At 38.9% G+C, this 63,343-nt stretch overlaps 1 long non-coding RNA gene across 4 annotated transcripts; it reads right to left on the bottom strand.

Annotated features, from left to right (window-relative positions):
- Positions 1-3,810: 3,810 nt before the first annotated feature.
- On the bottom strand, positions 3,811-35,211 carry LOC112643980 (uncharacterized). Of its 4 annotated transcripts, XR_004811464.2 has the most exons (7): positions 34,799-35,211; positions 32,049-32,315; positions 14,685-14,785; positions 12,445-12,658; positions 7,346-7,464; positions 5,860-6,014; positions 3,817-5,098 (listed from the first exon to the last, which is right to left on the bottom strand). It is a non-coding gene; the product is annotated as an uncharacterized LOC112643980 (long non-coding RNA). The 4 variants fall into 4 exon arrangements; XR_003126023.3 differs by having other exon boundaries at positions 3,811-6,014; XR_007411693.1 differs by lacking the exons at positions 3,817-5,098; positions 5,860-6,014; positions 7,346-7,464 and adding an exon at positions 10,307-10,603 and having other exon boundaries at positions 11,519-12,658.
- Positions 35,212-63,343: the final 28,132 nt, after the last annotated feature.

The raw sequence follows: 63,343 nt of genomic DNA, 5'->3' as shown, positions 1-63,343 counted from the left end.
ATATATATATTTATATTCTATGTAATTCAAATAAGTTTTTGTTGAAGGAAGGATAGCTAGAATATTTGTGCCCCCCTCATAAATGGAACTCCACATTTAATAATGAAGTCACTGACACAATCATGACAAAGGGGTTAATGTGGTGGAGGGCATTAATTCCTGGTATTCTTTAGTAGAGTGGTATTTGTAAGAAGCAGATTGCAGCTGAAATTCTCTAAACTAATTTTGTTTTGTCTCCTCCCCCTCTCCTGTAGAGAATGGGAGGGTGCTTTTCTCGTGGAGCCAAGCACTTCGTGTTGTACAACCAAAGACTAAAAGGAATTTCATCTTCAATGGCTCTCAATTTATATTCAGTCCTTTCTGGGAATTCTGCTTGGGAAGACTCACTTTTTAAAAAGAATCCACAGAAATCCTTAAGATTCTATTGCCGTCTGGATGTTCTGGAACTTTGAATCTTGATGTCATGTAACACTTAGTTCTCAAGTGAATTCTTTGTATGGTAAACTCACAGGGTTATTCCTTCACATACGTCATTTTATATGTGGTGAGCTGGAGCTTCCTCAGAAGACCAGTCTGTTTTCCCAATGCTGAATTGCCCAACCACCTCAAAAGTGTTTTCAAGGAAGCCAGTCTTGAGTGTTCAGTTGTCAAACATGGTATAATGGTTAAAAGCAGCAGTTCTAAAGTCAGATGTCTGCATTCATGTTCTGTACTCAGTAGCTGTATGGCCTTGGGAGACCTAATAATCTTTGTGCCGTCAGTGTCTTCAACTCCAAAATAACTGTTGGATCTGATTGATTTTAAATTTTTTTTTTTTTTTTTTTTTTTTTTTGAGGAGTGGAGGGAGAGGCAGAGAGAGGATCCCAATTAGGCTTCATGCCCAGCACACACAGCCTGACCAGGGCTCGATCTCACAACCCTGATGTCATGGCCTGAGCTGAAGTCAAAAGTCAGATGCTTAATTGACTGAGCCACCCAGGTGCCCTGATACTAATAGATTTTAAAGAGTTTAATAGAATGCCTCGCATATTAGTAGGAGTTCAGTAAGTATCAGCATCTACTACTGCAACTGTGCTTCCACTATTGCTACTACTACTCTACTATGGTTACTACTATTCCCCCTGCCTCTCCTATTCCTCTCTAACTCCCACCTTCTGCCACTCCTCTTCCTCCTGCCGCTCCTACAATTGCTGCCACTCCTACTCCCCTCCTATTCTTACTCCTCTATTACTACCACTTGTCACCTGCTGTCACCACCACCACAGTTACCATGCAGTTATCATCATCATCAACTGGCATAAGATTTTGCCAGACTTTCATGCCAGAATTGACTTTGCTTCTGTGAGGCTTTCTCATTTACAATGCTTCTCAGTCCCAACTGCAAATAGGAATCAGCTGGGGAAAATTTCATAAAAACATCAATGCCTGAATCCTAACCCCAGAAAAATTAAATCAGATCTTCTGGGTAGACATATTATGGGGGTGGAGGGCATCCACCATTCACACCACTACAATCACCTGTCCACAGGCTCAGACAAGGTAATGGTGGAATTGCAGCCACATGCCACTTTCTGTCCCTGAATTGAGCAAGGCTGCAGATGTGCGTGCGTCACTGTAGGCTGTGCTTTGACATAGGGGAGAAGTGTCACTGAGCTCTTATGGGCCAGATCTCAGCTGTGATTCATTTTCTTCATTCACTGTTGTGTGTGTTCTGAAACACACAAAATTGGGGGAAAAAGAAGCGTGTAATGAAAATTGTTGAGATTCTGTTCTGAGTGATGCTCCTAAATCTTTTCTACACTCTTTGGTCCAATTATCTTTGTAGATATATTTCCCTCCAGGAAAGAATCAATAGGTGTTCTATCCTGTTTCAGTTTCTTCCAATATTAGTTACATGTTTTCTTCCTATACATAAAAAGTAAGGTTGAGTTGTCCAAACTATTTTTTTTTTCATGAGAATCAGTTTTTCTACTCCACAGACACAAATCTGAAGGCATTCATAGGCACCTGCATACATTCAAAGAAGTAGCAGTGTAGTGCCTGTTAGGGCTAAAAGCCAAGTGAAGATGCCAGGATATGTAGAGAGTGGTCACTATGTCACTAGCCACTAGTTCAGTGTTTCCCATCAGATTGGTTCTGCTATTTGTCCTTTTCAAATCTTGCACCTCAGCTCTCCGTTCTTTCTTTATTCAGTCAACACGTATTAGCCAAGGGTTTCCTGGGTGACACATTCTGGCTCGATACTCAAGATGAGAAACAAATACACTTTGCCTTCTTCTGGCCCAGTTGGGTGGGCCAGGTCAGACATTGAATGTATAATAATAAGGATGACAAGCGTTCTGAAGGTGGATGTGCACGATGCCACCGAGCTCACCTCATCTTAAGTTTTAGAGAAGCAGTCCTGAGGGGGAATGGCATCCATAAACTCTGAGGGGTGTGTAGGAAACAGAGCAAGGAGAAGGGCCAGAGTGCTTCAGCCAGGGCAGTGTGCGAGAGGCCCTGATGTTGGACAGCAAGCTCAAGGAACAGAAAGAAGACGGTGTGATTAAAAGGCTGAGACAAAGGGATCACAGGGCAGAGGGTTTCTAAGTCAGAACATGGTTTCTGACGTGCCAATGGGAAGTTATTGAAGGCTCTTAAGGACAGAAGAGATCTGATCAATGAGGCATAGTGGGGACCCTTGCTCTAAGTTCCCATGCTGCTGTCTGTGATGGACAGTTCCCATGCTTATTGTTGCCTCCCAATCTTGGGTGCCCTTATCTGTGGGTCTGCTTTATTCAGTACCCCAGGATCTTGTTCAGCTGGCATGTGAGCATTTCATGCCTTGGCCATCAATCCTCCACAAAGGAGGGAGTTAGTGAAATTTTTCATCCCTCAGTGAAAAAATAATGAGGAATCTCTACATGAGTCTTCAGAAAGCCCTAGAGGGACTGAGTGGCAGTCTCTCCTCAGAGTAGCCTATTTATTAGCTTTCTCCTTTCTCTAGCAACACTGTCTCTGCTGCTGTAATTCCAGGATCATGTCCTAAATAAACTGCCTGCATGAACATCTTTATCTCAATGTTTTCTACTTGAGGAACTGAAATGAAAAGGGTTAGGACTAGAAGTCATACCGAAATGCAGACTCCGAGAGCCCCAGCGATTGAACCATTCACTGGTTGTATGGCATCAAGAATTATTGCTGCTTCCAATGGTGAGTGGGGTGGTGTTAATCCCTAGCATCACAATTATTCAGTTCCCCTCTGTGGATTGGGGTGAGGTAAAGGTTGGAGTAGAACTGCTCACTTATGCAGTAACTCTTATGCTTCAGCACGATGTGAGGGCAATGGTAATTATATAGACTGTGGAATTGACTAGCATTTGTTAATTTCTTTAGAACAATAAGGAAAGCAAATAATAGACTCAGTTCAACAGCTATCACTTAGGGCACGCATGGAAAACTGGAAGGCTTCATATCCATAGGACAGACTGTATTAAAAATTGAACAGGAGATGAAAATCTAAAGGAGATAGAATGTACAGCCTGGTAGATCTCTAATGCACAAGTAAAAGTCCTAATGATAAAGTAAAAGGAGCCTGACACATGCGGTGGGGCCTTTTGGTGGACTCATGATAACCTTGAACCCCCAAGTTCTCATGAACCTTCCAGACAGGTAGACATGGCTCTCTCATGCTTGTTAAAAGGGAGAGGCCTCCCAATGTTGAACACAATGGCAAAGACCTCTTGTTTTTTTTTTTTTTTTATAAATATTACTTATTTATTTATTCATGAGAGACACACAGAGAGAGGCAGAGACACAGACAGAGGGAGAAGGAGGCTCCCCATGGGGAGCCTGATCACGTCCTGAGCCAAAGGCAGACCCTCAACCACTGAGCCACCCAGACGCCCTGGCAAAGATCTCTTGAAGACTTCCTGAAATACCATGTGGATGGCCCTTTCAAGGTTTTTATACAATAATGGTCTACAGTTATAGACGTGTCTTAGAAAATCATTACGGAGTGGGTTGAAAGGCTCAGGACAAGAATGGATTTATTACATGGGTTGAGAAATGCCAATTAGTAGTATTTCCTGGGAATATTCAGAAGACACTCCTTTCATTAGAGGAGTGAGGAGTACTCATGTGAGTGAGTTATCGGAAACACTGAGAAGCTCAGTGGTGGTTGTTCTCCATAGGTTTTGGTTACCTAGGGCATGAGTGGTTTTGTGTCATGCAAGGGGAGAGGTAGGGCAGATATTGCTGATGTGCTGTCCCAGATCCCTCATACCTTCATTCATCTGTAGCACAGTATTTCACCCATCATGCTGACAGCTTCCAAATCTCTAGCATCTTCATCTCTGTATTTCTGCCTGACAGCTGCCTTAGGTGACAGGAAAGTAGTCCAGGTGAATGGCAGTAGCGGGTTAGACTAGGATTGTGGCATGGGCCAATTTGAGAGATAGAACCTATGGTACAAATTTGTGTGAATATGGGGAAAGGATTTATTTTGATTAATTTTATATCTGCAATAGTTGCCTCTTTTCCTACCTTGGAACCCATGTCTGTAACCCCAGTGGCTCTTAGCATTGGTTTTTCTAATATTTTGGGGGAAGGGCATTTTGCCTCTGAACATGTGTCCGTTTCAGGAATTTTGTGATTTATTTCCAGATTTCTCTTGAAATCAACTATCATGTGTGCTTAGATCTCCACATATTATCACTTATCAGTTTTCAATTATGTTTCACTTGCCTTTTAAAAAAAGATTTATTTATATATTTGAGAGAGAGAGAAAGAAAGAGAGAGACAGAGAGAGAGAGAGAGAGCCCGCACATGCTGGGGAGAGGCAAAGGGAGAGGAAGAGAGAGTCTCAGGCAGACTCCTCGCTGAGCATAGAGCCCAACTTGGGGCTTGATCTTACCACCCTGAGATCATGAACTGAGCCAAAAACCAAGAGTCGAACACTCAATCAATTGTGCCACCCAGGTGCCCCTTCACTTGCCTTTTTAAACATCTTGTAATTGCTTCCTGCTTAGCCCATTCTCCTGTTTAACTCTGGTGGTCCTTTCTTGCTTTCCAGTCTGGTTCCTCATGATCAGTTATCCCTGATCTAAATGAACTCATGCTCAGGATAAGTAACAGATTATCATCAATTATATTTCTACCAGTCTAAAGAAATTCCCCCATCATGTTGCCCTACTCACACAATTATTCAGAGCTGTTGACATACTGGTGTGATGTAGGGATATATTATTTTCCTTAAAACTCACTGCTCTGGGAGGATGTTGAATGTTATTTTTCTCTAACATGAAAGAGATGGCTTGAGTGCTTTGGAAGAACTATAGTATAACCCTGCCTCCCTTTTCTCTTAAATTCCTCCTGTCTGCTGGAGTGGGTAAGCCTTATGTTTGGCTGAGAACACAATTCCCTCTTTCAACTTTCACAACATCATGGCAACTCTGTCTCCTTACATCTGGTGCATAAAACATATAGTTCTGGCTCTTTACCACCTCCCAAAATATCTGCTCTTCGGAGCCCCTGTTAGTGAATTTAGAAAGGATTGACGACAAGCCAGGATCTGGAAAAATCTTACCTCAGATCTCTAATATTTGCAAAGAACTATATCTTTAAGTCAGTCAGTAATGCACATGTAAAGTGTTAAATAATAGGAATGATATAAATAATGATTGAGGGAGAAATGTTATAAGTATCTGAAGATGCACCATTATACTATTTCTGTGGCAGAGAAACCTAGCTATTAGAAAAATCCACATCACCTTCTTTCTGGCCACATGGCTAGACTACATTTTGTGGTTTCCCAGGAAGTTAGAAATGGCATGTGACGGAGTTCTAAACAGTCGAGTTGTGGTTAAATGTGATCCCTACCTCAAGTTCTGGCTAGATCTTCTATTGAGACCATCTGTACCCTTTTGGCGGGCTGGAATGGAAACCACTGCCACAGTCACCTTGGAAGCAATGTGCTGGAGACCCTTTGTCTTCCTGGTCTCTGAATGACAGTACTGAGGAGGCCTGCCTCCCATCTGTGAGCAAGAAGCAAACTTTGTGCTTAAGCCATTAACATTGTGATAGCCAATAGCTTACCTGATTAATATCCTACAAAAATTAATTAAAACTAAAAACAGAAGAGTTTATTTCAGTCTGTATATTCTCAATTATATGTTTTGGAAGATGTGGATTTTGATTGGATATTGAAAGACGGGGTGGGATTTTCATCAGTGGAGGTCAGGGTGGATATTCAAGGTATATGACAAGATAAAGCTAAAATCAAGGAGACATTTGTGAGCAAATCAATTTGAGCAAAGAAGGAAGATTTTTAAGAATAGCTCAAAGCATGACTGGATGATAGTATTGAGCTAGATTGTGAAAGGCCTTTAATGTCTGGATAAATATTTTGATTTGATGAGTTTTGACAGTATATGTATATGGAAAAAGCTAAGCATTGTGCGTATTGACATAATAAAGTAATATTCTAAGAAGATTAATACTGTGAACATAGTTTGAGGCCAACATGAACTAAATGGCTTTTCTAGCTTTGAAGATAACTCTTGCTTTTCAATTAATCAGATTTAAATCCTGAGGATTTTCTTCTGTTTTGTAAATAAAAATTAAAAGGCAGAAACAAGCAGTTTGAATGACCTCTCCACATGACTAAGGATTTGCCTAATTATTTTTATGAAAGGATGGATGTGTATTCTTCAGAACTAGGGTTGCTTGACCAGCATTTGTAATGGTCCTTTTACTCACCGTGGTATCAGCCTGATGGGAAGGAAAGACATTACATGAATAATTACATAATTACAGTTGTAACTAAGTGCTTGCAAGGAGGGTGACAAGGAGGCATGACTATATAGCATGGGATAGGGTGGTATTTGGGAGAGCTTCCCTGACCAGTAGAAGAAATTGCGGTCAAAGCAGGACATTGATTCTTCCTGAGATCATCAATTGTTTTATAAGGTCATGAGGTCGAATAGAGGTGGGGGTGGGGGATGTCAAAAGGGTTGGCCATACACACGGGCAGGTGGCACAGGATGCAGGAAATACGAAACCACAGATAGATCAAGAGGAAATGAGCAATCAATAACTCCCTGGCTCTTTGAACGTTCTGTAGTGTGGAGAAGGAGAGCATAATGGGTGGGACCAGAAATCGTATAAGTCAGTTTCAGGTATAACTATTTAAATCCATTAGAGCCTCCCTATTTGGGAAACTGCTCAGACAGTGGTTACAGAAATGGGATAAATAGCACTACTGTCCTCAGTGAGGTACTTAGAGTTATTTAAAAATGTTTATTATCAGGCTGCCTTTAAAGTCACTAGGAAAAAATAGTTCTTGTCTCAGACTAATGCATCTTACCTTCGTTTCCTTTTCAATCCCTCCCCTCGGTTTAGCTGAAGACTCCATTTCCTCACTGTAATTCTCACATTATTCATAGTTGATTCTCCTTAAAATAGGTTGTTTTTTAGCACGATCATCTAGAAGCAATTTAAACAAAAAGCATTTGTATATAAGCCCAGTTCTCTGATTTCCAAAGACTTTCAAAATGATTAATGTTGGCTAGTTAAATATTGCACTGGTCAGATAAGACAAGTAAAGTTGCTGGAACAGCAAATAAACATCAAACTCTAATTCTGACAGGAAGGAAATGGGATTCCAGCAGCCCCCACCCCCAGCAAACCAGAATCTCAGGTGATATGCCATGTGATTTTATGCCAACACCTTTCCTCAGTATAATTCATTGATTACATGGGTCCTGTCTATGCTTTGTTTAATGAATAAAAAGCAAGACAGACTTAGGCTGTTTGCCATGTTTATTAAATCATTTATTAATATGTTTTGGATGCCTACTTTGTGTCAGGCATGGTGATGGGTTTTGGGTGACCTACAGTGGAAAGGTAGCCGTAGTCCCTTTTCCCCTGGAAGTTCTGTGAGAGGGAGGAAACAGATGCTACATAAGAATTGATGATGACCTGGGACATGTGTTATAATGGGGGTGTGCAGGGCGGCAGGCAGGCATACAGCAAGGAACCTATGCTAATCAATAAGCTAGTTACGTTCTCCCTGAGAAACCCAGGTTTAAATTCCGACCTAGAGGAACAGTGAAATTTGCCAGAAGAAGGTGAAGGAAGAGGAGTGTTCTTGGCAGAAAGAAGATCACTGGCAAAGAGCACAAACAGCTTAGCAAGATGCAGGAAATGAAAGAATTCGGATACATTTTGCGAATAAAATATGTGATAGGGTATCCAGAAATGAGTCTGGAAATGAAACTAGAGGCACAGACCATATAGTAAACCCGGGACCTTATGTTGGATGTTATCCTAATAGCAGTGAGAATCCACTGAGGAGGTTCAAGCAGGGAGGGGCATGATGTTATAGGGTGGGGATGGTGAGATGGGGAGGCTGGGTGAGCAGTGATTGTAGTAATACATGTGAGAGATGGTGGGTGTGAGCCCTGGGTGGCAGCAACTAGAAAAAAGCGAGGGCCGTGATGTGTATAAAAACGTGTGTTAGAGGTTATAAAGCTTCTAGATGGCAAGCCTAGAACTGTGCTCTATTGACTCCTGACCTCTGATGCTGTACCTGACTCATGCTATGTTACCATTTGTCCATTAGTCTTCAGTATTTTTAAATGTATGCAATAGATTGCTTAAAATAGTGATCTCTTAGGGTACAAAGGTAAGGCCGGAGGTTCCAGTGAAGAGTTTTCACACCCTGTGAATTACTAAGAGCACTCATTTGTCTGGGTACTATTTTCAACAATACTGCCCTAAAACAACTTTCTTATCTTTTAAGGATATACGAATGTTTCTATAGAAGTTGAAGTAAACTAGCAGGTGAGAATGTCAATATTTCAAATTTTTGTATCGCTTGTCACATTTCTCCTTGGGGCAGACTACACACTGAAAGTAGACTTCAGAGAACTAGAAGAGAACATAATATTCTTCAGATGTGAATTTATTAGCATCTCTCTGGGGGACAGAAGACACCCACAAAGCAGTCCTTTCATGTGGTGGGCTGTTTTTTACTAGTTTTTGGTATAGAAACATGCATACGTTTTCTCTTTTCAGGAGGAGGTTGTTGACCAGAGTGTTGAGGAGGCCTGGTTCTTGGTGGTATTAAAAAATCTAGTCATAAGAATTCAAGTGATCAGTTCAACATTTGCAGATACTTTATTTTTTAAGCTTTATTTATTTATTTATTTATTTATTTATTTATTTGAGAGAGAGAGAGAGAAAACGAGTGGGAGGAGGGGCAGAGGGAGAGAATTCTCAAGCGGACTCCCCACCGAGCATGGAGCCTGATGCAGGGCTCAATCCCAGAAATTTAAGATCATGACCTGAGCCAAAATCAAGAGTTGGACACTTAACTGACTAGCTAAGCCACCCAGACATACCAACATTTGGATGCTTTATAGGTCTATTAAAAAAAAAAAAGATGAATATCCCCTACATGTTAGTTTTTCTATTGTGAAAACATCACTAAGAATTATTTTACCTCTTTTAATTAAGTGCGTTTAGCATCATCTGAGTATTGTAATGATTCTGATTTGCCTGTTGTAGGCTAATGCTGTTATATACTAACAGTGTTAAATAGGACATTGGGTTCTCCTTGTTTTTCAATTACCCCAAAGACCAGGGTTATAAGTTAGCAGAGGCTTTAGGTCTTATAAAGTGCCGGTGAAGGAGGTCAAGGTCCATATCTCCAAATGCCTCCTGACTAGTTCTGTGTTTAATTAAAGCTAGCAGGCTTGGTAAAAGTAGGATCTTTACCAAGTAGGACCCAACACAATAAGCCGAGCACTGGGAGGAGGGTAGTAAACACCATTTGAGAGGAGAATCCCAAGTACAAATACTGTTAGCATGCATTTCTTTTTAATTTTGCATCGCTTTGATATTCTAAACTAAATATATCCAAAATGTAAATGTTTAAAGATTCTTACATTCTGCCTCAATTTATTCCCTCAACACTCTTTGAGAAGTAAATGGGCAGAAAGATGGATGGGCGGATAAATTAAAAGGCTAATTTCACTTGGGAGAGGTTGTTTAATATAGGTTCATCATTTAAAATATTTTACTGTATGTTTTTCAGTAAGAAGTGAATCTTTCTAATATCCAAGGTGAAATTTCCAATGAATTCGATGAAATAGAACAAAACAGTAGAACTTTTTATTTTATTTTATTTTTAAAGATTTCATTTATTTATTTTAGAGAGGGAGAGGGCATGAGCAGGGGAGAGGCTGAGGGAGAGAGAATCTGAAGCAGACTGTACATGCTCAATGTGGAGCCTGACCCAGGCTCAATCCTATGACCAGGAGATCACAACCTGAACTGAAACCAGCAGTCAAATGCTTAACCAACTGAGCCACCCAGGCACCCCGAGAATATTTTATTCATTTTTTATTTTTTAAAAAGATTTTATTTATTTATTCATGAAAGACACAGAGAGGCAGAGACATAGAAAGAGAGAGAAGCAGGCTCCCTTTGAAGAACCCAATGCGGGACTTGATCCCGGATCCTGGCATCAGGACCGGAGCCGAAGGCAGAAGCTCAACCACTGAGCCATCCAGGCGTCCCCCCAAGAATATTTTAAATTGAAGAAGATCCAGTATTGGGTCTGAAATGAATTAATATTATCAAGAGAATTCTGTTATGGATCCAAATCATATGCATCTTGCTTCATAGTTGATGTGTTAGTCTATTCTGAGAAGTCAGAGTTCTAAATTGTTAACAATTATTACAGTTAAACTCCAAGTTCAGAATTTTGAGAAATAGCTTTATAATTGATACATAGCTATATTTTTTCCTTTCTTCAAATTTTTATTTGAATTCCAGTTAGTTAACATAGAATGTAATAATAGTAGTTTCAAGGGTAGAATTTAGTGATTCATCACTTACACACAATACCTAGTGCTCATCACAAGTGCCCTCTTTCATCCCCATCCTCCTTCTAGCCCATCACCCACCCACCTCCCTCCATCAACCTTCAGTTTGTTCTCTATCATTAAGAGTCTTTTATGGTTTGTTTCTCTCTCTCTTTTTTCATTTCACCCTCCCCATATGTTCATCTGTTTTCTTTGTTAAATTCTACATAAGAGTGAGATCACATGGTATTTGTCATTCTCTGACTGAGTTATTTCACTTAGCATAATACCCTCTAGCTCCATCCATGTCATGGCAAATGGCAAGATTTCATTCTTTTTGATGGCTGAGTAATATTCCAGTGTGTGTGAGTGTGTATGTGTATGTGTACACTCCATATCTTCTCTATCCATTCATCAGTTGATGGACATTTAGGCTTTCTCCACAGTTTGGCTATTGTTGATAATGCTGCTATCAACATTGAGGTACATGGATTCCTTCAAATCGGTATACTTATACCCTTTGGGTAAATACTTTGTGGTGCAGTTGCTGGGCCATAGGGTAACTCTATTTTTAACTTTTTTGAGGAACTTCCATACTGCTGTCCAGAGTGGCTGTACTAGTTTGCATTCCCAAGTGTAGGAGGGTTCCTCTTTCTCCACATCCTTACCAACATCTGTTGTTTCCTTTTGTTAATCTTGGCCATTCTGACAGGTGTGAGGAGATATCTCACTGTAGATACACAGCTACATTTTGACCTTACGTATTTGTCACTTTACACGTTGTTAAATTTCCTGTTAGACTTCCTCAAAAACAGTCCTCTTGACCAGCCTCCTCACATTACTGGTAGCAAAAAAAGAGAACTTCTCCTGAGTTCTTTCTGGTCAGCATCCTGGCTGTCTTCAGATTTGGTGGGTATCTGAAGTATGTGCCAAACTGAATTCTTGTGTTACATCTGTCTGTAATCCTCTATCTCTTGATTTTCTTGTTTTCTCGTTTCACATTCAGTCCAAAAGCAGACCCTGGTGACTCTGACTCTCCCTCATGGTACATCCTGAAATCAATGCCTTCTCACTATAGCCACAGCCACCAGCCTTGCTTAAGACACCATCATCTAATGAAGCTACCTTCTAACAGGTCTCTCTGCTTCTATTCTCATGCTTTTCCATGTCCTACTGACAGTCTCATCTTGGTGGTCATACGTCACCCTTTTATGGGCACATCATGTCACTTCCCTACTGAAAACCCTCCAAGAAATTCCCATCCATATTTTAGGCTCTAAGGTATCTGCACAAGTAGAATGCCACTTCCAAAAAAGCCAGTTATTTGGTTGCTGTTATTTGATTATTTGGTTACTGTTGTATCCTCAACGCTCAGCATAATACCTTACACACAGCAGGGACTCAGTAAGTGCTTGTCAACTGGACGAGTGTGTCAGTGAATAAGTGAATGCATGTTCCATAGAGTCAGTGAAACCATCACTTGGTCTAAGGATTCCAGACCCCTCTTTATCACAAGGGAAAATTTCCTGTTTCGTGATACTATCCAAGTTAGGAGTAACTTTAAGTAACTTCTCTATATAAATTTGAATTGTACTTTTTCTCCTAAATGAGTAATTCTGTCTTAAAACTTGTGGTTGAACACCAATCCCAGGAGGGAGCAATGAGAGGATCTGTGTTTGAAGCTGGGTTTCCAGGGTCAGGTTGATGATGGAGGCGGTTCTGATCTGAGAGGGAGAGTTCTTGTCCCCACATGGTAGGGGCCCTGGGCCTGTCTTGGGTATCCGAGGAGCTGGTAAGAAAGGTCATGGCTGCGGAGAGAAAACAGGTAGCAATTTAGAGAAAGTTGTTCTGCAAGGTGGAGTCTGGAAAGATCCCATGAAGGGGAAATGGGGATGGGAAGAAGCCTTTTAGGGATCCAAGCGATGAGCACCTGGGTGAACAGTAAGTCTTGATGGTGCTGAGTGGTTTCTGGCCTCTGAAAAACTAACTAGGTTGTCAAACAGCAGCACAATGAAAGCATGTTTTTTTTTTTTTTTTTTGAAAGCATGTTTTTGATGAAGGTGAGAATTAAAATGATAAGACACACCCATGCTGGTCCAAAAAGAAAGAAGGAAGAGAAAAGAAATGTAGGAGCCTTATTTTATTTATTTATTTTATTTTATTTTATTTATTTTATTTTTCTTACTTAAGAAAGATTCTAGTTTTCAATACTGTGATTTCATGATGTCTATTAATATTACTAAGTAAATACCAGACAACATCTCACTCACGCCTCCAATACTGCCTCTTTTGTCAAAGGCGAACTGCTGTTAAAATTTATGGTCACCTATAGTTTACTTGGTGTTCGTGCCCATATTATACCTGGAAAAGGTTTGGCTAGTTTCTTCTTTTTAGCGGGCTGGCCAGATGTTTTATGACAAATAGACACAGTTTTTGCAATTACCCACTAAGTATGACATTTAGCAACTAGACAGTTGGCTGCAATCTTTAAAATATGATGCTTGTGGAGAGAACAATATCTGTTAATAATTGAAATGCTTTTCCAAGTTATTAGCTTTCAGTTTTTATTTTCTCTGTGCTTTTTCTACCCATCTATTGAAATTTTCCATCCTCTTATTTTGTCAAACAATAATTTGTAAGAGTTAAATATTTTAACCATTGGCTCTAAAATATTGATAAAATAGCCACATGGACAGTTTAATACCTACTTTAAGGTATGGATAAATTTTTTAGGAAAATATGCTAAAATTTATGTATGCTTTTATTTACAAATATTAGCACATAAGAGGCACATGGATCCTGATAGCCCTCTGATATGGAAGCATTCATACTGCCTTCTCTTTTGAGAAATACAAAAACATACCAGTAAGCTTCCGTTTTGTTTTCACTCCCCCTCCACTCCACTACCCCATCCTTCTCATAGTTTATCTTCTTGAGTTCTTGGCTCTCTAAACTCAACACATCTTGAGGGTATGTTGGCACCCTCAAAGCAAAAGGTGCCTGGAATGTACGAGGTTAGTCTGTTGGGAGTGCAGCCATTCCATTCGCCATACCTCTTCACTCTCTGGTGGATGTGATGGCACAGCTCAATTCTCTGGGGAGGGAGTAATCTAGCCTGGTGATCTTGGATGACCTTGGGAAAACTGGGTGGGGGTGGGCATCTTCCTCTGTCCCTTGGAGAACATCTTGTTGCACTGCCAGAAGGGGATCTGTCTCTCAAATTACATTTGTTAATCTACAGTTTGACCCAGTGAAAACTCAAATTTGGGATAATTAGGCATTGCTGGTATTCAAAAGAATTTCCTTTTTCTGAGTGCATGCCAGCTTAGTGGAAAGCACATGGGTTGTGCACCCAGGGAGGCCTGTTGCTCATTAGGTACGCAGATACCCAAGAGCAAAGTGCTTAACTTCCAGCCCTCACTCTCTAGGGAGTTAGAAAGATTGAATGGCCTATTACTTATCCATCCACTTCAGCAGAGTAGCCTCCTTGTTGGTCTGGGTCATGTCCAGAGTCCCTAGTGTACAAATCTAAGATGTATTTGCACAAAGCAAAAAAACCCTGATTTAAATTTTGAGCTGAGCTGACTTATTACTATGGAGATAGACTACATCTCTATTTTCTCTTTAGGATTAAATTGATTTATCTGTAAAATGGTGATTAATTGCTTTAAAATCTTCAAGGGATAAAATTGCTGAAAATGTGAAAGCAGAAACAAACAGAAAACCAAAAACCTTTCTGTGTGGACCCATTCAGGTAGCCATGTATTCAGGCAAGTGTTCTGAGGTCATTAAGCAGAACTGAGAGATAATTTGGTGTAATTAGAAGTGAATTACCTTGGAGCCAGGTACATCCAGTTTTGAATCCCAGTTCTGATTCGTGGCCACTGAGGAGCAGTGATTATGCCGCTTGACATCTCTGAGTGCTAGTTCCTTATCTGTAAAATGGAGACAATAATAGATTAGATCTGATGTTTCTAAGGCACCCAGCACAGCATGTGACCCATGGAAGTCAATAACAAAACATCACTATTATTTTAATACCATCCTGTTAGGATGACTGAATTTTCTTATATTGTAAAATGTTCATTGCAGAAGTGTTGATTAAATATAAATTTTTATCATGTGTCTAGTGAAACCTTCAGCAAAACAGAAAAGAAATTCAATGGCATTCATAGCTCATCAGAGCATATGAGTTTTGGGAAGAGGTGGGAAGTTGCCATATTTGGTGTGAGTTAAGAGGGAATCTATAGGCTGGTTGCTAAAATACTTTTCTCTCCGTTTTTAAAGGTATTTCTGGTGTTCTCAGGGACCACAGTGAATTAGACTGCCTGTTCTTGAATTCGTTAAACCATGTGTGATATGGTTTTTTAAATGCTCTTGACCCATGCTTGAGGCCCTGGGTAGAGGCCAGGGCATTACCCTTCTTAGCCAACTCTTCCCCAACCTACTTCCCTTACCAGGCCCCCACCTCCTGGCTCATAACTTGGCTATAATCATTCTGGGGCCAGGCACCAGCACAGAGGGACAGACCATGTCCCCAGGCTGACCCTGAGCCTGTTCACTGCCTTACATATTCCTTCCCAAGGAAACCACAGTGAAGATGTTTCCCCACAGCCCCTTCTGTGCCTCCCTTAATTCCCTGTGTAGCCCCTTCTGACATGACATGTGCCCCCTCTCTTTTTTATCTCTTTTTTCCCCATAGGTTTTATTAGATGTAATTAATAAGTAAAAATCACATATATGTAAGGTGTACAGTGTGACATTTACACACACACACACACAGACACACACAGCAATACCTTGTGTGCAGCCATTCTCCATTGTTTTTTTGTTGTTTGGGTTTTTTTTGGCTATACTTGTGTTGTTACAGCTTCTTAATTGGACTCTGGAACACTCCTAGGGCTATTTTCATTGTGGATAGCTGTCTCATTGTTAGTTTCTGTAGAGGACAAAGACTTGTGTCCTCTTCTCTGCCATCTTGCTGACATCATTCTCAAAATGATCTTTGCAAGTGGCAGTTGCCTACTGCTGGTCTTGCTATATCTAAATAAGAATGAGCCTACTAAAATGCCATGGTCCTAATTCAGGAAACAATGGACTTTGGTGAGGATGTGGAGAAAGGGGAACCCTCTTACACTGTTGGTGGGAATGCAGACTGGAATATATAGCCACCCTGGAAAACAGGATAGAGGTTCTTCAAAAAGTTAAAAATAGAGCTACTCTACAACCCAGCAGTTGCACTACTAGGTATTTATCCAAATGATACAAATATAGGGATTCAAAGGGACATCTGCAACCCAATGTTTATAGCAGCAATATCCATAATAGCCAAAATATAGAAGGAGCCCAGATGTCCACTGACAGATGAATGGATAAAGAAGATTATAGCTATGCAATGGAATATTACTCATCCATCAAAAAGGATGAAATTTTGCCGTTTGTAATGATGTGGATGAAACTAGAAGGTATTAGATTAAGCAAAGTAAGTCACTCAGAGAAAGACAAATATAATATTATTTCATTCATATGTAGAATTTAAGAAACAAGACTGAGAACATAGGGAAAGAGAGGAAAAAATAAAACAAGGCAAAATCAAAGAGGAAGACAAACCATAAGAGACTCTAAATCATAGGAAACAGACTGAGGGTCACTGGAGGGGAGGTGGGTGGGGGAATGGGGTAACTAGGTGGCAGGCATTAAGGGCGGCATGTGATGTAATGAGCACTGGGTGTTATATGCAACTGTTGAATCTCTAAATTCTACCCCTGAAACTAATAATACACTATATGTTAATTAAATCAAATTTAAATTAAAAAGTAAGTAAAAATACCACAGTTATATAGAATTGATGCTAAAGGCTGCCTCAAATCTTTTCCAGGCACTTTGATACAAAAATGATTTTCTTGTGTACATAGATATGACAGTTGAATGTGTAAAAGAGTATATGCACAATGTGTGTACTTTCTGTCTCCTTGAGCAGGGAACCAGACCAAGCTCAGGCATTTCATTTTGTCTCTTTATTTCACAGTATTGTTAAAAACCAGAGTTTACTTTGAAGTAAAAATGACAATTAAAAAAAAAAATCCTAGAGGCTCCCTGGCTTTCACTCTCTGCTACTCTCTCTTTCTAATAACTGTTATATCACATCCAGTCATCCCAACACCACTGAGAAATCTGTGCTCACCTGAAATGCCATGTGTATGTGAAAGGGCCTAAATTATGTTTCCAGGGGAAATACAAATTTGAGTTTTTTCTTCTAGGTGAGTTTAAAATTTTAATTTTAATATGACAGTAAAGTGAGTTGATCTATATGCCCTGGATTAACAGAGAACTAAGTCAGGAGAAGGAAATCCTCCACATTTGGTGGCTGCTGACATAGTGACCTCATATTTCCATGGCTTAAAAAAAAAAACTTTCCCCTAATCAAAGCTAGCTACCTTTCTGACATTTCCATTTTTCCTTGGAAGAACTGGAAAGAGAATATTTTTCATAACACAACTATTAGTACTGATTACGATAATAGTAGGTTTTAAATTTGATATTTTTTCTGATGTCAGCAACTATTTTCCTCCTCAAGATTGTTTCTTATTGTTGAGCCATAATGATACGTTTATGTTACTATGTGTGCAAATTTATTTTTGTGTTTAAAATTTTCCAAAGAGACTGGATAATTAAAAACTTCTCAGAATTTTAATGCAACTTTTATCGGAAAAGTTGCATTTTTTCCCCCCTGGGAATGATGTTTCATGATATCATATGTCTGAAGGTTCTCTAATTCTCTTTGCAGCAACTGGGACCAGATGGATTTATAGTTAATTTACAACAAGACATTTTTAGATGGCAGTGTCTGAGACATCGTGACAAATAAACGTAACCAGGAAGGATAATGGTTGAGAGCGAGACATCAAGGGTCAGGTGGCCTGGGTTTTAATACTGGATCTAGCTCTAACTAGCTATGTGGCTTTAGGCAAGATACTAAACTGTCTGCTTCGATCCACTCGATAGATGTGGAAAATGCAGTGTCTGCTTTTTATTATTTGTCTAGACGGATGCAGTATTTCATAGAAAACTTAGTACGCCCTCAGTAGGGGAAATTATGCGAACCTAAAACCGCTTCAAATACTATTTGATTATGTTCGTGATGAAATTTGAAGCCTCTTAAACATTATCACTTATTTTTTGTGATGTTGCAGTATTTATCTTTATGATACGTGATAAGGCAGAGAGATTCTTGTTTTTAAAGGAAAATGTCAGAGCAAGATTAGCATGAAGTACATTTATGCAGCATAGTAACAGCTAGATATAATAATATCCCATTTAAGATAAAAGTCCGTGTGTCCCATGGACCAGGAACTGGAGGCCACGTTTGGTGACCAGGCCTCTCTCCCTGTACAGTTTGCTAGTGATGTCATTTTATCATCACACCTGCTAAACAGACTCAACTCTGGGATTGGGCAGATTTTACAGAAGTGAAAATGAGGTATACAGAAGGTGGGAGAGCTTCCTAGATGGCACACAGGGTAACCAACACCAGGTTTTCAATCCAGACTGTGTCTGACTCCGTCTTTGACCCATCTGAACTAAACATGAATCAATCCAACATAAATCAATTCAGGAAATATTGATGAGATGTTTTCCTCAAGGCTCTGGAAATTCCCATTTGCCCTCAGAAAAATGGGGGAGGGGGACAAAAAAAGAATCTTAATATATGCATTTACCCCTTAGGGTTCCTACAGACCTTAGAGTCTGGCATGCATAATGTAGTTTTGCATTATGTTAATGAAATGATACATGCATTTGCTTTATAACTTTGCAAGACATGATCTCCACTGAGGAAATTATAGTCTAGTGTATAATAATATTAAAATACCGGGTCATCACAGGAAGTAATTATCTACTGATCTTACTCTAACTTGGAATAGTAAATTCAGATGGAGTAGCCTGGTACTTAAATTTGGATTTCCAATTTAGTTTTAGCTGAACTTAACTAGGTGAGCCATCAAAGCTAGACGTTTGGATGGCTGAGCAAGAGCAGAAGTGCTGGTGTTTTTGGTAGGTTGAAACTGGCGTGTTTGTACCCTGAAGGACTCTAGGCATCAAAGACATGAAGTATTTGAGAGGATAAGAGGGTGAAAGCCACCAAAACTGAGATTTACTTAGACTAGCAAAATTCCTTTACTTTTTTGAAGACTTTTCTAGGACATTGCTTCTGGTTTCAATGTTACAGAGAGTAAAGGGTTGTTCTGATGGAGAAACAGCTTAAAAATGTGGAAATTTTCAAATGACTCCAGCTCAGTTTTTACTATAATTTTGTTATTGAGGGATTTTGTACCCTTTTCAGTTAATGTTGGTCAAAATTAATTGTTGGATTTATGCAACCGTCAGAGCCAGAGTGTGTGATGTTTTCTAAGAAAAGCAAAAAGGAATGATTAACAAAATATTAGATGTGTCAAAGAATGGCTGATTTTTCTCATTTTCTCTTCCCTACATCCAAGTGAGGATTAATATTGATAAATGTTATTTAAGCTCATTTAGCAGAAAACAAGTTGAGCATTATAGAGTGCTAAAGTAAATCTTTGTGGGAAATAAATCATTATTTTGATTATACGCCAGATTTCCTGATGAGAAAACACAATTACTTGAAAGTATTTCATATGTTAAAAAGAATGAAAATTATTATTTTGAGCATTTCATTAGATTCCCAACTTCCTGATACTATGACTATTGTCAAGAAAATGCCATATATAAGAAGAACGGTGTGATTTCCATGATTTATCAAGAACTTTGTTCCAAAGATAGTCAAATGATTTTTTTTTTGTCAAGTAAATATTTCATGACATAGTTAAAAATAACTGTTGTAAAAGACTAATACAGGGTTTGGCATGCAAATGATGCTCAATGGCATAACGGATGGGGCTTGGCTTTCCAATGGTTCTTTCATAGGATTTTTCATTTCCATCTATCAGATGCCGTTCCCTGTGTGGTTCCCATATTACAGCCATTTCTCTTCAGCTATGACAGAACACGGTGTCACACTCAACCAATGGTCTCCAGGTCCCTATGGACCACATAGGCGCACAGACAGGAAAGACATACATTTTTTGTGTCAGGGAGTAATGAGCATCCTTCTTTCCACCTGCAATTTTCACCACGGTTCTTTGTTTGCCTGTTGATCCCAAACAATTCTTTGCTCATGACATTCACACTCTCTCAAAGGGTTCTTTATTCCCCTGTACCTTGCAGCCCGGGACGGCTATGGAAATTTGAAATGAACATGAAAATAGGATTCCAGCTAGGTGACACCGAGAAATAATGATGAAGGTAAACGATGAGCCCAGTTTTGATGTATTATTTAGAAACCTTGCATCGCTTCCATGAAGCTGTTCCCCTGAGCACCGACGAGGCGTGACAGTTGGAAATGCCGTGATGGGCAGATGGAGGGAAATCATGTTAAATATGCTTTTTCTCCTCCCCTCCCCATGTGCCTTTGTGTACTTGCTCAGGGGTCAAGAAAAAAAAAAAAAGCCTTGCTCATCGGCATGACTTATAATCATTGCATTGCTCCAGATAATTGTACCTTGTTGGTAATCAGTGATTAATGATTTGTCTGTTTGTCAGGAGTCATTTGCCACATGCTTGTTGCTGCTTCGCCTTCTTTGTGTGAATGGTGTTTTATTTCATTAATGATGCTCTTCTGGACTGTAAAACAAGAGACTTGGAAACAAGGATGGATGCTTATACAGCAGGCAGGCTTGGCTTTCGCTGCTCAGGTAACAAAGAATGCGAAGGGATACTGTAAAGCAAGAAGCCAATTTTGCCTCTACAGTACTGGAAAGATGCAGATGCATTCATTCTGCCTGTAGAAATCCCCAGTGATTCTGCTGTATAATTAGAATCTTTTCATGAAGATTTTATTGTGCCTGTATAGCCATCTCATTTATGGAGCCTGTAAAAATGTGTATTTTTAATTAAACAATGGAAGCAGGTTACTCGTAGGTGAAACTGCCTCCACTGCTCGTTTCACACCACGCTCCTTCTCCTTCATAAAAAATTAGTCAGTGGCTCCTTTTCTCAAGGATTTGTTCTGGGGGATTGAGGGCTGCCCCTACTTAGGCTGCAGCAGTTAAAGGTTCCACTGCCCCATACCATTAGCGCCCCTGCAGGATATGAAGGGGTGAGTGGCCTACAGGTGGAATGTTCTGCAAGTGAGGCCCCAGGCAGTCTCCAGGGGGGCTGCCTGCCATGCTCTGCTTGAGGCGTGGTGTGAGAGGCGGTCATCAGAGGAACGACTTACCAGGTATTGGCAGGCAGGGTTACATTTAACACCAAATAATAAAATTAAGTGATAAAAGTGGAAATATTAGAGAAGACAGCACTTGGGGAATGATGGAAGAGCACTCCAGATGAGATAAGACTCTCGGTAAAGGTTAACCTGACTGACTGATGAAGAAAAATTAGGACAAGAATAACCACAAGACAGCACAATTGTAGGACTGTGCGCAAATTGAGTGTTCAGTGTGAGACATAAATGGGGAGGGGGTAAGAAAAGTTCTTCAAAAGGGCTGGGACAGGATATGCTTCTTTTGGAATATTTCAATAACACTATGAAAAGATGTCTCTTTTATGATGCCTCAAACCAGAGACTGAGAAATAACCTACAATTGACGCTGATGATTTTATTTGCTCGGTGACCCTGAGGCTCTGGGTAACAGTGACATGTACAGGAGCATATGAAGTGCACTGGCATCCCAAGTTTAGCATAGGAGAGAGCAAATAAAAGGGACAAAAGCTTCTATCCATATCTGTCCTGATAATATTCTCGGCCAACGATAAAAGCTGGAAGTGCTCATACAAGGATCCATGGAGTTGGGAGACTAATGGGTTCTCTGGTCCAGGAGAACTCTGGGGTGTGCTATTCAGGGGACCCTGTCAGAGGGCATACCTTCTGACAGGAAGCTTCTGATTAGCCAAGGGAGATTCATCGCTGGCACTCATACCTGTAAGCCTGAAAGCCTCAGCAAGTTTGCTACAGAGAATGACCCCAGGGCCTTTACTCTCAAAACTTTGACAGCTGGGGATTGCGCTAGACTTGTCCCTGGCGTTAAGGAGGCATCATTCCCAGATTCCCACTTTTCTTTTCCTAAAAGCCTACAATCAATGTAATAATCAATGTGACAAAACTGGCCCAGATGCATACTTTGAGCAAGAGGCTCTAAGTTCCTGAGTGTTAATTGTTGGCAATGAGCTTATTCATATGCTTTAAGTATTGTTTCTAGAATAATTACACAATTTAAAATGATGTTAGTGGTTTGGAAACTATGGATTTCCATCCTTGTGGAAAAATATGATAATATATTATATAAAATTATAATTATAATATATAATTATAATACATATATATTATATATGTATAGATACATATAATATGTATCTATATGTATCTTTTAGAAGCTGCCAGGTCTAATTGAATTTACTTCTCTAGGTTTTAAGGCTTAAGCCTTGTGATGGTATTTGTTTTTTAGGGAAGAAGTCCTGTGTTAGGACCTTTCATCTTGCTTTATTTTCCTCCCTTTGTGTTTGAGTGACTTTACATCTGGAATTCAGGACACACATATTCATTTACTCCTTTAATACACGTTTATTGAGTGACTACCAAGTACTGCTCTTCTATGTGCTGGGGAATAGACACGAATATAACAGACCAAGCCCGCATGGGGCTTGCATTCTACCAGAAGAGAGAAATAATCAGAAAGCAAGTACTTTCATAATATAAAGTTAGACGCTAATGAGTGCTAGGAGGAAAAACCCAGGCATGGTGAGCCATGTGGTCAGGGGATGCATTACGTGTGACGCTGTATTCAGGCCTCTTTGACGATGTGACATTTGAACAAGAAACGAGACAGAGGAAAGAAAGACGTCTTGCCAAGATCCGTGGAATGAATTTTCTCAGAAGATTAGCTTTATATGGTTTACCTTAAAAGATCAGGACTGTACCTTAGCTAGAATGCTTTTTAACACTTTCTCACGAGTCTGTATTTTGTGGTTTTATTAGTCATTTTGGGGACCTATATCGTCAGCTTAGATTATGTTGATAAAAAACTCCTTAGATGGCAGCTTGCAGATTTCTCTCTAGGTTTGACTTTCTGAGACAATGGTTCACAAAGAGAAGTGGGAGAAGAAACGGGCTCCAGGTGGAGGGGATGTGTGTAAGGTGAAGAATGCATATACTCACAGCACGAAGCTCTAATTTATTGCTAAGTCTGAGTGAATTAATTGCAAAACTAGATATGGAGTGAAGATTCGTTTTGCAGAAGGGGCAGTAGATTAAAAGGCCGAGAAACCCCCCCCTCAGACAGCTATTCTTTTAGTCTCATTTCATAAAGAAATCCTAAACAAATGAGTGCTCCCTTGGGAGAGTTGTGCTGTTGGAAACATTGGTATTTTACCGCAATTGTGTAAATTCCTTAAGAGAAAGTTCCTCCGTAGCAGCCAATACAGCCTGGCTTGGTGCTGAATTACCTGGAGAAAAATCGATAGAGTTTTCATGGTACCCACAAGGTAATCCATATCTTCAGAAAAAGAGGATCACAGTGGCCTGTCTTACTTGGGAGTTTATTCTAGAAGCCAGTCGTTGGAATTTGTTAGAAGCTTGAGGAAAACAGTACAGCTCTTACTTAGCTGGAAGATGAGTCCAGAAAAGGGAATATGCTATATTTTACGTATAATCCATGCAGACAAGGTGCTCGGAGTCTGAGGGACATACGAAGAAGTCTAGGACAGACGATGTTTTAATCTTTAAGTATTGCTTGGTTGTTCTGCCCTTGTGGTGATATGTGAATTTCAGAAGCTCAAAGTTGAGGAACTTTTCCTACTTCTATTATCAGAAAATTGAAATCGTACACCTGTTAGCTACTGTAATTCTGTCCATTGCATATAATCACTAAAATTAAAATAAACTTCTCATGAAAATAGAATCCCAACACAGAAGTTGAACTTAGTACGTTTGAAATTTAAGGCAGTCACTTAATCAAACATATTACTGTCCCCAGTTACAGCCTATGGGAATTCACAGGTGTTCAATTAGCTTCAGAAGGAACCCCCATTGTTTCTTAATGGAAAACTAGAACATATGGAGACTTGCACATGGAAAATAAACATAAATCAAATATAAGAGATACTGAGCATAGTCTAGGCATTTGTCTTTAGTTTTCCAAGCATGCACAATTCTGTGCCAATTGAGCTGTCTCATGTGGCTTGCTATTTCATTTCAAAATAATAATGCAACAGTTTCAACATTTTAGCTTTAACCTTCTCCATAACTAGAGGAACTATTCAAATGCTTTTGATGTGATAGTAGAGTGATTCTGTCTTTTGAGAATGACAATCAGTGCCTTTGTGATTTCACAGTATAAACTATTTGAAAGGGAAAGATGTGGAGGTGAGTAGCCTGTGATGATACTGAATCACTTGGGTATGTTTCTGAACAGTTAGGAACAGAGAGGAAATACAAAGCCAGACTAGAAAGAGTTCTTTTTACCCCAGGGACTTTTAGAGTTTCTTGGTGCATATGGATTTTAGAAAAAAAATTTATTTGGATTTGATTTATTCTTTTGACCTTGACGGTATAGAATGAAGGACAGTTTTACAGTCTTCATATAGCAGAGCTGGGGCAGTAAATGTTCGTGTTCACATGTTGTTTACAGATACCACATTTTATGGGTTGTTTGTAGGCCGCTGGCTCAATCGAATTTTTGGTGAGCATTTCCATTTCCATGTAATTTTGTAAAGCCAAAATATCTGACCTGAAATCACTACATAGATTTATTTTGTCAACAGAACTATGGGAAGCAAAATAGGCTGATTTCAGCCCCATTGTTTTAAAGGCTTATTTTAGTATCTGCCTGTATTCTTGCATTTGAAGGACAGCTACAAAACCCATTGCCTTCTCAGCATTAAAAGGTAGCAGTCATGCAACAATACCATTCTTCATGACAATAAGGACAACAACATCCAAGAACACAATGAGTGAATGAATGACTGCGTGCATGCATGAAGTGACTCGTCTGTGTCGGGGTTTGAGGGACTGTGACAGTAATGATCATGAGTTAGACAAAACCTTGTCTCATGATGGCCCCTAAATTTAAGAACCCCTCTCCTGTAATGTTTAGCCAATTATTACAAAAGTGAAAGCCTTTGGAATCACTCATTTATTTTATATTAATTGTTTCTTCTGCTAATTGGTACTATTGCTTCATTGTTGTTGTCATCATTCTGACCTGCCACTACTTTACATCCAATTGTCTTCATGGAGAGATACTCCTCTTGGTCTGCCTTAGGAGAAACAAATCAATCAGCTGCAGCCCTCAGATAGGAAACATTTGTATGTGATAGGGTAGGCTATCCCACCTCTGCTTCTCATTTGTAACAGCCTGAGGTTTCTCCAGGAAAAAGAGCGTCTGTAGCAAAGAAGCCATGGATTGAATTCAAATTTAAGACTTCCATCTTTCTAAAGTCTTGTTCAGTTTATTAAGTGTCTTGCCTCCTGCTCTATAAGACATAGATGAAGAGATCATGATTTTCCTGGGGGTTTGAAACTCAGGTTAAACAGACATCAGAAGGGGATTCTCAAATGAATTTTCAGTAAGTGCATTGACAGTCTCAGAAATTTCAACTCTAGCAAATACAAGGTTCTTTTCAATTAATGTCAAAACATCAGCTACCTTGCAGGTCTGTTAAACTAAAGTGGGACCTATAGTCTGTGGTTTTCAGCATGGCCCTGTTGGAGGTGAGGTTTAATTGTAGCCAGTTTCTTTGAATATCCATTGGATAATTTCAGAAATATCTTTTTTTTTTTTTACCTTCTTACTTGCCCTAAGGTTATTCTGATCTGAAACCTTCTCTTCTTGATTTGCAATATGCTGTGACTGCATCCAAAGTTGACTCAGTAAGTGGTTTAGAAAATCTTTCCCGAGGAAAATAGAGGTTTTCATTCATGTAGTTAGGAGTTTGATGGCAAAATCTACATATGTATTCTTTGTAGGGAAAACAGCTGGAGATTGTTTCCTTCTGATTGTGTCTGATGTGCTTGTTAGGATAGGATAGCTTACATAATTTGTAAAGGATACCGTCCTATCATTGGTAACCTGTGGATGGAGAGAAGACTGCTAAGAAGCAGGTGCTCATCGTGTGTTTTGAATAATTGCATGTTGTCAGCTTTATGGGCTCTCAGAGCTTCCGAGTGTCTGGTACATAGAGGATGATTAATAGCGGCATTGAATTAATGAAAACATGGCAGAATGAATGAATGAATGAATGAATGGATGAATGAATGAAACTTCATAGCACTGTAGCTCATATATTTTTGTAAAATGCCTACTCTTTCCAACTGAAGGCTTAGGGAGGCCAGGTATCTGAGGATATTTGGATAGAAACCAAGAAACAATTCAATAAACAGAAGACAGAGAGGAAGGCATCTGGAGGGAGCCTCTGCTGATACGCCCATCTATTCAGCTACACGCGCAGATAGGGTAATAAGCCCAAAAAAGTATTTTTTTTAAAAGAGTAATAAATATAATTAGATAGGAAGGTACCACCATATAACATATTCAAGAATTGTTTTACACACCTGTTTGGTACAGGTTAATTTGAAGTTAGCTAAGCCAGTGTAGTTGAATGTTCCATTTCTGCATTTGAGAGAATGTAAGAGGTAAGTCACTGAAGGATGGCCCCAGGTGGCACCTTCTGGATCCTCCGTCACGTTCACATCAGGGCCATGCTTCTGTTGGCCACTCCACGCCTGTGATCCAGTGTGGCAGGAATACTAGGGTAGGCTCATTCTGAGATGCAGGACTCATCCTGAGGGTGACTTTCAGTTGAGGACTTGGCTGAACATTTCTTGAATTGCCCTGCAGTCCAATACTCTTTCTATTGTATGTTCCCTTCTTCCCTCTCCTTCTGCAAGCCTCAGACTTGCATTGTGATCTGAATTATCTTCTTGCCTTCTCTTGCCTCTTCCTACAATATGTTTCTTGTGTATCTGATCCCATCTTGGCATCTGCTTCTTGGCCAAGTAATAGAAATGGTACCAAGAATGGTCCAAAAGCTTGGCAGGAAGACAGGGGTTTTGGACTGGCTCAATCACCACCCAATGGGTGAAGAACACATTATGCTGAGTGGTGTGTGGCGCCTGGGTGATCCCCGGAACCAGGAGGCGGCCCAGTTGCAGGGATGCCTTGCAGGTTCCGCGACTCATGAATTTGAAAGACATGGGGAGGGAGGGAGAGTGACAATGCTTACAAAGACAGTGGAATCAGTTGGTTTAGGCTAACTTATATGGATATGCCCTGATGAAGGGTAACAAAGAATCGAGAGCCATTAACTAGCAGGCAAAGACTTGTTATTTTGTAAGAGCCAGAGAGCCTCTGTAGTGGCTTACAAACATGTCATTTCCCCTTGCAGTGGAAGAGCAGATGACTAAGGATTTTATAGAGTCCCAGGGCTTCAGAGACATTTGAATGCTCAACCAAGGTAGGTCTATGATACTAGGGAAGGTGTAAGATTGGGAAAATGAGAGGCCTTGAAATATGAGGTAGGGACGTCTGGATAAATGCCTCTGAAGATTTTGGCTCTGTAGATCCATGAACCTCAGAGCTCACAGAGGGTCCACCCTTCCCTCCTAGTGGCTACAGGGAAAATGTTGCAGAAATTTCTTTCCTGCTAGGAAACAGATAACCATCAGGAGCTGCCCTAATCACTCCAGGTCCAGGTGCCAGACAACAAGGGACAGCTCCATGTCCCAGAGACCACTGAAATTATTCAAGCCAGCCAATCATAAGCCACTTACCTGGTTTTGCTTGTTCTTTCCTGTAGAAACCACAGTAAAAGCTTTTACTTACTGTTCCCCATCTCCCTCTGCCTCCTGAAAAATCCCAGGGCTTCCCCATGTGGCCCCTCTATGGCATGACATACCCTCTTTTCTTGAGAAGGGTGAGTATTAAGCTATCTTTTCAATGGCCATCCTTTCCCAACCTGTTGGTCTTGTTATCCTGAAATTTCCCATTAATACACCGTATGTTAAATCAGTGCTAGCCCAATAACTAAAACCCAGCATGACCTAGCTAGAGACATATCAGGCCTGATAAGTGAGGAAGGACACTCTGCCCTGAAGGAGCTGTAAGACTTGGCTTAGTTGGTGTGAGGGGAGCATGCCTAGGGTTGGATTTTAAAGTTGTTTGATCAAAGGAGTAGGAATGTAAAGTTGGATGAGTAGGAATTCATTAACTTAAGAGCACCTTCTCAGGCCTTGGAATTTAACACTCTGGCAAGGAACCCACATGATGGGAGTTTTGTAGCTCTTAGAATTCTGGAAAAAAAAAAAAAAAAGGATGGGCTGTTCTCCATGAGGAGGAAATGCCTGAGTTACTCTGGCAGATGGCAGAGGAGGAAATCAAGAGGCTGAGGGGGGAAGTAGAGAGCAGTTGTGGGTATTTCAGGTAAAGCCAGAAGACCTTGAGAAGGCCCAGAGGATACAACATTCACCAGAGACATTAATCACTCACTGGCAGTTGGGGCACAGCATCAGTAAGAAGCTCAGTGGTGGCTCTCTCTCAGGCCAGGGCTGGCAGGAGGAGTGGTAGCAATGGTAATGGGTCAGTATCACCCATCAGGATGATGGAGTAATAGAAGCCAGGTGGTGAATCTGTTGTGATGAGATTTACTTTGCAAATGGGGTGCTATTATTAAATGTGGACCAGATAGAGTATTTCTAGAACTCTTAGAGGGAGAAGAATCGCTGGCTTACAACCTGATAATAGCACAGCTTGATTACCACTCCCCCATGCCTCCTGTATGGACACCCTAGACTTTGAATGTGTCCCTAATAGCCTCTTGACCAAAGATGGTTAAGATTTGGGACATATAAAAGAGGCTGTACTTGTAAATATTTCAATAAATCTTGCTATATTCTTGCTGAAAATGCCCAAATACTCACTGAAGAAAGGAATCTATTGAAGGACTATGGCCCATTATATCCATGCACCTCCAGCAAGGGCTTATTATTCTCATACTAGCCTTGTAATACCTCTGTCCAGTCCATCTCAAAGACAAATTGTTGTGACTACCACTTTGCACAAGATTTGAGGGCGATTAGGGAGATTTCACTTCCCTGCTTCTGTTATCTCTAATATCATCATCTTCTCGATCCCTGAGACTACTGCTTACTTTCTAGCTATAGAACTATGATCAGCATTCTTTACTATATCCTTTCTCCTAGACTCACTGTACCCATTTGGATTCACTTTGGAAAATCAATAATACACATGGACATTTGTGCCCAAGGGTTTACAGAAGCATCCTCTTCCTTCCCGCCAATATTCAACTATACCTGAACTATTAGAGACATCCAATTTCCCAAGGACTCCACTTTTATACAATATATGGATGTTCTTCTGCTTGTTCTTAAGATTGAGAGTCTTACAGAATCAATTTCTTCCACTTGCTGACATTATAAGTGTATGGGGACACAAAGTCTCTAAGGATAAACTCCAATTTTACCAGACCCAAGTACATTTTCTTGGCCATGACGTCAAATAAAAATTAAGAGTCTCTCTCCCCTTAAAGATTGGAACCTGTTCATGACTTTCTTGGCCAATTAACAAAAGACATCTTAGAGGTTTCTTGGTCCCATAGGATATTGTAGACTTTGGATTCCTAACATTTTTTGGACCAGCTTCTCCTTCCTATAAGCTAATGAAAGCTGACACTCTTGAGCCCTTGTATTATACAGAGTCACTAAAGAATGATTTTTACAACTTAAAGGATTCTCCGATAATCATAAATCTTTCTTTCTATTTGTACATTGAGACAAGTTCTGTGGATTCTAACTTAACAAGAAAATGGACATCCAAGATCCATTGCTTATTATATCTTCACATTTATATCATAACAAAACCTGCCCTCCTTGTTTGCACACAGTGGCAGCAGCTCAAGGTCAACAGAGGGCCCTGCTGACTTAGACTTAAGATCTCCACTTAACCCCATGATCCCTCATACCATTCAGATCTTCCTTTTGACTGAAAACACAGGACATTTTTCTGTTTCTAGAATGTTTCTTTTGAAATCCTTTAGCTTTTACCAGCACACATTTCTATCCATTGCTGAAATACCCTAAAACCTGCCATTCTTCTCCTGGAGTAGGGACTCCTGACTGCTATGAACTTATTTGGAAATTTTCCTTGGTTTTATCTGACCCTTCTTGAAACCCCTTTAGATATCCTAGATTGTGAATTATGTGTAGATGAATCCTGTTTGAGAACTGAACAAGAAAGCTATCAAGCTGGATATGCAATCAACCCACTGAGACTTGTTTAAATCTAACCCTCTCCAAGACATGAAATCTGTGCAAGTTGCCAAAATTGTAGCCCTTACTAAGGCTTGCCAGTTAACTAAGACAAAAGAACAAATGTCTATACAGAAATGGCCTGCCAGTTCGCTGAGATAAAAGAGCAAATGTCTATACAGAAATGGTTTTGGAGTGATTCAAGACTTGGATCTGCTTTGGAAGAAACACAACTTCTTGACTGCAGCTGATGTACTCCAGTTAAACAAGGCAACCACATATAAGCAGTTCTCAAGAAGCTAAGGTTCATCTTTTAGCAGATTAATATACTAAACAAGCTATGTGAACACATTCAGGATACCCAATAAGTCCAAAATTCAAAGCCAAAGTGAATTTCTGACTATTGGCATCAGATCTTGAGTTGATTCCAGATTCCACCACCTGATTCTGAAATAACACATTTGGAAAGATCGGATTGTTTGCTTCACCCAGATGGCATCTGGTGGCACCAAGATGGTTATTTGTTCTGCACTGAAAGACTGAGATAAAGTGTCTAAAAAGCCAAGCCATAACCATCCATGGAAAAGAAAATTGAAAAATGTCCTAAGTATTAACAGGGAAACCTTAGTGAGATTACAGAGCACATCTTTGCTGCATGTTCCAGTTGCCAAGCCCCAAACTCTTTGAAAAACTGTAAAAGTGGGGCAAGGACATGGACCAAAACTTTTAGTCATTTAGAACATTTGCAAATGGATTCCCACTTGAGTAACACATCTATTTGTCTTCTTTTAGGGGTTCTCATGTGGCCAGAATGGAACGTAAGAAACTTTGTGTGGCTTTGCCTGTCACCCACAAGCTTCATGGGTCCAACCATGACCAGTCCTCAGAGAAATCAGGAACCATGAATAACACATTAAAATGGAAACTTGCAAAATTCTCTGGGCAGCTACAGTTGCTGTGGCCGAAGGTTTCACTCTTAGCTCCTCGACTATGCAGATTATAACAGGAATTCATAGACTATCCCCATTTGAGCTGGCCACTAGATGCCCATGTGTATGGGGATATTGGCCTTATCCTTGACTCTGTTCACAGGCTGATACAGGCTAATGTTATAAAACTTTTTTAAAAAAGATTTTATTTATTTATTTAGAGAAAGAGCAAGCTTGGGTGGGGGGTGGTGAGTAGGAGGGGGAGGGAGAGAGAAGATCTCAAGCAGACTCCCTGCTCAGCACAGAGCCAGACATAGGGCTCGATCTCACCACCCTGAGATCATGAACTGAGCCAAATCAAGAGTCAGAGGCTCAACCAACTGAGCCACTCAGGTGCCCCAATGCTGTAGAACTTTAAGGCCAAGTTTATTTTCATTAAGCTCATTTGGTTTTACCCAAGGATAAATTACTCTAAACAATGCATGACATTCAGCTTGGAGATGTTCTCTACTGAAAATGAAAGTGATATTAAAGTGCTCTTAAACCTTAGAGGAGGGGTTCTGAGCCACCAACACTGCAGTGAAACTCCTGGGAACTGCGCCTTGGATTCATGTCTCTTTTTTTAAAAGGGAACAACCCACACCCACTTCCTAGACATTCATGCCAATGTAAGATCAAACACTGAGAATCTCTAGGGCTCTCCAAGAACACATGACATCTTAAAGTAGACATCTTTCTCCAGAACTTCAGATCCAAACCCATTGCGAGCAATTGATTACTGGCTCCTTCTTTATCTTTTTCCTTTTTTTTTTTTCCGTGTCCTAGTATTTTCCTTCTCTGACATTCTTTAAGTTTCTTCCCCTATTCATGTCATTTTGGGTCAGTCCATATTATATGGAAATCTATTCATATCAGGCCTTCCTTTCTGCATACCTGGCTAGAGATGAGATTTCTCTGATCAGACTGGATCAGACTGGATCTTCGTTAAGAGGCATTGTCCAAGGCTTACTAGTAATCTCATGTTAATGCTTTTCTCCATAGTTATGGTGGTGTTTTCTCCAGAGGCTGTAATGCTTTTTATGCAGTCACCCACTCATCAAATGACTGAAATTCAACTATGAAGTCACAAGAAGCTCTGATGGCAGTCATCAGCAAAGAGGCCAAGACTGCTGCTGTTGACCAGTGGTATAGACAAGTATCCTGAAAACAAAAATGAAAACAAGATATGGTTAAATGATGAGACTTGAAATCTCAATGGACCAACAGGAGAGAGAGAGAAACTCTGAGTGCCTGAACTCTTCCCCTCTGAGCCTTGTGTGGCTCGGGACCCTGTGACCATTCCTCCTCAGCTCTCCTGGCAGGTCCTGCGAACATAGTGCCTACACATGTTGATGAGCTGCTCAACTGAAGACTCTCAAACCACAAGAATCATTCTTCCTTCTGCTGGGTCCCATCTTTGATAAACTAGCTTCTGAAACAAACTGAAGCAAATCTCTTTCAAAGTTCTATATCTCTTTCTTTCTTCCTTAAAGCAAAACGTACCCTCCCACCCCAACCACCCAGGGTCTGCTCGAAAGACTCTCTTAGCCACCTCCACTTAACTTTGCCTAACTAACTCCTACTCATTCTGCAAATCTCAGGATTGCAAAGGCCATGCTTTTGGTAAAGCTCCTGGCCTTGTTACATGCTCTTTTCCTTATGACACAGGAAAAGATACTAATTTGCAGGTAATCTTTCAGTGTGATTATTTGATTATTATCTTTCTTCCCTAATAAACTCTTAACAATCACAAGGGCATGGACTGGATTGGGTTTGGAACCATTGTCTTCCCAGCCACTAAGCACAATGCTTGGTGTGTAGTAGCTTCTTGGTCAAATGTTTGTTAAAAGGTTAAAAGAATGGAATGAACAAAGTATATGAATTAATTCCTTCAGAACAGTGGGCAGGAATGATTTAATCTATGGAACCAGTAGATCTCAGATGCCTAAAGTATACATTTCTGCCTTGTCTCTTTATCAGAGGTGACTCCATCCTGTTTTGTTTCATGATTTACTTCATTTACTTCATTTCTTCTCATGGAACAGCATTCTGTGTTTAGATTTGTTAATATATATAATCAGATATCCATCACATCTTGTTGCTCTGAGAGCTCAGACTATTTTATTAGTGAAGGAGGAAGAGATAGAAGAGAAAGGGAAAGAGGATGAGAGGGAGAAGGAGCAACGTTCATAATAAGAACTGTTTAGAGTAGAAAAAACATATTTCCTTATTGTATTATTTTTGGAGTTAGTTTGACTTAGTTTATTATACACTTAGAGTTATCCTAAGTTACAGTTTGGCTGAAAGAGATCTGAGTTTTGCCCGATTCGGCAGGGCCTCAATTAGTGTGTGATGTGTTTTCTATGCCCTTTTAGAGGGAAAATTGTGAGCTGTCGTAACATGGCTCTAAATGGAAAGATAATGTCAAAACTTCTTATAAAGCACTGTAGGACATTTCAATTCTTTTAGCAAGAAAGAGCACAAATTTAATTATGGATCAAAATGCCTTCTGCATCAAGTAGAGAGAGGTGGATATTGGAAATCCTGTGGTGCTACTTATTTTTCAATGTGACAAGAAGCTAGAAACCTAAATATCCAAGTGATTCAATTTATGTTTGTTCCCATGGTTTCTAGTATGTAGGAATACTTCACACAGTTCTCTCTGAAAATAAAAAGGTTAATGAATTTTTCTGACAATATGCAAATATATTTAAGCCTGTTTTTATGGCCTCAGGCAACACCCACAAACGCACACATTTGTAACCCATGGGGTGCTGGTAATTTACTGCCAATACCACACTTACTAACAGTGAGGTAACACATTGTCACATATTACTTGATTATATCATTCCTGGAACGAAAGGTCTGGAAATAGAGCCTTCTATAATAGCATCACATGCTAAACCCAGAGGTGGGAAAACAAATATCGAGACAGAGAATCTGCTTTCACTAGTCTTCAGCAAATGTCTTATCTGTAAAATTAAACCTCATCACAACACTGCTGTCATCCGCTGTTTTCCTATGGACAACCTTTAATTAATGGAAGCTATTTTCACTGCTTTTAACATTTTCTATCTTAGATTACGAAGAAAAATGACATGAGTTTATTATCACATTAGTCAATATGAACTTATCTATTACATCGTAAAGACTTGGAGGTCATTGATGAGTGACTTAACCACTATCAGGCTTCAAGAATAAGGCTAATGACACATTCTCCAGCCTTCATTAGACTGTAATAACTCAGATAAAGGCAGCTAATGAGTAATTTTTTTGAGTTATAGTGAATGAAAATAATCCCAACGTGAGATTGTTGGCTTTACTTATGATGCAGAATGTTTGAGAGTGTATATCTGAAAAATATCGCTTTACAGAATTATTTTTATACCTAATTTTTCAGTTTTGAAGGAAATACGACTTTTCAACTTGCCTCAATAACTGTAGGTGTCATAAGCAGAATGGCCTGTCAGAGATGTCCACAACCTAATTCCAGAACATGTGAATATGTTGTGTTACGTGGTAAAAGAGACTTAACTTATGCAATTAAGTTAATGGACCTTAAAATAGAAAAATTTTCTTGGACTGTTTGGATGGGCCCAATCTAATCCCATGAGCCTTTAAAAAAAGCACAGGATTTTCCCTACCTGGACTCAAAAGATAGGAGAAGGTAGTAGAGACGTGGAAGAGACATTTGAAGTATGAGAAGGACTGACTGGACCCCTACTGTTGCTGGTTTGGAGACAAAAGGGATGACAGGATGAGGGATACAGGAAGCCTTCTGTATCAAGGGAGATTCCTGGCCTGGCCACCAGCCAGCAAAGGAGGAGCTCAGCCACAGCACTGCCCATAGCTGAATCCAGCCAACAACTTGAAGGAGCTTGAACTGGGGTGTTCCCCAGAGCTTCCACACAGCATTGCTCACACCTTGATTTTGGCCTGGTGAGCCTCCAGCAGAGGATTGAGCTGCTCCATTATATACTGGGATTTATGGTTCATAGCACCCAGGTGGACAGGAGCCAGGGGAGAGACTGATACAGGTGAAGTGCAGAAGCAGGAAGGGAAGTTATTGACTGGCTACAGCGCCAAGCATCGCCAGCTCTTTGTGACTGGTTGTCAGCATTTTGACTTCATAACCTGGAGGCATTCGCAGGCTTAGACTTGGATTTGCTTATGTAGGCTGCAGGGCATCACACCCACTCAGTCTGATGGCCTCCTGGATTAATTAAGCACACAATAATCTTGAATTTTAAGATTTAATGAACCGAGAGTCTGATGAAATGGATCGACGTGTAAAATATTTTATGGAAAATATCTATCCACATATATTTTAGTTTCAAGGGTTCATTTTCTATGAAATGTTCCAATTTCTCAGCAGGAAAAAAAAAAAAAAGCCAACCTGAGAAGCTAAAAGCTTTGAACTCTATTGAAAATCTTGAAGGAACATATTCTGAGACAGTTTTAAACTTGGCACAAACGTGTCCTTCCATCTTTTGCCTTTACTTTCTTTGTCTTGCCCAACCAGGCAGAAAAGCCCTCTCTGGAAAATTGGACGCCATAGGTAACCCTGTCATGCTTCCGTTCATCTCACACCTGCTGCTGCAGAGAGTCCTTCTTCCTTATTATCTCCGCAATGGATTTTGTCCTTGAACATTTTGTTCAGTGGAAGTATAAAAAGAGGCAGGCTGTTGACAAAAAGGATTTTGTTTTTTTAATTGGTCCTTTTAATTTAAAAGGGAGGTGTGGAGAAGAAAGTGATTCCTTTGCTTGATTTCCCTGCAATCCCACAGGACTGAATTTAGTGCCTATAGGATCAAGGTGGGCATCACTTGTGATTTCTAACTCCTCCTGTTGTGGTCCTTTGCACTAAGAGTGTTCAGTAAAGGTTTGTAGAACATGTGAATGATGATATGAGTAGTCATTTATTGCAAGTTTTCAGGGGCTATATCACTGAGTGCTGAATATCACTGAGTGCTGAAGTCCAATTTTTATGCAAAATTTTTTTTTACATACATTTGTAATAGCATTGCACTGTGCTGGCTCACTATATGTAATATCTCATAATTTGGAGTACTGTGTCTGTACATCACAGGAAGGAGGTTGTCCTGTATTTCTTGTCTATAGAAACCTGTACCTGCTCTTGCTCTGCAGATAATACAAAGACCTCTGAAGTGTGGGGTTTAGCCTAAAGCTGAAAGGGCAGTGACTCTTTGAGCTGTCATCATTTCTGCAGGCCTTGGAGTGGTGCAGCGATGTGTCATCACTCAGGGCAAATGGGGGACTTACACTGGGCTGTGCTTGTAGGTCATCTAATACTTAAGGTATGCCCCAGTGTGCTATCTGTAAAACCAAAGAATCCTACCGGCTGGAGAGCTAGCCAGAAATAGTTTAATTTTTAGAATATACACAATACATTAAGGTTTTTTGATTTAAAAAAATAGATATTTCTTTTGAAAAAATTTGAGGCTGGGGTTCTAATATTCTGGGAAGAATAACTGTGAAATTTGACTTTTTAACTTCACCAGAGCCACTTTCTTCAAAGAGTAAAAGAGTTTCCCTGAGATGATTATATAAAAATTACCTTCTGTCTTCTGTATTCTTTATTTATGGATCTTTCTCATGACCCAGAATGCTTAAGAAGCTGTATCTGAAAAGAATTACATTATGAAAATATTTTATAATTAATTCTTAAGATTTGAATGAAATATCACTTCTCAGTATGTTACGGGCTGAATTGTGTCCCTTTCAAAATTCATATGTGGAAGTTTCTAAACTCCCAGGCTCCTCCTAATGTGACCTTCTTTGAAAATACAATCGTTGCAAATATAATTAATTAAAATGAGGTCATACTGGAACAGGATGAATCCTTAATCCAACCTGATGGTGTCTTCATAAGAGAGGAAATTTGGACACAGGCAAGCACACAGAGAGAATATCATGTGAACCTGAAGACAGCCATCTACAAGCCAAGGAGACAGACCTCAATCGGACTCTTCAAGGAACTAACCCTGCTAGAACCTTGGTTTCAAACTTCCAGCCCCCAGAACTATGGATTCTCTATTCTGTTCCATTGATCTATGTGTCTGTTTTTGTGCCAGTACCACACTGTCTTGATGACCACAGCTTTGTAGTACAACCTGAAATCTGGCATTGTGATGCCCCCAGATATGGTTTTCTTTTTTTTTTTTTTAATATTTATTTATTTATGTATGATAGTCACAGAGAGAGAGAGAGAGAGAGGCAGAGACACAGGCAGAGGGAGAAGCAGGCTCCATGCACCGGGAGCCTGATATGGGATTCGATCCCGAGTCTCCAGGATCACGCCCTGGGCCAAAGGCAGGCGCTAAACCGCTGCGCCACCCAGGAATCCCCCAGATATGGTTTTCTTTTTTAAAATTCCCCTGGCTATTCGGGGTCTTTTCTGATTCCACACAAATCTTAAAATAATTTGTTCTAACTCTCTGAAGAAAGTCCATGGTATTTTGATAGGGATTGCATTAAACGTGTATATTGCCCTGGGTAACATTGACATTTTCACAATATTAATTCTGCCAATCCATGAGCATGGAATATTTTTCCATCTCTTTGTGTCTTCCTCAATTTCTTTCAGAAGTGTTCTATATGGGGGATCCCTGGGTGGCGCAGCGGTTTGGCGCCTGCCTTTGGCCCAGGGCACGATCCTGGAGACCTGGGATCGAATCCCACATCAGGCTCCCGGTGCATGGAGCCTGCTTCTCCCTCTGCCTGTGTCTCTGCCTCTCTCTCTCTCTGTGACTATCATAAAAAATATATATATATATATATATGCCATATTGGTATGAGATTATTAAAAAGAAAAAAAAAAAGAAGTGTTCTATAGTTTTGAGGGTATAGATCCTTTACCTCTTTGGTTAGGTTTATTCCTAGGTATCTTATGCTTTTGGGTGCAATTGTAAATGGGAGTGACTCCTTAATTTCTCTTTCTTCAGTCTCATTGTTAGTGTATAGAAATGCCATTGATTTCTGGGCATTGATTTTGTATCCTGCCACGCTACCGAATTGCTGTATGAGTTCTAGCAATCTTGGAGTGGAGACTTTTGGGTTTTCTATGTAGAGTATCATGTCATCGGCGAAGAGGGAGAATTTGACTTCTTCTTTGCCAATTTGAATGCCTTTAATGTCTTTTTGTTGTCTGATTGCTGAGGCTAGGACTTCCAGTACTATGTTGAACAGCAGTGGTGAGAGTGGACATCCCTGTCTTGTTCCTGATCTTAGGGGAAAGGCTCCCAGTGCTTCCCCATTGAGAATGATATTTGCTGTGGGCTTTTCATAGATGGCTTTTAAGATGTTGAGGAATGTTCCCTCTATCCCTACACTCTGAAGAGTTTTGATCAGAAATCGATGCTGTATTTTGTCAAATGCTTTCTCTGCATCTAATGAGAGGATCATATGGTTCTTGGTTTTTCTCTTGCTGATATGATGAATCACATTGATTGTTTTACGGGTGTTGAACCAGCCGTGTGTCCCAGGGATAAATCCTACTTGGTCATGGTGAATAATTTTCTTAATGTACTGTTGGATCCTATTGGCCAGTATCTTGTTGAGAATTTTTGCATCCATGTTCATCAGGGATATTGGTCTGTAATTCTCCTTTTTGGTCGGGTCTTTGTCTGGTTTTGGAATTAAGGTGATGCTGGCCTCATAGAACGAATTTGGAAGTACTCCATCTCTTTCTATCTTTCCAAACAGCTTTAGGAGAATAGGTATGGTTTCTTCTTTAAACGTTTGATAAAATTCCCCAGGGAAGCCATCTGGCCCTGGACTCTTGTGTCTTGGGAGGTTTTTGATGACTGCTTCCATTTCCTCCCTGGTTATTGGCCTGTTAAGGTTTTCTATTTCTTCCTGTTCCAGTTTTGGTAGTTTGTGGCTTTCCAGGGATGCGTCCATTTCTCCTAGATTGCCTAATTTATTGGCGTATAGCTGTTCATAATATGTTTTTAAATTATGAGACACGAAATGTCTCAGTAAATCCACCCAGTTTGTGATGTTTTGCTTTGTTATGGCAGTCCTAGAAAACAAATGCACATTTTTTTTAAACCCAGTTATCCACTTGCCCCAGTACATGTGTGGTAGGCAGAAGGCCTCCCAGCAGTGTCCACAGCCTGATGCCCAGATCTGTGACTCTGCTGTGTCACATGGCAGAAGGGGCTCTGTAAATGCAGTTAAGGTTGTGAACCTTTAAATGGGGGAGGTTATTTGAGTTATTCGGGCTTTTCATATAAATGTAATGATCCCAAAGCCACAGAAAAATTCTACATGCTCAAGTTGTTGAATGGTGCTCCATTTTATGTGTCATCTGAGACAGAAAATCCAGCAGCTTTGAGGATCCCTGGATATCATGTGATTTAACATAACAATCACATGTCTTCTAAGGTCAAAATGTTATCTTCCATTATTATCATTACTTCTATAGATTAAAAGGCAGCATGAATTTCATTTGACATTTCAAGGGATATCAAAGATGGTATGAAATTTTTGTATGCAAAGATTATAGGTTACCAAGAATGAGGACTCCTCTTTAGGTGAATCTGTTATGTTTTCAGATAGACTGTGTATGAATAGGAAAGCCCCCCCACTGTTGTACACAGCATTTAATTTTCTTTAGGAAATCAAATTTCACATAGGTAGAAACCTGTATTTCTTACAAACAGAAATAGTAATTTCAGGGCTTTAAAAACATTTTTTATTTAGAGGCTTTTCAAAGTGATTGCTTTCTCTTAATTCCTGTACCTTGTTTATTTTTCCACATTGATTTTTAAATGCTTCTAACATTTTACATTTTTTGCCTTGTATTCTGAGCCCAGTAATTGTCCATTTTCCTCTTACCTCTCTGTCAAATCGGCTGTTATTTTCAAGCCACTAACCCACACACTTACAGTTGAACCTTTTGTATTTCCTCAGTGCCTGAATGTGTATCTCTTATGCCATAAACCTGAGACATGTCTTTTGAAGCACACAGAACACCTTTTATGTCAGGAAGTTGGTCTGATGTTCACGTCTCTGTATTGTAGATTGCTAACAGAGCCCTCTCGTTTGTGTGTGCAGGTGTGAGAATGGGTACATGTGGCCCAGTGTTGCATTTTAAGAGTATTCGTTTAGTGTCATCTGTTTTCAATACTTAGCCTTTTACAAGAAAGGATAAACACAGTCCTTTTAAGTGCATTGATTACTGATTAATTTTTTAAAAAATCTCCAGTTGGGTCTAAATCATTACAGGGAAACTGCATTCTTTTTGTAAGAAGACTCCATTTCTGTGTGATTGGTTTTGATGATATCAATGGAAAGTATCCATATTAGATGGCAGGTAAATACACTCTGTGCTTAGTTTACAGAGTTATGAATTTGTCTTTTTTGTCAAGCTTAAGACTGGTCTTTGAGAGCTGTGGAGGCTTGCCCTGGAGTCCCAGCCTCCGAATTAAGAGATGCCCATCCAATGAGCGTGACTAGCTGTGCACCATCCCTATCTTCACAGACTTATGGAGGGCCCCAGAAGTCAGGCAAGGAGGCTGCTGAGCAAAGGAGGAAGGAGCTCCCTTTGCTTCGCCATGTGGTGGCAAATTAATATATTTGGAGCTATATAAAGGAGGTTTTATAGATATCCCACTGATATGAGAATTAATTCATTACTTGTGGATTATTAATGCATGCCCAGCAAATAGGTTTTTAAGACTGTTAAGAAGAGGAAAATATAGTGGCTAATTAAACTTCCCTTGTCCTTTTTAGATTTCAGTTTGTACCTTAAAAAAATGTGTTGTGGATAAAAAAGGTCTTCTTTAAAAAATGAAGATTTCAAATGGACAGTTTTATAGAAAAAAATCACTTTAAAAGCTTTATCATGTTAGTGCCAGAGGAGAGACTAAAGAGTAGATTTCAATTTTCATGGAGCTATCATCAACTAAGGAGGGCTAAAAAGAATCACTACAATTCCTCAGGTTTTATAAAAATCTCATTTAAAATTCTAAGGTATTTTACATGGGAAAGAAAAAATATTATTCATATGCAAAATAAAGAGAAGAAATAGGTGATATAAATTTACTTAATCTGATTTGAGACCCACTTTATCTTTTAGCTGCATTTGAGATTTGAGGCTTTAATTCCCATCTCTGTCATTGATTCCCCTAAGACTCCAGCAAGCCTGCAGGTCCACAGCTGGGCTATAAGATGTCTTTGAATAAATTAGAACAAGTTCTTCCTCTGGGTGCCCGCAACTCTGTAGGTACAGAGCCTGGTGCCTCTGTGAAGAGACAGCACTCCCAAAGCAGTGTGAATGGCTTTCTATTGGTTTCAGCACTGCTCACCCTTCAGTATGGTCTTCTGCATTGATGCCTTTGGGCCATGCCTGGCTGGTCAGGAGTGCCTTGAGTTTATATTATTATGCCCATTCTCCTATGTTGCTGCCAACCTCCTGATTCTTTCCTGACCCTCTACCTACCTCCTTACTCTTAAAAAAAAAGTTATGTCAGACCTGCAGCTTGTTAGTCAGCTGTCTATATTTCTACACACAGCTGTCATTAGAATCCTCCCTTGTTGGGGGTTACTTGGTTGGCTCATTTGTAAAGTGTCTAATTCTTGGTTTTGGACCTCAGGATCATGACCTCAGGGTCATGAGATTGAGCCCCAAGTTGGACCTTGTGCTCACTGTGGAATCTCCTTGAGATTCTCTCCCTCTGCCCATCCCCCCATTCACGTGTGCTCTCTTTAAATCTTAAAAAGAAGAATCTTCCTTCAGAAGAAAGATCTCAAATGGAAACAGACATATCTACAAATCAGCAGAGGACATCTATGCCAGCTCGTAAGAATCACCAGATATATGAGGGGACCCAAAAGCATGAAAGAGAAAAATGAAGACGAACAAACAACAAAGCTGGTTCTGCAGAGACAGAAGTAATACAGAAACTAAAAAGAGCTAAAATAAAATAAATCAACTTAAAACATTTCTTTCATTAATATATCCAGAGAGATGTAAGAAGACATTACAATCATTGTAAAAAGGACACAAAGGATAAAATTAATCATTTTCCATACCAAATCGAAAAGAAAGAGTTCATAGAAATTAAAAAATAAATTTGAGTAACTTCCCAGACTGTAGAGCAGTGAGATGAAAAATGAAAGTATTAGACCATTATGCAGTACAGATGTAAAACAGATTTTATTGGAGATAGGGGGAATTTTACCACAAGAGAAGTAATAGAGTGTATGTAACCCCCTGCCTCTCATTGTCCCTTATCTAGGCCAGATGTCGGTGGTCTGCATGATGATGGTCAGTGCTGTGGTGAAGAAGGGCTGTCCCCTAATGTCCCATATATTTTTAAGTGCAGCAAGAGAACATCTGTTTGAAAATCAATCTAAGAGTGGAAGTTCCTTCATCACGTAAGTAGTCTTACCAGCAAGGAGGGTTCTCAGGAGCGCACCAGCTGTTGTCATCCTATGCCTCTGTTGAACTCACTGTGACATCCTTAGCCTGTTTTCTACCAAGCTAACAAAGCAGAGAGGATATGGACCTCTGTAGTCATCTAGATAGTCTCCTCTCAGAGACATTGGTGATTTGGAGATACAGTATCTGACTATAAGAATTCCATAATGAGAGAAGGAAGAGAATATGGATAAGAACACATATTCAAAGAATTAAAAAGTAATAATTTCTTAGTATTACAATGAAAGGGCTCAAATCTTACTGAGTCTAAAGAATGAAGAAAGTGAAGATAAACCCAGATTAAACTTGTCCTTAAGGTTTTTTTTTATTTTTATTTTTTTTATTTTTAAAGATTTTTATTTATTTATGATAGTCACACACAGAGAGAGAGAGACAGAGAGAGAGAGGCAGAGACACAGGCAGAGGAAGAAGCAGGCTCCATGCCAGGAGCCCGACGTGGGATTTGATCCCGGGTCTCCAGGATGGCGCCCCGGGCCAAAGGCAGGCGCCAAACTGCTGCGCCACCCAGGGATCCCAAGGTTTTTAAAATAATAAGGATATAGAGAAGTTTCTAAAATGTCAGGAAGAAAAATAAACCATAAACAAATTTGGTTACCAATACAAGAGTGAGAAGAATGAGACTGAAAACAGACTTTTTATCTCCAAAATTCAGTAAAAGAAGGTAATAGAGCAATACCTTCAAAATTCTGAGGAGATCTTATTTGGAACCCAGGTTTCAAACGCAGCTAAGTATCAATCAAGGCTGAGGCCAGAGAAAACATAATTTTAGACATCTGAGTACTTAAAACACTTATTACTTCATGTCTTTGCTTAGAAAGTCAATTAATTCCACTAAAAAAATGAAAAGTAAATAAAAATGTGGGCATGAGATTAGGAAAGAATGGGTCCATCCTACTTGGGAATTTCTAGTATGGTAGTTCATAGCAGTACCAGAGTTCGGTCAGAGAAATTAAAGCACACAAAAACTCCAGGAAAAAACAAATGGCCAAGCCAAAGCTATGGTCCAAGTACAGTGCAAACTAAATTGTGTCATAATTATGTCACTGATAGAGGATAACAAAAGAAAAATTCATTTGACAAAGTACTAGTACTTTGTTTTTCATACATCTCAGGGTCATGGCATTTGAATGTGGAAAAGGAAGTGTAATCCTCACATCATGAATAACCCAAATAGTGAATATTTACATAATCATAATAATGTAATTCTGTTTATTGGTCTTTCAACTTGTAGTATCAACCTATAAACTAAGCATAGAGGCTTGATTGTGGTGGCAGAACAAAATATCCATGTTTTCAGCTTTGAAAGTATAACAAGTCCAGTTGTGCAGAAAGCAGGGGTGAGGGGGAATGGCATGGAAAGTGGATAGAATGGTAAGGGTGCTAATATTCTCAACATACAGAGTGGAATTTGAATGATGTCAAAAATCAGTGGAATGAGAAATATTTAAATATATTATTCAAAGCTACTCTGGTAATTAACAGAAAAGTTTATATCACTATAACTATGAAACTTTACAGAAAAGAGAGAGTATGAATCAGTATAATGAGCAATATATTTAATGTTTATAGTGGGATGTAAGATGTTATTAAAATTTGGAAATGAAGGTATAAATTTATTACTTAATGTTTTGTGCAAACTATAAGATTTTAAACAAAGTGTTAAGAGTTTGTCTCTAATGAATGGTGTTGGGATGGTGAGATCTGGAGAAGAATCGGGAAAAGGACCATTTTATTATGAACTTTTCCTTCCATTTGATTCATTAAGTGCATATATTACTTTGAAATCAAATATGAAAAATCACTTGAAACTACACTTAAATTACACTGAGAGTGTAAATGTTTCTATAAACATGGAAACAACCTGGTTATTCTTTAGAATGTATCTTATTTAGTGTATTTTTAGTATTTTTTAGCATGTGATTACACATACATAAGTACTGAATTATTAATGTGAAGTAGTCAAACAATTTTGATAAAATAAAAGTTCCTCTTAACCCTCATCCAGTCTTATTCACATGATAATCTTCTGTGGTTGGTCCTATAAGAACACTTTCTATATACTTATATTACACACACACACACACACACACACACATATATATATATATGTACACACAAAGAGCAGCTCCTATAATTCTGTTTTATTTTTGTGCATAATTTTAACATAAATAGACCACTCTGAATATTGATATGTAACTTTTTAAAAAAACTACCAATATGTCTGAGAGAGATTTTTCAGGTCAGTGTGTATAGATTTGCTTCATAATGCATTCTTTTTTGTGCTCTCATTTTCTCATATCTAGGAGCAGACTTTCTGGGCAATGGGAGACATGGATTCTAAACTTTAGGTTTGCATTCTCTCATAGAGTATTTGAAAATGCCTGATTCCTCAGATCTTCACCTACAAAGGGAGAAATTAATGTATTATAATACTACATCAGGGTATTATGACTATAATTACTATTTAATTTTAAATTCTTTGCTATATTTTGTTTTGTGAGATATGATTTCTCATTTTCTGGGAGTACTTAAGTGATTTTCTGAGCAAAGATATGGAGGGAAATGAATGTGTTTTTTTTTGTTTGTTTGTTTTATTTATTAGAGAGAGTGAAAGATAATGAGAGAGAGAGAGTAGGGGAAGGGGCAGACTCCACACTGAGCATGGAGCGCAATGAGGAGCTTGATCTCATGACCCTGAGATCATGACCTGAGCCGAAATCAAGAGTTGGACACTCAACCAACTTAACCAACTTAACTAACCACTTGACCACTTAGGCACCCCAGGAAATAAATATTTTGAGTACTCAAGTGTCTGAAATCTATGACAATACATTTCCATTTTAGATATAATGGAGAAAATTAAAGAGGAATGCAACTCACCAAAGCTGACACAAGAAAGTCTAATTCTATATCTAAGTAATTGAAATTATTAAAGTGAAAAGAGGGATCTCATTATATATTCTGGATAGTAATCTTTTCTAATACATGTTTGAAGTGGTTTCTACCCAGGTGTTACCTGAATTTTAGTACCATTTATTTAATGTTCTCTGACATATGGAAGTTTAAAAAATTTATGTAGAATATGTCAGATATTATAGTGTTCCTGATGGATCTAATTGATCTCTCTTCCTGGGAAAATAGAAAAGTACGTGGTCCGGCTACCTTCCATTTCACCACAGCCACATGACTCTCTTTGTCCAGTGACAGGTAATCAGGAGTGACACAACACTTCCAGGTGAAAGAATTTGAGTCCTTTATGATTCTCTATGCCATTCTTCCCCTGGAGCATTGACCAAGGAGGTCCTATATTCTAAATGGCATGGCTATTAAATGAAGGAGAAATTGATACAAATATAAAACAAATAGTAAGAATGTGAATTTAAACCTACTTATCGATGAATTACTTTATAAACCAATTAAAAATGTTAATCTCAATAAAAAAGCAAATCTGACTATATATTGTTTACTAGAGCGATATCTTAAATATAAGAAACCAGAAAAGTTAAAAATGAAAGGATAGAAAAACATCTTCAGAGAAATGTTAAGAGATACCTGGTGTGGCTATGCCAACAAGCATAAAGGTTGTGATTTCATCATGATTAAAGGGTAAAACAACCAGATGATCTAACAGTTCCTTATTAAAATAAACCTAATTACATATCTCAAAGAATATAAATATATAAAGAAACTTATATGAAGCCCAAATTGGCCAAAATAAAAGGGAACATATAGAAACCCACATTTGAGCGATAACATAAGCAGATAAAATATTGAAAGGATATAACAAAACTCAATGTCTTGATTAGTAACTTGATTATCATATATAAAACACTGCACACAGCAACTAGAATGGATGCTCCCTTCTGGTCCCCAGGTATTATTTATAATATTTAGGGCCATAAAGCAAACAGAGAGATTTTAGACACTTAATATCTGCAGAGTGTTCCTTGACCACAGCTGAAATAAGCTAGACATTAAAAAAAAAAAAGCTAAATAGGAAATATCAGATGTCTTTTAAATTAGACAGTTCATCCCTAAAAAAATAAAAAAAACACACAATGAAAATGAATTGACAATTAGAAAATATTTAGAACTAAAGGATCATCAAAATTATGACCCATCAAAACTTATGATATAGAGCTAGAACTGCACTTGGAGGGAATTTATTTCCTTAAATATATTAGAATAAAGGAGAAGTTGAAAATCAGTGACCTACATATTTGTCCCAAGAAATTAGGAAAAGAGCAACAAATTAAGCTCCAAACAAGTATACAGAAGAAAATAATAAAAGTAAGGTAAACATTTGATGAACTAGAGAACAAAATTGAAAAGCTAATACCAACAGATAAAATGCTGTTTTTTTAAACAGACTAACAAAATTAATTGGCCCATAACAAGACTAATAGAAAAAAGGTGAAAGTACAAATTACTAAAATTGGGAACCAAAAAGTGATTATTTCTATAAATCTTATAGAAATTGCAAATAATGTAAGAAGAAATTCCAAACAGTTCTATAATAACAACATTTTAATTGAAATGAAATATAGAAACTTCAAGAAGAATGAATTTTATCAAAACTGATAAGAGTTTCAGAGGCTTGAGTGGCTCAATGGTTGAGTGTCTGCCTTGGGTTCAGGGCATGATCCCGGGATCCGGGATTGAATCCCACATCAGGCTCCCCTTGAGGAGCTTGCTTCTTCTGCTGCCTGTGTCTGTCTATCTTTTTGTGTCCCTCATAAATAAATGAATAAAACCTTTTAAAAAAATGATGAGAGTTCAAATAATTCTGTATTTAAGTAAACGAATCTAATATAAATGAAAAGAGGAAATGTTTAGAAGGTCAGTAGATTACAGTCAGTTGAAGGGGCATAAGATGTTACAGTTGAGAAGCTTGGGACCCAAAGAATGAGTTGTTTCTTGCAAGAATGAAGGTGACTAGCGTCATGGAGTAGGCAAGACTGTAATGCCCTCTCTGGAATTTGAGGGCTCTGAGGTATAAACACATGAATGGCCTTTTTTAGAGCAGCAAGGAAACTGTGCCAATAGAAGAAAGTTCTATTTTAATTAAGAGAAAGAGAGGAAATGTCATTGAAGAAGTTTAGAATGTCTGGAAATATCTCAAATTCAGAAACTTGTAAGTTAATTGTGAATATACATATTATTAGAAAATTTTAATACAGATTGTTAAAGAAAGTGACATGGAAATACTGTATTTGAATAAAAAAGAATTCAATTATACTGTTTTGAAATTTACTTTATGACTTTTTCTTAATTGTCATTGAGCACAATGGACATCTCTAACCATATCAGTTCTCTTTCCTCTTCCCCAAGCCTCATCCCATCCAGAAATATGATTATTGAAGTATATTGCATTGAAATGTGGGATGGGATTTAGGTGTCAGATATACACATTCATGAGGTAATGAGTTTTTAAAAAGACTAAGAGTTTTTTGTTTTGTTTTTAAAATTTTTTTATAGATGGTGTGAAAACATCTGCTCTCCCAATGTGAAGACTCAGTGAGTATAGCCACATCAAAATAGCTCTGGCAAAATTTCAGGTATTCCTATTGAAATATAAGATTGGAGGGGGGGAGTGGAGAGGAGAGTTAAATCAGCTGCCCTACTATTTTTATTTCCACTTTTTCTACACCCCTGGCAGAAAGAAAAACAAAAACAAAAACAGGTGACCTGGGTAGCTTTATCAATATGATAACTGGGTCTCCTAGTAAATAAGTAAATGATATTTGCTAGAATATCCGTATCTGTGGAATGTTCTTAACGACATGGCTCTGTTGAAGGCTTGCCTGTAGTCAATAAGTTTGCTGAAATAATGTCATGTTAGTTGGGTGACATAAAATGGATATGTTTCATAAACTAAACATCCCCACTGAGAGGAAATAGCTTTTGAGTACTTTGCCTACCATGGGCTCTTGTCTACTTTGGAAAGGAAGAACATGGGAACTACCTCACAGCCTCAGACATCTCCTTATTTAATTTCAGCCACTTGATTGTCTGTATCTTTGAAATTATGACTGAAACATGTTAATGGATAACATCCCTGGTTCCTTTGAGTCTGAAATGACCACATGACCCTATGTATTTGCTCGGGCATCTGTGTGAGTCTGTGGTTTCAGAAAAGGCTTTTGGAAGAGCCAAATCCCATAGCGTGAGCACAGGTTGATTAGTCCAGGAGGGCACAGGTAGATAAAAGGAGCATGAAGAAATAATAATAATGCTAATAATAATGCTGATAAATAATAACTGTGTGAAGGATAGTGTCACTGGAAGTGACAAGAAACAAAGGTAATCCTGTGGGATGGGGAACAGATCATGAAAAGCATGGGCCATTCTATGGGATCTCGCTGCAGTGAGAGGGAACACTGTAGGGCCTTTGCAGCAGAGAGACATGCCCAGAATTGCAGATAGAACAGATGGAGACTTTCCGGGTGCTATTTTGAGGGGAAGCAGGCAGCCTGGTGAAGAAGCCATTTGAAGAACTTACATGAGAAATACTGAGGGTGTGCAGCAGGAAAATGGTGCTAGGTGTGCAGCAGAAGGAATGCTTTTGAGAAATATTTAGGAGGAAAAGCTTTTAGGACTTGCTCTTTGGTTGGGTATGGAGCTCGAGGCAGAGACCAGAGTCAAAGGCCAGGACAAGGTTTCTCTGGCTTGAATGACAGGTTAGATGGGTGTGCTCTGGCAAGGGGTGCCTGCAGGAGAAGGAACAGGTTCAGACGCATGTGATGACAACTCTGTTTTAAACATACAAAGCTGGAGGTGCCTATGTGGTGTTGAGGTAGACATTTCCAGATGTACCTGGGCCCCCAGAGCCTAGAGAAGCTCAGGGACAAGGTCGGGGGAAACCAAGTGGGTATCATCTGCATATTGTTTGCAGTCAACATGATGGGAGGAGATGAGCTTGCTCAGGAAGACGGAATAGAATAAAAAGGGAAGAGCACTGTCAAGGTCATTTATGATTTGCGTTGCATACAAATGCCCGTTTAATGCTGGATTCTTCGGGACTTTATAGTTAAAGAAGGTAAACTTACTGTAGTCTCTCTATTTAGGGAACATACAGTTACTTTGGGAATCAGCATATTAGAATAAAGTCGGGATATTTCCTAGTTTCCACAAGAGCTAATTGGTGTCATGCGCACCGATGGTATAATTTCATTTATTCTCATCATTCTAATGAACAGGGAAGCCTGCTAACTCCAGGAAAGGGGATGAGAAAACTCTCATAATAAGTATCATTTTTCCAGTGCCTTCCCTGCACCACAAACTTCATGGCCGGGAACAAGTCCCCCTTATCTTTCTGTCTACATTATTGTGAGCCCAGTAAGCATGCAATGTTGCTATGTGAATGCAACTATGCACATGTGAAATTTTTAAGCAGGATCTATGCTAAGCAAAAGCTAAATGTTTTTTATTATTATTAAGGACATCAAAGAATGCAAAAATCTTAGTTCCTGAATATTTTTGTTGCATATTTATGTAAGCAGTTATAAACCCCTACCATATCATGTCAGCTCATCATTTCAAGGGATTCCTTTATTGTTAAGTTGTGGTGATTGCTGGCTTTATTAAACTCAATGTAATATTGGATTTTCATTACAAATTTTCATTTTCATGGATAATAATGTTTTCCCCACAATGCAACACTATTCATTTATTACTTAATTTTCAATTTTTGAGCTTTTGTTGTCATACACGTTCTAAAGTGAATGAGCTTAAAGAAAGCCTCTTGTGACTAAAGATTTCTTATATTTCAACCTTATGAAAATTTACATAAATATTACATGTCATCTCATTACCATATTGCCACATGGGATTTAGTTCTCATTTTGGAAAGTATTTTGTCACAACAAGAAAGGCACTTCTGCTTTCCCTTCACTTCTATATGATTTTTTTTCTTTTTTTGCTAGAGATGATGAGAATTTGACACATACACCAGCATTCATAGTATGGAGAGAAATGTGTATCAGAATGAACTAAATAAATTCAGAATGCTGGAATCGAGATATTACACCTGGCAGAGCATTTTAATTACAATGCACTTTTATTATAACTTTCCCCATCTTGGGAATTGCCTTTTTTTTCTTTTGTGGTATTTCTAATAATCTTGATATTTCCTTGGCTGATGTTCAGTGTTTTATGTCATGTCCTCGCTCTTGGAGATATTTATGCTGTAGTTCTCAATTGTTTTCCATTATTGAGACCTTTCTCATTGGGAATAAAATTTCTCTTCATTTAAAAACCTAGTCTGTTTAGTGCAGTCTTGTAATGACTTATCACTCGACAACAGAGTTTTGGATGAAATGTTAATTACACTCTGAAACTTCAATTATCATAATGATGGCAACACTTGAATTTTCAGTTTGAATCCCATCGGTGAGTTAACTCTTTCCGTTGTGACAACAGGATGTGATATGGTTGGCCTGAAAATTACAGACCAGGCCTGGCTTTAACACAGATTAGCCTTGAGACTTTGCATCAGTCTTGAGGAACACGCAGACCTCAGTGTATTCAATTGTCTAATAAAAGAATTTACCCTCCTTCCAGCTTTACATTTCTGGTCCTAATGTTTGTGTTTGCTTTGCTTTCTCTTTGGTCTCCTGTGTCCCCTGTTTCTTAATCCTTTCCTTACCATTTTCCATGGTCAAGTCTAAGAACTCACCCTGAAGCCAACACTTTTCCTACAGACATTAAGAATTAACAGCCATGGTTCAGTTTGATATCACTGTCTCAATTGTCCCTTTGGGAATTTACAAAGACAGCACTGTTTGTGCGAGCTGTAAAAAGAAGTGCTAAACTAGCAACTATAAAAATATATGCTTAGAGCCTAGAACGAAAATATTGTTTAGAATTTTAAATATTAAAAATGCTCCAGATTTATTGTGCCTTCGAGGCTGAGCGAGTTTTGTACAGCTTGATTTTATATGCGATCATGCTATTTTTGTTGGTTTGACACAACATGATAACATCTTTTGATGGAGGTCCATGAAACTGAGGGTTGGAAGCCTTTAGGGGGTCACCAAAAGAAATAAAGCCCTTGAAATGTCAACAGAATGAAAGGTCACTGTCACTTTCTATTGGTATTTCGATGTCTACCTGCACTTGGGGGAGATTTTATCTTTTTACTCCTCCCATTCTTCTTCGAGATCTTTCTGTAAAAATAAGCAAATGATGTTGGAGGATGGGGAGCATGTTTATAGATCTAATTGTATGATATTGATGCAAATACCACAAATAAAAGCAAGTGCCAGTGACGCCTGAGTGGCTCAGAGGTTGAGCGTCTGCCTTTGGCTCAGTTCATGATCCCAGAGTCTTGGGATCGAGGTCATCATCGGGCTCCCTGCATGGTGCCTGTTTCTCTATGTCTCTGCCTCTCTCTCTGTGTGTCTCTCATGAATAAATAAATATAATCTTTAAAAAAAAGAAAGTGCCAGAAATACAAAAGCATTTAAAATATAGGTGGGGGGGGAAACTAGCTTTTAGTATAAAAGAAAGAAACAGAAAGAAGAAAATCTACGCTGATAGATTGGGCAACAGATAGCTGTTTATTGCTTTATATTAGAAAGGAAAAAATTGAAATAAGAAAACTTTTTGAAAAACTACAATCCAACTTTAGTTTTAGAACAAATTTCTAGGCTTTTTTGCTTGTGGGGATCTGGGGATGTTGAGTATAGCTTGAAGAATTTGGTATGGTTATCTTGGTTCCATGGAAATTTCAGCACACGCTGGCTGTGCGGTAGGCAAGATGCTAATTCAGATATGAATCTTAGTTCATTAGCTGGGAAACTCAGGCAATCTTAATTTTTCTGGTACTTAAAGGATTAAAAGGAACATCTGAATGGGATCATAAACACAAAAGTATCAAGAACTGTGTAAATGTAGTATTGCGCCAATATTTTTTAGACAAATCAGGTTTGCAATTCCAACTTTATATGTTTTTGTACTAATTTACCTCTATTTACACACTGCTTTGTGCCATAAATAAATTTATGGTGGTTTAGAAGAAAATGGTAAAATGTAAATTCGAATAAAATTAGACTTCAGAAAAATGTAAATTAAAATAGGAAGTAGATTTCAGGGAAAAATTGGATCCCAATTGTGCAGGCCACATGTGCCCAATAATGGTTATAGCTGAGGCATAAATTTGGCTCCGAGTTTCTTGCAGACATAACAAAAAAGGAAGTTACTCATTTATATATATCTTATTGTTTAATGAGGTACACTGTGCTTGTTTGAGTATGAGATATAAGTAGCTTTTTCTGACACCTCCAGAATAAACACTTCACTTGGGGTTTCATAGAGAGGTCACTAAGCAACTTAGGATAATGTCCTCAAAAACAAAAACAACATCAAAACCCCTAATGAGGAAGGGACTATTTCTTTTATTGCCCCTCCATAAAAACCAAGGAAATAATAATACATTGCTATTCAGGCGTAGCAAGGTAATACTGTTTATATAGGTATCTTTCTGATGACTTTTGGTGGATAGAAAGATAAAACTTAGATTCTCCAAGGTGTTCGTTTGTTTGTTTAGCTTACACTGGACCAATATTTCATGAAGAAACATTCACTTTTTAACCTAAGTATTTATCGTGTTTTTTGTACGAAACACTATGGGAGTACTGGTAAAAGATGTCCATTTCTCTGGGTCATTGAATGTTAGCCTTTTACATATTCTCTCTACCCAGATCTCCATTAGCACCACTGTCATCCTCCCTGTAAGGTGATGATCTTGTTTCTTTCTGCCCAGAGAAACAGAAGAAGTGAGAAGCATTTCCCAAAGCACCCACCTCAGTCTCCTGACCTACATACATCTACACCATTCCTCTGCCATTCCTCCTCCTACAGATGAGCTATCACTGAGTCATCCAGAGCCATATATACTCAAGGATGTTACCCCAACCATCGTCTCCGCAATCTTCTACATCATCATTTTTTCCTCTTTACTGGACCAAGTGACTTGTTGTCATTTCTCCCTTAAAAATGTCTTTCCCTTGACACTCTATCTCTTCAGTTCCCAACTCATTTCTCTGCTTGCTCTATTTATAACAAGAATCCTTAAAAGATTTTTAAACATCCCCTTTCTCCCATTTTTGCATAAACAGACTCTAATGAATTTTGTTCCCATCAGTTTTCTAAAACTGCTCTTGTCAAGGTTACTGGTGTCCTCTCTTTGCTGAATTTAATGGTCAACTCTCAGTCCTTCTATTTCCTGACTTCTTGCTTGCCATGGGTAGCCATTCCCTCCCTCCTTCCAACACTTCTTCCACTTGGCTATTAGAAAGCCATCCTTTCCTGGTTTTCCTGGAACTTCTTTGGAGCTCCTGTTTCACTGTTATCTCTCCACCTCTCTAAATGCTGAAATGTCCCAGGGCTCATTCTTCAGCTCTCTTCTCGTCCCCATTTACAACTGATCTCTTGATTATCTCGTTTAATGTCATGGTTTAGACATCATGTAGACCAATAGTTGTCAATCCTTGCTAATGTTCATCATGGCATGTCAATCCTCACTATTGCTTGGAGAGGGAGAATCTCCAGCAGACTCCCTGCTGAGTGCTGAGCCCCATGGGGCTTGATCTCATGCCCCTGAGATCATGACCTGAGCCAAAATCCAGAGTCAGTCACCTAGCCAACTTAGCCATCCAGGTACAGGGTCCTCTCAGGGTGATTCTAAGGGAAGCCAGACTTAAGATGCACACATATTGGGTAGAGACTTAAACTCAGTTCTGTACAGAAAAGAGCAGACACCTTTTACCTGCATCCTCTGATGGTACCTTATCAGTCCTAGATATCATTTAAACCAATTTCTCCACTTCCATCCTTGCCATTTATCCTTTACATGGCTAATGGAATGAGATTCATAAATATAACTAAGAGATCAAATGGAATGATGAATAAAGCAATCAGCACTTTCTAGTTTTATTTCCATCATCCCTCGCTTTAAATTCCTGAAGAAAGACACATTATTATGTTCTAATTGTTTTCCTGATTAATGCTTATATTTTAGAAAATCATTAATGAAAAGAGAGAATTTTAAAAGAACAGACTAGGTTGTAATAGACTATGTGCAGTATGACTCAATATATAGTGCCTGTGTGGGTATAGATTTACTCTAGGTGGGAGGTCTATGGTTGCAATAGTTCTGTATTTTTATTAAATAGGCTTTATGATCACAAAATACAATACAGGACAACTTAGGGATACATTTTACTTTAAAAACCAAACTTAACAACTATGTATGTATTTTACATATTTGCAAATATTTCACATATTTTTACTTTACACATTTTTTCATGCTTTCTTTTACATATGTGTTCAAGTACTTTGCTTATGTTTTGATTCCAAGTGATGGTAGTACTTGCTGAAGTGTTGTGTATATTAGAAAATAGCATTGATAAAGAGAAATGCAAATTCTGTGGATTAAAACTCCAAGTAAATAATACAAATTAAAAGATACCAACTTGTCAGGGCCTCTGAGTGGCTCAGTTGGTTAAGCTTCTGACCTGGGCTAAGATCATGATCTTGGGATCAGGCTCTGTGCTCAGTAGGGAGTCTGCCTCTCTCTTTCCCTCTCCCTCTGCTCATGTTCTCTCTGTCACACACACACATTCTCTCTCAAATAAATAAATAAAATCTTTAAAAACACAAACCAACTTGTTTATGTAAAGTGGTAATTTTCAATGCTTTTTTGCACAATCATACTTCCTCTGGTATTTGCATCAAGCAACCCTTATGTTAGTTTTCATTAGCTATCATCACCTTTTTAATAAAAGGCATCTTTTCTACATAGATTAAAATGAAATCACTTATGTAATTAAACCTGCAGATCTTAACTTTCAGAAATACAGATGGGCTGCACTTTTCAATAGCAATCTTGACCTTATGTTAGTAACATATTTCTCCTGCTAGGCTAAACATCTTTTCAGCTTATCAGAGGGTAATTTAAGGATTAATTACTTCAGGAATCAAGATGAGGCAAGTTGTTTTATTGTAATGAAATCAAAGAGCATCTTGTTAGTGACTCTATCAAGACGGCTATCACCATTTATCAGAATAATGTGGTTTGGTGGTATTTGGCTTGAAAAAAAACAGAATAAGAATGACTAAATCTCGCTCTTTATTTTCAAATAACACTGCCTCCTCCTTTAAAAAAATCTCATGTGTGTCTCTAGAATGACCTAGTTAGCATTGCTTTGTGAAGACACTATGTGCTTGAGTTGGTGTGTGTTGTAGGGAACTTATAGCTCTCTGGATACGAAACCCATGCCAGGACCTCACTTCCAAGTTATCACACAGAGGTTGTCACTGGTTCAAATAGCAGAACATTGCATTAGGTGGATAGTGAACCTGCAAAAGAGAAAATCTGTGCTATGCAGGAAATACTGACTTAATTAATATTCAGTTGTCTACAAATGGCTAACTTTTTGATTTCAGAAATTACTGATTTGGTTACAACTTAACAAAACTTAGTTCTTGTGGTTTGCCTTCATATATGCAATCATGGTAGTGCTTGTGTGTGCCTCCCCATCAGCAGTTGAGACTAATTTCTATACCGCTGGGTGGCTTTGCCTGTTGTTTGGGATTTTTGACTCTAGATGGCAGTATTGGGTGAATAATCAGGAGTTCTGTTCAATTTGGTTTTGAGTTGGCCTCTCCAAGACTCATTAGTGCTGGACGGAATTTCAGAGGTATTTTCAACTTCTTATGTTATGTAAAACAGATTAATTGGTTATGCTACTTAACATATCTATTAATGGCATGCCACTTCACGCCCTAAATCATGTAACGCTATTGTCTTTCAATGTTTGAAAATTAAGAAATGTTTATGCTTGCACAAAACAGACCAGGGTGTAGGCCCCAAGCAAAATTGCTTTTGTTTTTATGACTACAATTTAAACATTTTTGGGTTTACTGTTCACTGATGTCTGAAGATAATGAAGGTGTCATTCATGAAAGAGGAAGGGGTCTGGTGATTTTCTTAGTTATACCTCATTATATTCTCTCCATAGCCACAGTAAGACCCCCTTTTCTAGGTAATTCCATTTGAATGCAGGGTGACACAAAGTTACCTTGATTATCCCTAAAATCTCCTAGCTCATATATTTCCCTTTCCTTGTTTTAACGTAGGAGGGGGAGGGCCTGGGTTTTTTTCCTCCAAGTTATGCACTGTCTGCTCTTGAACATAATGATAATGGCCGTCCCTGGAGTGAAAAGTGTTTCAGAGCTGCCTGGGGGTTCCTCTTTTTCAGTATTTCTTACTGGCAGCTGTTCCTTCTTTGCTCATCTCTCTTCCTGCTTTCCTCAATCCCTTCTCTTCTTCTTCCTTCTTCTTCCCTTGCTATCTCTGTTTCCCTTTCCCTCTCTCTCCCTCCCTCCTCCTCTCTTTCCTTCCTTTCTTTGTTGTCTTCACTGGAGCATAGTGAAAAGAGCACAGGCTTGGAGATTCCTCCTGAGTTGAATCCTGCTGAGACCCCATACCTGTTGAGTAACCTTGGAAAAATTACTTACTTTCTTTGAATACTGTTTTTCTCATCTGAAAAAAAAAACAGGGCTAATAACACTTTCCTCATGTGGCTGAAGGGAGACAAATGAGTAAATGTATGGCACATTTGGCACATATTTGGCACGTACTATTACTTGCTTGGTAATAAATCATTTGGTACACACTATTACCTATGTATCCATGGGAAGTTAATTTTGTCTTCATAGCAGGAGCTGAACAAATGGTAGCTACTATTTCTATGGGAATGTTCTTTGGACATTTTAGTATAATTTGCTCTTCATAGAACATGTTTATCTCATTAAAATGAAATATTACTTGCACTCCTCAACAATTTAAGTTCATTTCACTCTCAGATCACAAATCCTCACATTCTTTTTTTTTTTTTAAGAGAGATTTATTTATTTATTTTAGAGAGAAAGAGAGAGAGTGGCTGCGAATGCAGGGGAGGGGCAGGAGAGCAAGAATTCCAAAGCAAACTTCCCATCAAGCACAGAGCCCAACATTGGACTCAATCCCATGACCCCAGATCACATCCTAAGCCAAAATCAAGGGTTAAACACTTAATTGACTGAACCACCCAGGTACCCCAAATCCTTCCATTCTTGATTACTGTCCTCTTGGGCAGATGCTCACATGTGTGTCATAGGGACAGAAGGAGAGCAAGAATGAACTAGGCAGCCAGAGGCCTGCTTCGGGCTCTGCCATTAGCTAGTCCTGGGCCCTTTATGGAATCTCTTCTTTGGTGGGGGAAGGCACTGCATTTTCCAATGGGATTTAAAAAGAAGATTATATTATCTGTCTTCCCAAGGCCACTTCCAGAGTGGGCCAACTCCAGCTGGGAAGCCAATACAGAAGGTCCCCAACTTGCAATGGTTCACTTTCTGATGGTGTGAAAATGATAGACATTCAGTAGAAACTGTACTTGGGATTTGGAATTTGGATCTTTTCCTGGGTTAGGGATATGTGGTATGATCCTCTCTTGCGACACTGGGCAGCAGCTGCAGCTCTCAGCCAAATGATCGAGGGCGTCAAAAGCCGATACACTGACACCCATTTTGCATCCAGACAACCATTTGTTTCTCACTAAACATGAGATATTCAACACTTTATTATCAAAGAGGCTTTGTGCTACATGGTTCTGCCCAACTGTAGGCTAATATAAGTGTTCTGAGCACATTTAAGGTAGGCTGGATTGGGCTAGGATAATATGTAGGTTTCATGTTAAATACACTTTCAATTTATGACATTTTCAACTCAAGATGATTCTGTGGGGACCAAGCACCATCACTAGTTGAGGAAGATCCGTAGTCTGAAATGAGAGTGTGATCAATTTCTTTTGGGTTCTCTTTTACTTCTTTCTCTTCTTACCAGCTGGCTATCTAGGCTCTCTGACTCCTCTGGGATCCAAAGGAGAGAGGAAGTTTGATGGCAGAGATGAGAGGAAGGGACAGAGAAGGTTGTTTAGATGCTCTCATGATGTGTTGTGGCTTAAATGCCTCTCCTCTGGCTCACTTTTGAGTTTTTCCTTTGGTCTCTGAGATTTTGTCTGTCCTTCAGCTGGTCCTCTTAGACAACCTCAGACCAGCATGAGAAAAGTGGATGTCAGGCTACTGTTGAAGATTTGTTGGTGAGTGGAATGGCATGAACTATACACTGATGATTCTTATGAAACTCTTTATCTAATCTCTAACTTCCTTCATAGGGGGAGAGTATGTGGTCCTTTAAAGATTATACAATTGGCTTCTATGTCTATACATGCAGGCCTTACTTACATAGTTTAGCTCTTCATTTTGGAATGTGGGTAGAAGGTTTTATCATTTGTTGTTTTAAGTCTTTGGGCCTCAAATGAAAATGAAATAATAAACTCTTATTTTATAATTTATTCCATCCAGATCAAGTGACACCAGCTTTACCATTTATGTAGTTCCTGTACCAGTTCATAAAAGGTGTAAAATGTTTAATATTTTAAAAAACCCGGAAGGTCCCTTTTAGTTTTTTTTTCCTCACTTCATATATCAACTGACCTTATTTGTAATTCGTTATTTCTGTTTAATTTTTGAATTATAAATATTACTTGACTTTAACAGATTTCATTTGATTGGTTAGTGATTAATTCTTTTTTAAAGATTAATTTATTTGAGAGAGAGAGAGAGAGAGAGAAAGCATTAGCACATAAGCATGCATGAGCAGAGGAGGGGCAAAGGGAGCAGAGGAGAGAGTCTCTAGCACACTCCATGCTGAGCATGGAGCCCAACATGGGGCTTGATCTAATGACCCTGAGATCACAGCCAGAGCCAAAACCAAGAGTCAGATGCTTAACCAACTGAGCCAGCTAGGCACCCCATTTATTACTGATTGATTCAAATGGACCCATTTCTTATGCTTAAAGATTTTGAAATGAGGTGAGCCAAAACATCCATCTGAGAGCAATTTGAAGAGACAGTCACCCTCAACTATTGCATGAACATGAGCATTTGAGCACACTCTTTCTGGAGAGTGGGCAAACCATTCTGATAACATGCTCGCATTTTATTGTTTGCTACATAATTCCCAAACACACTGAACTATAGACCAGAGCAATGGAGTACATGCTGCTGTGATGGTGTGCATGGCTGAAATCTAACTGATAGAACCACTAGCAAGGGGGGAAGTGTGTGCTCCACAGCTCAGAGCCACCAACAGCCACGAGAGCTTAAGAAAGAAAATGAAATAACCTCTAAAATAGTAAATTACAGGGAGTCTTTATCAAAGTACACATCTCATGTACCCATTTTATCATAGGGTTAGTTTAACGTATAAATATCAATATATTCTTTAAAATTTAATCAAAAAGTCTTTAAAATGTAGTTCTCAAGAGTGGAAATGACCTTAAAATTGGACTATTCAAATAAACTCCACAAAGGATTATGCAAAATAAATTATTGAACTTTAAAAGATGAATAAGTTATATTGTACTTTATTGTGACATATAGTAATCAGCAATGAGGTTGCTGTATTGCAGTTAAGTGTTTCAAGCATTTTGAACAGAAAATTATTTCCTCTTAAATTCCTATTCATATACTGAACATGGAATGTCTGGATATGAAATTCAACCAGGGTAAGAAAACAGAGGAAACTCTCCTGATGCACTTTATAAAATTGAGAAATATTTTATTAAGTATAAAAAAAATCTAAGAGTGGTTATCCCTTACGCCTCATTCTGGATGTTCGAAGCTGGACTTTTATCGAAGCATCTAGGGTTGATTTAAACGGAAAATGGTGCTTTTCATTCTGCAATCATCTCTGCCTTGGCTCTGGAGTATTAGTCTGTTCTGGAAGCCGGAATGACAATTGGTAGTGTGCTTTGAAAAATGGGAGGAGTTAATGAGGTCTTTTATTATATGATTATGTTCTCTACTTTCCCATCTAATTTGCTATAAGGTAATTCAACCTGTGTTTTCCCATCTCTTAACGAGAATAAATAGCTGCACAGTCTGTTTTAGGGGCTTTAATTGTTTGCTAGACATTGCAGATCTTTTCCAGGAGTGCTTATGATGCTTGAGAGAATGATCTTATTCTTGCAGAGTTTCTGCCAATCTGACTTTTTTTTTTCAATCTGACTTTTTGAATAAACTCTAATGGTATTGTGTGGAGCAGACCATTATGAGGATGCTATCAAAGTCTTAGAAGTGAATTATAGGCAGTAGGATAGTCCTAAGGGTGGGAAGCAAGAAGAGAAAGCCTGCAACAGTACTGACCAAATCTTTCATGTTCTTAACTATAATGAAGCAGAGTTATTACTTTTTAAAATTGTTATAGTTAAAAGCAACAAACTACTAAATCTTTACCTCATGACAATTTTGTGATCTCTCTATGGAACAAAGCATTCATTTCCTCCATCTGGCTTAATAGTTTGTAGCATATTTCCTTGATAAAATATCTATTCCCCTCTCCTTTTATCATTTCCTTTATGGTCACCAGAAATCTTCCACACAAGAAAAGTACACCTCAAAAGTCTGTCTGTGTCTGTCTATCTGCCTATCACCAATCAAGTATTGCCTATGAGCTACCAGGAATGTGTCTAGTACTAACTATGAAGCATGCTAGGCATCTTGATGAAATAATTTAAAAGGAAGAAGTGGTTAATGTAGAGAAATGTGGATAGGAGGGATGATAAAGATATAGTTGGGCAAGATAGGAGAATGAAAAATCTGAGCACTGACATCAAGACCAAACAATCTTGGGATTGTGAACAATCCCACCGGCACCTTTCCCTGGAGCCCATGATTTTGAGCAGTGGCAACATATTCTGAAAATTGCTATGGAATATATGTGAGGTTGGTTCAAGGAGCCGTGTGGGTCTCTTACGATAGCTGAGCAATGATCAGGAAAGGGCAATGCTATATTCGATGGAATTCAACAAAAAGGCTAAATTTTTTTGTGTATTCTCTTTGCCGTTAAAAATAAAACACCAACTAGAAAAGTTGATTTTGATTTTTTGGCAATAGGGAAAGCCAGGAGTTTCCCCTGCCTTCCTTATTGAAGAATGGATAAAATCTAGGGCAAGCTCAGTTGTGGTGTTATGGTGCTGCAGCAAAGATGAAAGGTAATTTGGTGTGATGAGTTCAAGTATCCACACTTTCACTGTGCTTAATGGGTCTTGTCTCTCTGTTCGGCTTGATTTTTGGGATGACTGTCTAACTACTAACTCCTCACATCTGACTAACTACATACCTATCTTTCTGCTGGTGTAGTATGCATATGCTTGGTTGCCTCCAACCTGAGAGGTCTCTGTGTCTCAGGTCCCAGAAAATCTGTGATGGGTTGTTTTGGCCAATTGAGTTCAAAGTATTAGAGCAATTTTTAAAAGTTATTTTGCTAGTCATTTGATGGGTCTATTAGTATGTGCGTGTGTATGTACTCACACATCTGTGTATGCAGAATTGGCTTACATGATGATGGGGGTTGGGTATGTAGCCCTTGGTAGTCTATCACTATATCAGGGGTTGGAGAAAAGTTCAGAGCAGTCAGGAGGGAAGGGATGGAAGAGTCTAGAATCCCATGAGCACAAGCTGAAGCAGCAGGGACTGAATAGATTGAAAATCATGCTGATTCTTGCTGCCTCTGATGGTGGTGACAAAAGTAACCTGCAATAACTAGCACCCTTCTTCATGGAGCTGACACACACATTTGGCTCAACCGCTGCTGTCAACAAAGGGGGTGATTCAGCAGATCAAAAACAATACACATATGCTACAAAGGGCTGTTGCCTCCCTCCCAACCTCCAGTGGCTCTCAGAAACTCTCCTGTGGCCCAGGAACATATAAAAAGGGGAATTCTGGGGATTGTAGTTACACCTAGGCAAGCTGGCATGTTGCAGGGTAACGACACTTGTAAAATCTGATGAAGGAGGTGGTGAGAGTGATATTGACAGCAGCTGACATTTATTGAATGAATGCCTTCCATTTATTAGGCACTGGGCTAAGCTTTTCTTATGATTATTTCATCAGTTCTTCACTACAATCCTGTGAAGTAGGTTCTATTATCTCCCTTACAGATAAGAGCCTGAGACACAGGGAGATTCCAGAATTTGCCAAATTGCATGCAGCTAACAAGTGGCAAAGCCATGACTGGAACCCAGGTGGTTTTTAAACAACTGTTTTCAAAATATCACCTGTATAGCGTAAGTTTCTTTAGACAAACGGTTAATTTTCACACCCATTAAAATGTCAACTGTGCATCGAAAGGGAGGAGTATGGGATGTGTACGTTTAAACATTGACTGGAAGAGTAGCCATAGAGCCATTTGTCTTCACAAACAGGATTAGTAAATTCAGAAGACTGAAGTTTGACAACTAGTTAAGTAATTTATCCCAAGATAACTAGTGCACTTCTGGTACAAAAGGGTTTCCTAATTTTCTTCCATCTCACTACACATGTTGCAATGATTCTAATACACTTTAAAGGTGCCATTTGTATAAAATTAACTACATCCATGACATCCTGCAACACATTATACTTTTTTCTGCCATTTGCTTGCTATGAATAATGCAGTGAAGAAAATTCACTTGTGGTGCTAGCTCATAGACTCATTCTGGATTCTTTCTTTATTCCAGCCAGAGCAGCTGTTCTATCAATGATTGTTTACATATTTTTTTTTCCATAAACATTGTTTTATATCTAAGAAATAATTTACTATTGAGACTATATCTTTCCTGGTTTT

The sequence above is a fragment of the Canis lupus genome, chromosome 1 (assembly GCF_003254725.2).
Source record: "Canis lupus dingo isolate Sandy chromosome 1, ASM325472v2, whole genome shotgun sequence".
Lineage (NCBI taxonomy): Eukaryota > Metazoa > Chordata > Mammalia > Carnivora > Canidae > Canis > Canis lupus.
Note: the sequence above shows the minus strand (reverse complement) of the source record. Positions and strands in the feature narration are given on the sequence as shown.